The 62,070-nt window shown below is 42.4% G+C and overlaps 2 protein-coding genes across 9 annotated transcripts; one reads left to right on the top strand and one right to left on the bottom strand.

Annotated features, from left to right (window-relative positions):
- The first annotated feature begins 4,658 nt into the window (after nucleotides 1–4,658).
- On the top strand, nucleotides 4,659–12,919 carry PTS (6-pyruvoyltetrahydropterin synthase). 8 transcript variants are annotated; one of them, XM_019715330.2, is made up of 6 exons: nucleotides 4,732–5,061; nucleotides 6,563–6,638; nucleotides 8,055–8,077; nucleotides 8,461–8,517; nucleotides 11,102–11,172; nucleotides 11,373–12,919. In XM_019715330.2, exons 1-6 carry the CDS (start codon nucleotides 4,747–4,749, stop codon nucleotides 11,491–11,493), a joined length of 663 nt encoding a protein of 220 aa, XP_019570889.2. In that variant the 5' UTR covers nucleotides 4,732–4,746; the 3' UTR covers nucleotides 11,494–12,919. The 8 variants fall into 8 exon arrangements, 6 of the variants coding, with proteins under 6 accessions (XP_019570894.2, XP_019570889.2, XP_019570888.2 ...); XM_019715329.2 differs by having other exon boundaries at nucleotides 8,461–8,523; XM_019715333.2 differs by having other exon boundaries at nucleotides 4,879–5,061; nucleotides 6,559–6,638; nucleotides 8,461–8,523.
- Nucleotides 12,920–25,616: 12,697 nt separating this feature from the next.
- On the bottom strand, nucleotides 25,617–36,156 carry PLET1 (placenta expressed transcript 1). Its single transcript, XM_019715257.2, has 4 exons — nucleotides 35,717–36,156; nucleotides 30,886–31,087; nucleotides 28,420–28,481; nucleotides 25,617–26,435 (listed from the first exon to the last, which is right to left on the bottom strand). Exons 1-4 carry the CDS (start codon nucleotides 35,898–35,900, stop codon nucleotides 26,239–26,241), a joined length of 645 nt encoding a protein of 214 aa, XP_019570816.2. The 5' UTR covers nucleotides 35,901–36,156; the 3' UTR covers nucleotides 25,617–26,238.
- Nucleotides 36,157–62,070: the final 25,914 nt, after the last annotated feature.

The raw sequence follows: 62,070 nt of genomic DNA, 5'->3' as shown, positions 1-62,070 counted from the left end.
CTGTGCGTGCAGAGCCGACAGCACCGCTTCCCTCTGATGGCCATGCCTGCTGATTGAGATGAGGGACCCCAGAAAAGTGCGCAGCATTTGAGAGAGCATGGAACATCGCCGCCAAGATGCTGTGAGAAAGCACGAAGGCAAACTCCTCAGATACCTGCAGTTTGGCCTGCGAGAGAACGGAGGGGCACGGACCGCTGTGTGAGGATGGCGGGCCCAGTGAACGCGGTGGGCATGGCGAGCGCCGTGGTGCTGGCCCTCGGGTGCCCGGGGCGGGCGTGGGAGACAGATCCTGCCCTGATAACCGCCCATGGGTCACTTGGGTGAGGTCTGTCTTTGGCTCGACAGCAGGCTCCTAGCCAGCTCCTTCAGCTGTCAACAGGGCTGAAGGCGAAGTGCCCACCGTTGGGCCTGTTGCCGGGATGCGTGCAGAGACGCGCCACGCGCGCCAGCGGGGGTCGCCGGGCGGCGCGCGGCCGCGTGCAGGGAGAGTCAGGGGCAAGGGGCACGCAGAGGGGGCCTCAGCGGATGCGGGAGGACCTGGGGCAAGCAGAGGTGTGGATCTCCCGGCGGGCGCTCCCGGATCTGCTGAGGGGTGGAGGTGTTTGCTTCAGGGCCAGGAGCAGGAACGCCTTTTGACAGGCATCAGCCCTGTCTCCCCTGGGGGCCACACAGCTGTGGGGAACTTAACTCCCAGCAGAAGGGAGACCCTGCTCCTCGGGGGTCACCCCGGGATAAACCTATCGTTGAAATAAAATGTTTCACTTTGGAAAAAGAAAAAAAAAGAAAAAAAAGAGGAAACTCCTTGTTATGACCCACTAAATTCATTTCATGACCAGCAGTAGGAAAAACACAGTGTTACTAAATGATACAAAAGTCATCTGAGTTGGAAAGAGAAAAGATGATCGTGGGCAATGCAAATGAATTGCCGGAACATAATACTGTAAAAATGACTTAAAGTTAAATCCTTGAATAGTAAAGGTTATGGTTCAAGTTTTTGTTAAAGTTAATCTTGTTAGATTCATAATGACTTTTAGAACGATGATATTGAGTAACCCAGATTATCCACAAAAATAAGCTTAAAAAACACCCCAAAACGGCAGAGGGGGTTCAGTCCCACAGTGCTGATACAACTCCACTGGAGTCTATTGTACCGCTTACACACACCCGTGGTTACATTTCAGCACATAGAGAATTCCATCAAGGGTGTCAACGCAAGCTAAAAGCGTGTGTATCTAAGGGAATAAAATGTGCGTCCTATATCATTTGTGACACCTCCCTCCCCCCAAAGGAAGTGACAAGAGCTGAGTATCTTTATTTCGGAATAATGCCAAGACTACCTGCAGCTGGCAGAAGCTTCCAGATGTTCCGAAGGTGCTCCCTATCGGATCAGAGGAGACGCTATTCTGGGAAAGGTAACCAGTGGAGGATGAAGTGTACATTTGTAGATGAGCCGAATGGTCGTGTAGCAAAGGGCCAAATGACCACCTCGAGGAGTCGAAGCCCAGACAAGATTAAGATGCTTCTCTACCCCGTAATTCAAACTTAAGGAAAACTAAACTGATCTGGCGCCCAATGACTTCTTTCTTTACCGAAGACAAAGGAAATATTGCAAGGAAGACATTTGGATGACATTCGGGACATCAAGGGTATACGATGACAGCTCTGACGGCCATTCCAGGAAAGGAGGTCCGCGATCGCTTTGAAGGGTGGACTAGGCGCTTGTGTGGGCGCGTAGCTTCCCAAGGAGTACTTCAAGGTGACCATCGTGATGCTCAGCAGTGAGGTACGTGGCACTTTTTCTAGGATGAGTTCTCGAACCTAATTGTCAGTCTGTTCATAGTTCACTTGATTATTGAGACAACCTTTTCAAGAGAGTGTTAAGTTTATATTGACTGGATATGGCTATATCTTCCTCTAGGTAACAAGAATACATGAAAGAAAAACTAGAACTGGGTCATTACCACCACCACCAGATAGGTGGGTGACAGAGAGGCTCACCCTTGGGAGAAGACATACCAATATAATCATATGTAGATAGCGGACTATGCATACAGATCTGAAAAGCACCTTGTGTTTTCCCTCACAGCCGGCCTGGGACTACTGGTCCTCCGCTATGAGGGGAGGCTTCTTTGAAACCGGCTGTTTCTCTGCTGTCCACAGCAGATGCCACTGCAGTTGAACCGCCCACTACCACCTCCCACCCTGCCCCTAGCTCGGCCTTGGGAGGGTGGCGTTTTGCGGGACATTGCTAAAATCAGGCATTTCTTCTCCTCTCCAGGTGGATAGTTCTTCAGGGATTAATGGGAAGCTGGTAGTTCTTCGTTTAGTTGGGCAACAGATGGCACCAGAGACCATTAAATCTCCACCTTCCTCAACACCGCCAGTTTTTACCAATAGCATAAATCAGCCTGGGTCAGTCACGGAAGCCACACTCCTGCCAACACCCTCTAAATCCCTTGTTCCCTTTTCCTTCATGTATACTCCTTCCGTCCGCTGAACTCTCACCCTGGGCCAGTTACACCTTCCATGCTCCCTCTGCATGTTGAATATTGCTGGAGAAGTCGCCCGAACATGTCTTTCGGGAGCGACTGTGACCTCGTGATGAGATCACCGCACGGCCCCGGACCAGCGTAGTTTGTTCTCAGTTTTCTTTCAGAGTTATAAGCATCACAAACCCTGTCCCCTGTAGTGAAGTGTTCCATACATACAGGTGACACACGTTGGGGTTTACATTGTGACCATAATGTGAAAATTCTAATATTTGTGTTTGGGTGTGTGAGATACAGAGTAGCAGCAGTAGGTACTGAGTGGCAAGATGCCTACAGAGAACTAATATAGCAGATGTGGGAGTTTAGAGGCTGAGGTAACCAAGAGAACAGAAATCCCAAATTTCACAGCAGTCCCAAAAAGGTATGGTACTCCTCCAGAAAGGAGATAGAGGTTTGATCTAAATTTTATCTGGATCTGAAGAGTGAAGAAGACTCTAGCTGACATCTGTGAAGCACAGAGAGATGATCATATCTTTCCCCTGTTTATAAACCTTTGTGCCATCCTTCTATATAGAGAGCGAAGTTCAAACATATAAAGGTTTGTGTAATCATAGGATTTTGACACAAGAATGTCTGAATTCTGCCATGGCCCTGCCATCTATAAGGTTCTTGAAGGAGAAGACAAAAAAGGGACAAACGATACTTTATCATATACGTGCATATGCCTGGTAATCCAGTGCAGAAAGTTTTGGTAAAATTAAGTGAGCCTATGACTCCTACTCAAAGCCTAGGCGCGGCCTCCTCCTCTCCCTAAACCCAACTCATCACTGGCCGGTGTCCAGAGACTCAAGGGCAAGGGTATGTGGTCCACTAGTGAGGGGAAAAGGGATTAGGGCCCACCTTAGTGACCTCGTCTTAACTCATTACATCGATAAAGACCCTATTTCCAAATAAAGTTATATTCTGAGGTAGTGGGGTTTAGGACTTCAGTGCATTAATTTTGTGGTAATACAATTCAACCTATTACTGGATCACTGAGGGTGAATTTGGTGAATACCTTTTTATAGAATTAGCTTTAATAAAATTTTTTTAGAATAGCTCTTCAAGTTCAGTGACATAGTTTACTAAAGCAAATAAGGAAAACAACTTCTCAGAAATTCCTTCAACTTTTTTCTTTTTATTTTGATTCCTTAAACTGTTTCTGGAATGAGTAAAGTGTTTGTGTGATTACTGACTATCTCTGATGTCGTCAATTTCTGGCAAAAAATATTGTTTATATTATAAGTGATCTTGGTTAAGTAATTCACTTATCTGGGCTCTTTGCTTCTCTCTCTCTCTCTCTCTCTCTCTCTCTCTCTCTCTCTCTCTCTCTCGTTTCAGATGTAGGAAACAATGTGCTAGAGATTTATACCCCTCAAAACGTGAAGGGCTTTCTTATTGGTAAGAACTACATAGTCTGTATTTCTGAAGTTTACAGTTCTGAAGTTTATAGTTCTTTGAAGTTCTTTACAGCACAAAGGGAGAGGAGAAAAATATTTGAAAAATGAGTGAAGGATGTTTGCTGTGTAACATTAATAATTTAGTACAGAACACCAGAGACAATTTGAGAGAAATTACTATTGGGGCTTATATTTCTGCCATTCCCGTGATTTTATCTATCCTTCTCAGTGCCGGGAATGGTGCCAACCTCATAGTACATCTGCAATAAATATTTAATGAAAGCATGAATGGAGGCAAGAGGTTTTCTCCTCTTTTACCCTGGATAAAATGATCCTGGGAAGTGTAAGTAGTTTGGACATTCCTGATGAGTAGATGTGAGGAAACAAGATCCTTTAACTCCAGAAGTGTCTACACTGGACATGGAGTTGCTAATGTGTGTGAATCCTTAGGTGCATGTAGTCACCCTGTGCCAACCCAGAGTGATAAATGAGTTCATGCATGCTTGGCTTGAGAATTATCCTTAGTAAGAATCTTTACAGGCAATCCAAAGGTAGTATCGTCTCTGAAAAGCCACGTGATCCTACACGTGCCTTCAAATTCCTGCTCCCTTTATGCAATAAGTAGACTGGCCCTGGGACTTATCTCAGAATAACAAGTGACTGGAGATTTCTACTGTCACCCAAGGCTTTCTAGAAGTGAATGGGAGGGGCGGCTCAAAGAAGTCTCTCCAGGACCCAAAGTACGACGTGGCCTCAGGCTGAGCAAACATAAAAATGGACAGTGTAACTCCATCCACCTGATCTGACCGCTGCTAGGTATGCCTAGCGATCTGAACTCTTTCTTGGTATCCGGAGATCCAGATAGCAAGGGACGCCCGTTATTTCCTCCAGGCCGGCAGAGGGAGCCCGGCCGCAGGGCGAAGCGGACAGCGCGTCCAGGGGGCGCAGCTTGTACTGCGCAGCCGCGGAGGGAAGGAGGCTTCGCCCACATCAGCTTCCGTCGCCGGGCGAGGGCGGTGGTGTTGATCCCGCGCGTCTCACTGCTAGGCGATGAGTGCTTCGGTCTCGGGCTGTCGCCGCCGGGCGAGAGTGTCCCGCCTCGTCTCCTTCAGCGCGACCCACCGGCTCCACAGGTGGGTTGTGTCCACGGTGCCCGTGGTGTGGAGCCGGGCCTGCGTGAGGGTGGGGCAGGTGTGAGCCCCCAGCAGTGGTAGGGGCGCCGCCGTTTCGTTCAGGAGCAGGCGGGGTTCTTTGAGCACCCGGTAACTGACAATTGGAGGTGGTCCTGGGTATGGAGCCAAGAGGCTCCAGTCGCTGGCTCTGTGACCTGAAGCAACTTTTTTTTTTTGTCCCTCACATTCACCTAGTTTAGCTCAAAGTGTTTGTAACGTTCATAGGGTTTAAATTTGCCCAGATCACACAGTGCCAGGCACATCGTACATTCTCAATAAATGTTACCTACTGTTATATGCCTGGAGTATTAGCTACTGTAACTAATAAAATTACAGCCTAGTAAGTTTTCTCCTCTTTTATCCTGGGTAAAATAAACCCAGATGTTCACTTGCGTAAGGCAGTTCTGAAAAGCAGCAGTTAGAATTTGAACCCAGGGCACTCAGATCGCTTGATGGCACCGAAGAGGTACTATTGAGGAAAGATTTGCCAGTCATTAGCAAGCTCCACTCTCAGCATCCGTTTCCGTGTCTATAAAATGAGAATAATAATTTTTACCTAACAAGATCCATCCACTCATTCCCTGCACAGTTATTGCGTCCTTGTTAGGTCTTGTAGGAAACAGGGATGCAGCAGTGATCAAACTCACCTATCTGCCTTTTGTCTGGAGTGTACAATCTGGCCAATATTTTGGAAGGTACAGTGAGATAATTTTGTGCAAAACTTTGTGAACTAGCACTCTAAACATAAGAGGTTAAGCAGGAGACTGTGAGGTAAATAATAAAGAGGGTCTTCAAAAGAAAAGGGTTGTGTAATACAAAGCTCTAACATATGAAAGTGTGAAGACTCATTAAAGAGGCAAAGATAGGACAGGTATAGGTAATAAAAATCCATTTAGAAAAGTGTTCTCTGCCTGGAGCAACAGCTGGGTATTGCAATTTAAAAGTTTCACCCGATTCAAATGCCTCTCAGTGGATTGGTGACTTTATCAGTAGGCAGTATTTGAGTCATAGTAAAGCAAGATTGTTAAAGAAGAGACTGCTAGGTCATGGAATTATTTTTTAGGACAAATGAGATTTTTATGCTTGAGAATAAGTATCTTTTGTTTGTCTTGTATGCCCTTACTTTGTTTAGCCCATGCCTAATACGCAGTAGGCACTCAGTAAATGTTTGAGTTGAAAATGGAAGGGCCTTGAGCAGATCAGTTTTTTGAAATCTTCATGTGGAACAAAAGTACTGAATTTGTTTATGTTAATTTGTATGGTACAGTAGTCAAATTAGGGGGCATACACGGGTACCTGACATAAAGCTGAATAGTGAAATCAGATTGATTTATGATTCTCCATTTGGTGAGCTAAAATAATAAACTATGAAACTTTTCAAATACTAGAACAAATAATAAATGTAGGGAACAGAGAATGTGTCTGAACTTGTGTCATGTTGACTTTTATTTTTGTCAGCCAGTATCTGAGTAATGAAGAAAACTTGAAACTGTTTGGGAAATGCAACAACCCCAATGGCCATGGGCACAATTATAAAGGTGAGAGAAAAACTGATGAAATTTTAGCCCTTTGAATAAGAGTGAAAGAGTGTTTTAGCAAATATAGTCTTAATGAGACAGAAGGTTATGGACAGAGCACTAATGCTTTGAGCCTTGAATGAGATGTTAAATAGAAATTTAAAATGAAAAGAGCTTTTGCCTTGGTTGGATGTACTTAAGTTTTTCCTTCTAATTGTCTGCTCTGTAACAGATAGTCCAAAACAATGAATACTCTAAATGATTTTTTCCTTGGCCTTAGTATACATAATGTGATACTTCTGGCACCATGTTTCATTCCAATTAGGTATCCCCGAGGCCAATGTTAAAATAGATTATATTCTTTGAGTAAATAATGACTGACAAAAAGTGAATATTGGCTAGGAATACACTGTATGACAGGAAAATAGGTTGGGTCTAAAACTCTTGTCAGCAGTGTTCCAAGAAAGTAATTAATTTATACAAGAATAAGAGACTTGATTCTTTGAAATATATAGCTAATGTCTCAAAAACAGCTATGTAAGCTATCAAGTATCACAGCATATGATACGATGAAGAAAAGACCAGAAAAAAGTGTCAGAAGGTCAGGATTTGTAGTTTAGTTACTGCCTCTTACTTGATCTATGATAGCTCTCATTTTTAGTTTGCTCACTTATCACATAATACCTAATGGTGTTTGCATGGAGCTGGGAAAAAAAAGTTATTTCTAAAGCATTCTGATTATCAAGATTTTTCAAATGCTTCATACAAGCACTTGTTAATTTTCAAAACATTGTTACTGTAAACTGTATACATTTGAGTAAAGGGATAAGAGTTTTACACCCAGTAGTAATTTTGCTTTCTTAGAGAGGTACTGCCCCAAATTGGAACAGATTAATATGTAGCTGGACTTCTGGTACATTTTCTACTTTTTTTTTTTTAATTTTATTAGGGAATATTGGGGGAACTGTGTGTTTCTCCAGGGCTCATCAGCTCTAAGTTGTTGTCCTTCAATCTTGTTGTGGAGGATGAAACTCACTGGCCCATGTGGGTATCAAACCAGCAACCCTGTTGTTCAGAGCTCGCACTCTAACCAACTGAGCCATCTGGCTGCCCCCATTTTCTTCTTTTATAGGCAGTGATCGAACAGCGTCTCGATCCTGCCTAGTGTGTCAACATCATAAGCAGAATTTACACCCTTGGCCTTGGCTAAGCTTCTTTGCTTAGCCAGAGGTCCTACTAAGCTCCTCTGTCTTGGTTAACTCTTGCTTTGGTTGATAAAAAAGATCTTAACTAAGAGGACAGATGTTTGGGGGAAAATGTAAGTATAGTTTTGCGGGGCAGAGATCTAATACTTAATGTATATTGCTAACTTGTACTTGGATGTTAATGTGTTGAAAGTCATGCTGGTTTTTTGGTATTTTGTTTCCTTTCCCATAGTTGTGGTGACAGTAGATGGAGAGGTACGTGCTGAATATATCCATGTGATTTGTACAGATTGCCGGGACTTCTTTCCGCCAACGTGATAGATTCTATGTTGAAAAATTCTGTTCAAATCAGTATTGCTTCATTGTTGGCCTTTGTGTATGGTGAGCTGCTGCCATTCCAGGCCTTTCCTCTCCCAAAGTGTCATCTTTAATGTGCTATATGTCGACAGACAGAAGAGCACTACAGTGAAAAGGATGCCTGGAGCACTTTGTGTTTCCATTTTGAGATAGATGATTGTGTCGGGGATGAAGGCAAATGTGGGCACAATTTCTGCACATTGTACAGCCTTTAGTAATTTACCAGAGGTTTAAATATGAAAAGCATATTATAGTAATATTCACCTTTGTTTATTCTTTAGATTGATCCTGTTACAGGAATGGTTATAAATTTGACTGACCTCAAAGGGTATATGGAGGTAATGGCATGTTTGGTGCTTATTTTGTGCTGTCCTCTAAGTATAATATTTGATGGCCCCCTTTTCACTTCCCCAACCAAGTATCTCCAGAGGTTCTGTGACTGTGTGAGTGGAATTAGGTGTGGGAGTAGCGAAGTGGTGGGAGGAACTACTTTTATGTTCTTCTGAAGGTGTTTAGGTGACTTAGTGGAAATTAATCCCAGTTGTATTTATAATGATGGGAATAAATATAGCATGATCGTCTTGTTGCCTTGCTGGCATATCCTGATATCCTACATTTAACAAAGTCTACTGTTCTTTCAAGATACAGCTTTCTCCTTGAAGCTTTCTTTTCCTTCTCTGAATTTTCTTTTATGCCTTTGATTATAGATTTTAACAGTACCCTGTTTTATTCACTCTAGCTTTATTATAAACTCATTAGGGCAGTTCATCATAAGGGTACACAAAAGAATGTGTTCAATAAAGAACTTAGCTGACTGTATCATTTTAGAATTCTTGTGTTGTAAGAGACCTTCGAGATTATCTAAGCCAACTTTGTCATGCCATAGATTCAGTTTGAGAGATGCTGAACAGTTAACTGACTTGCCCTAGGTCATATGGTTGGTCCTGTACAAAGTTGGAAGTAGATCCTTCTTTCCTGCTTAGTTTTTAGTATTCCATCATTTCACCTGTTTATTTAATTCTTCACTTCAGCTCTGCTCCTTACTTTTGTTCTAAAATTTGACATTTGTTTCATGAAAATGCTGTCATTGATAATCATTACTTCTTTCACATTACTTACAACCTGTGTATTCAGCAGGTTTGCCTACTTTACATCAGTGTTTGAGCTAAGTACTAGGAATGCAAGCATGCATGAGATACAGCCCTTACCACAGAGTGCTCACATTAGTTTTTCTGGGAGGTAAAGAATAATAAGTGCTCAATAAGTTGGTTGAATGAATAAGAGAATGAGTGAATGAACAAACAGCACTGCGCTCAAAGTACTTTAGGAAAGCTATTAAGACAGAGTTCTTGCATTTACTGGGGACATACAGTAGATATACACAGAGTATTGTACAAGACAACACTATGAGAAATATGAGATGTCCCAAGCAAGCAATATAATTAAATGCACCTTTTTTAAACCACTTTGAGGGACACCACACACTCTTCATCAGTAAAAGTGGCCCATCATGTCATACAGAGTAGTTAAAAAGAACCCCATTGAAGAGGCTTCAATGGAAAAGTTGGAACCTAAACTGGAATTGAAGATAAAACAAAGATACTTATTTTCTTGATACCTGTATGGGTATCATTTGATCTGTTTTAAAGTTGTTTTAGGACTTACTCTTTTTATGTGATTCTGGTTTTGCTCAAAAAATGATTATTATTATTAAGTACTCTTCTTAGAACCATACCATATGGAAAATTAGGTTGTTTCACAAATGCTTAGGTTTTGTACAATGTATGAGGTGTGATAAAAAGATACAGTGAATGTGTAAGTAATGAAAAATTTATTACAGTAAAAGACACATTGCCATTAATCCCCCTCAAAATACTCCCCTTTGTGTTGTCGAACACACTTTTCCCATCGTTCTTGCCACTTTCTGAAGCTGTCTTTACTTTATGCTTCATCATGACAATGCTCTGTGTCATGCATTGCTTCTGGTATGGCAATTTCTGTCAAATAAAAACTTTACGATGTGTCCTCATCCATCTTATTCACTGGATCTGGCACCATGCGACTTCTGACTCTTCCCCAAAGTCAAAATGACCATGAAAGGTAAACGTTTTGAATCACTTCAGGACATCGAGGCAGCCACAGCAGTGTAAAGACACTCACAAAAGAGGACTTCTAGAACTGCTTTAAAAACTGGCAAGAATGATGGGATAAGTGTGTTCGAAGCGAGGGTCAGTATTTTGAGGGGGATTAATGGCAATGTGTCTTTTACTGTAATACATTTTTAATTTAATCATTCACTGTATTTTTTGATCACACCTCGTAGCTAAAAGCAAAACCAGAAAGAATAAGCAAATTACAATTCTTACCATCGACAAAGGAATACATTATGTTAATATATATAATAAGCATTAGGAAGCAGTAGTCTTTATGTATTTATTTTTATTCTAAGAGCCCAAGATAATTCTTAAATTACTCCTTATAGCAGAAATTTAGAATTACTAACATAATTTCAGTCTTAGTCTGCTTTAGAAAATGTAGTACTCACTGGATCTTTGTCCTAATGACATTGTGTCATTGTCTTGAAGGTGAGACTGTCATGGAGAAGTATTTCTGGTAACTTTATGGATAGAATGCAAAAAGTGTTAAACTGAATTCTGAATCACAATGGCTTGTTATCTCCAGTGAATTACCTACTTTTTAGTTTCTTAACCTCCTTGTATTCAGTAAGAAGATAACCAGTCATTATAGACAGCTTACTTGTTTCACAACTTGGAACTTTCTGAGATTGCTTGGTAAGACACAGATAAAGTAGTTACAAATATTGAGTTAGTGGCTGAATGATAAGTTTTAGAGGCAGAGGTGGAACACTTTGGAATTTGAATCAAAAATGGAATTGATGGTTTTCCTTTTTTTTGTCTATAGGAGGCAATTATGAAGCCCCTTGATCATAAGAATCTGGATCTGGATGTGCCATACTTCGCAGATATTGTAAGGTGAATGTGACTATCTTACCTTATATAGACAGAAAGAAAGAAAAATTGACTTTATCGTTTTATCTGATTACTGTGTGATTTCTAAAGTTTTAGTTTAATGATATCTTTTAAAACTAGAATTTTCTGTTCTCTGTAAATAGTAAGTAAACATGAAATTTTATTTATTTGTTTTTTTCATCTTTTTTCCTTTTCTTCTACAGCACAACAGAAAATGTAGCTGTATATATCTGGGAAAACCTCCAAAAATTTATTCCTGTGGGACTTTATAAAGTAAAAGTATATGAAACTGACAACAACATTGTAGTCTATAAAGGAGAGTAGCCCTTAAGGGTTAATACTGTAGAAAGATTTAATTTCCATATTTGAAAACTATCTTTATCCCTTTGGACTATTAAGAAGTCATCGCATAATTATTGTACCTCCACATTGTGTTGCAGAGTGCCTGATTTATTGAAATCATTGTGAGTAAAACTTGTTTTAAATTCAAATCTATTTTAAAACCAAATTTGTAATGTATCCCGAGTATTACTTAGAGAGTCTTTTTGTATATATTAAAAATCACTTCATTTCAGCAAACTGTTTTGGTGTAGTGAAACCGGACGACAACTGAGTCCAGGGCCTGTGCTGCCTGCGCAGCTCAGCCAATAGACCGACACAGGAGTTGGATCATAGCATAAGTGTTTATTATCAGAGCACCGGTGGTGTGGGTAGGCAACGGGTTAACACCTCCAAAAACTGCCGTAACCTTCTCAATCGGCTTGGGGTATTTAAGGAAAAATCTGGGGTTCCTCCAGAGGCTATGTGATGTTTCCAGGGGTCTGTGTGGAGCCTTCCTTCTGGCCACATGATTCTCTGGTGGAGTCAGCAACCCAGGAACAATGAGGGAGTAGCCTGGAAAGAATTCTAGACCACTGAGATTGTGACCAGTAAGCCCAAGGGTATTCATCGTAAGTTTCAGGGTAATTTTCTGAAACAGGAGACTGGGTGGGACGGGACATTCTGAGCTCAAGCCGCAGTGGGATGATCTATTGTTAAGCTGTAGGTAGGTCAAGGAAAGATGAGGCCAGGGACGTGTAGAGGCCTCTGCTGTGAGGGTCCCAACTGGGCCCTGTTTCAGTAGAACTGTTTGAAAGCAAAAGTAATAAATTTTTGTTTTGTCATTATATCATTTTTAGTATTCATCTTTTTCTGGTATAATACAAATTGCAGAAATGTTTATTGGAAGACTTATAGTAGGTGAATCTTATAAAAAATTAAAACACAGGTGACCACAAAGTTTGGAAACATAGACTACATATATTTCTTGATAGATTGAGCTCCTTTGATTACTTCTTCCAGGCTGTGCTATAGGCACACGTTTATTCATTGAAAATCAGAAATCATCTGAGACATCGCATTGTAGATGGATATACAAAGATTGATGGAAATGCTGCTTGAGTGCACATTGTTCCTTGCAGTTTTGCACAGCTTATTATTGAACTATGAATTGCTAATGAGGAACAGCACATTGAACATCTCATAGAATATCAACCAGCTACATATTATGCATATTTATGTTTCCAGACCTTATGGCTACCTGAACAATTTTAACTCGGAAGACTGAAGAATAATCACATATATTAAATCCTGTTAAAATAATCAACATGAAAAGGATATATCGCTCTGAAAGCATCTCTTGTATACAGTTTTTCCTAACTGATTTCATTTTGTTCTGATCATAAAACTTACCTGCTTAAATTGAACCATATTCTTGGCATTTGTCTTGTATCTTTTCCTCATGACTAAATCCTCAAGAATGTATTCGCTTACTTTGCACAAAGAACTTGTTCCCTCTTGGGTTCTCGTTTGTATTCTAAACTTTTTACATATAGGGTTTTATTTTTCTGTCCACATGAGAACTAGTACACAATGGATTCTCAGAATGTTGCCGCCTGAAAATAGTGAAAGGACGTGCACAGTGATTATACTAGAAAAATTTTCAAAGGAGTACACTTTTATTTTGGAGAGTTAGTAACTGCAGGAATTTTCGGATAAATTTTGACAGTAATACAATGCCCACTTAATTAAATTTGATACTGGTTTTAGTTATCCTACACAATTTTTATGTTACTTATGTATATTTTGTATCGATTACTAGAAAGGCAAGGTAGCTATAATTTATTAAGGCATTTTATGTTTTAATTCGCACAAATACCATGCAAGGTGGGTGTTATTCCCATTTTGCAGATGAGAAAATTAAAATTGAGTGAGTGTAAGATACTTGCCTAGGATCACTCAGCCAATAAATTGCAGACAGTGTTTCACACTCAGGGTCTGTCAGACTCCCAAACACAGACTAAGAAAAGGATAATGTGTGTATATTTCAAGATTTTTTTTTAATCCCCCAATTTGTAGATCTGGTATCATATTAGAAAAGCATTTTTCATAGTAACGTGTACACTGCAAGTGTTTGTTGTTCACGAGTTGCTTCAAGATAACATTTTCTTTTCTACTTAATCTCCTTAGAAAAGTAAGAGTTCTTCCCTCCTCTCTCCCTCCCTCCCTCTCCCTCCCTCTCCCCCCCCCCTCCCTCCCTCCCTCCCTCCCTCCCTCCCTCCCTCCCTTCCTCTCTCCCTCTCCCTCTCTCCTCCCCCACCCTCTTTCTTTCACATGAGTAGATAAGTGAAGGACCAAAGATAGCATATAGGAGATTTTCTTCTAAGTCTCCCTAGAACCTGCTATCAGAGACCTTACCCAGCTATACTGTAATTGTTGCTTTTCCTTTTTGTTTTTTCACAGCCCTGAATTCCTTGTGGCCAAAGTATTCTAAGTAGAGTATCTGGTAACTAGTACTCAGTAGTTTTTTTGTTGATTAAATAAATGACTGGCATATTGGTAGAAACTAGTGTAATTTTATAGTGCCTCCTACATAATGGACACTTGGTAAGTATTTTTGGAATTGAATAACATGAAAGTTTTGAGGTTTGAATTCTAGTCCCAGTGCTGTTACTATTCATTTGTGTCACTTTCATCTCAGAGCGTCAGAGATGAATGCTTGGACTTACACCCATTCTTAGATTTTGTATCTTGATGATTTTAAACATCAAATGAGTAAACATTAATTTAGAAAAGGAAAAAGATTATTATGGGGCACTAAGGTTTAGAAAAGTTTAGTAGAGGAGGTAAGTCCTGAATAGTACTTAAAGTGATGGGGTAGGAAGGGTGGTGGTTTGGAATTCAAGAGAAAAGGTAAAATTTCATTAGGTTACTAGGGTGGGAATGTACAAAGTAGTATATTTGGGATATAGTGAATACATTAATCTTGAGAGTTGTGATGAGGTATGAGCATGTAATGGGAAGTTAGCTTGGAAATACAGGATGGGGACAGCTGGGGGGCCTTGAATATATCAGTTTGGTTTTTATCCTTTAAGGAATAGGGAGCTGTTGAAGTTTTGTTTGTTTGATTTTTGTTTTTTTGTTTTTAAAGAATTCTGTACTTTTTTGTTTGTTTGTTTTGTTTTTTTATTGGGGAAGGGGAACAGGACTTTATTGGGGAACAGTGTGTACTTCAGGACTTTTTTCCCAAGTCAAGTTGTCTTTTCAGTCTTAGTTGTGGAGGGTGCAGCTCAGCTCCAGGTCCATTTGCCGTTGCTAGTTGCAGGGGGCACAGCCCACCATCCCTTGTGGGAGTCGAAACCGGCAACCTTGTGGTTGAGAGGACGCGCTCCAACCAACTGAGCCGTCTGGGAGCTCAGCGGCAGCTCAGCTCAAGGTGCCGTGTTCAATCTTAGTTGCAGGGGGCAGAGCCCACCATCCCTTGCAGGACCCCTTGCAGGACTCGAGGAATTGAACCGGCAACCTTGTGGTTGAGAGCCCACTGGCCCATGTGGGAATAGAACCGGCAGCCTTCGTAGTTAGGAGCACGGAGCTCTAACCACCTGAGCCACTGGTGCGGCCCCTGTTTGTTTGATTTTTAAAGTAGATAACCAGTTAGACAAAGGGAAGCAGGGAAACCAGTTGCAAAGCTATTGTGGGGATCTGGACATGAGGTGATGGGTACAGGAGCTTGGTGGTGCTTTGGAAATGGAGCAGTAGAGCTAAGATTGTGCAGTGCCTCCTGTGGTGTCAGGCATTTTGCTACGGACTTTCTATATTACCTCACTTTATCCCTATGACCACTCTGCAGAGTGAGTGTATTGGTATCTACTGCTGCATAACAAATTATCCCAAACATAGCTTAAAACAACCACATTTATTATCTCACAGTTTTAATATGCCAGAAATCTGGATGTGGCTTAGTTCAGGGTCACTCTGAAGGCTGCAGTCATCTCAAGGTTTGACGGGGAAGGATCGGCTTCCTGGCTTGTGGTTGTTGGCAGGATACAGTTCCTCTCGGGGTTGTTGGATTGAAGCCTCAGTTTTTCCCTCCCTTTCTTGACATGTGGGCCTCTTCATAGAGCAGCTCACAACATGGCAGCTTGCTTCATCAGAGTGAGCAAGTAAGAGGGCAAAGGAGAGAGAGAGAGAGACAGACAGACAGACAGACAACGCGCACGCACTAGCAACATGGCAGTCAGTCTTGTAACCTAGTCACTTTTCTTTTTGTTACCTAGAAGCAAGTCTCTAGATCCATCCATCCCACACTCAAGGGGAGGAGATGACACATATTGCTAGTGTGTAAAATGGGACATGGAGAATAGATGAGGCCAGACAGGTAGGCAGGGAGTATATAACATGCTCTTTTTGACCCCACGGGAATAAGTAAAGCACGTTTCATTTTGCAGGAGTAAAATATCAGAGCAACAGTAGTTTCCAGTGGGAAAGGTGTGGCCTGTGGGTAGATAAATATAAATCTTTGAAGCATGATTCTTGAAATTAAAACCAATTCTAAGGTGAGAAGTGATAATAGCAAACTGGCACTTTAAGAAAACTGACCCGGGATCTGGGAGGTCTATGGATGGAGCTGGGCTTCCTGTTACTCTCTAGGCCTGACTTCCTGTTAAAACTTTATGGTTCTAACTTCCTGTGTGGGGGTGTGAAGGGGGGGGCGGTATATATAGGGGCCATATTGGGAGAGGGGTGGAACGCTGCACGTGGGCAGCCTGCCTGAGGAGTGTGTTCTCACACTGCTGCGGTGGTTTTGCTTTTTCCTTTTCGCTTGGGAAATTTTGTCCAGCCCCGTCAACAGAAGAAGAATTATATTGATCGTATCGCTGTGAACAGAAAGACGAGAACTCAGCAATCATTTGTATTGCCTAAGTTGATGTAGTTACCACCAATGGGTTATAAAAATGTTCAGAATAATATGATCAGTTGTGTTAGTGGATCAGATGTGTCCACTAAGAGACTGGATCTATGATAACTGTTTTCTTTCTTAAACTCCAGACTTTTACATTCATCCTGGAAATGGAATTATCTTAAAGATGGGAAACAGATTGTGTTCATTATGCTTTTGTTATGTCGGGGATATTTTTAGCCTCCCTTGCACATACAAAAATCATTGTTAGTTTCACACAATTTAACTTTACTGCAAGATTCTGTTGCAAGACACTTTTGGAACTGTCCCAGATAAACAGTCTCCACATAGCTGCAGGGAGAACTGCTATCAACACAAAAGGAGGGCAAGGTAGTTCTTGCATTGGAGGATTTTCAAGTGGCCTTTATGTTTCGAGTAGCTCCTTTGTTGGTCTGTGTCATTCAAAATCCACCCACGTACTCCCACCAGTATTGTGTCACCATTGAAACAAGAGTATTATCATTAAAAAAAATTAGAACACTCTTCTGTCTTTTTTATTGTGGTGGTTTGCTAAAGAAATAACATCGCAGGCTTGTATTCTTAAAAATGCCCAAGAAATAAGTCCTCGGTATTTCAGCCCAAATTCACCTTCATTCAACCAGTTTATCAGTCAGTGAAAATTCCCAATTTAGTGTGATAATAAGTCTGAACTAAGTTGAAAAACCCTTTTCACTTTTCACAAATATCTTACTAAATATGAGCATTGTGGCCAATAACAACCTGAAGATATAGAAGGGCTAGTGTTGTCTTTTACCTTTTAAAGTTTTATTTACCCACAGATAGAACCATACTTAGATGGGTAGGTGGTTGTCTTGTGGGCATTTCAAACTTAACATTCCCAAAATGAATTTCTGATTTCTCCTTCAAAATTTACTCTTTCACCAGTCTTCCCTAAAAATGCCACTACTATCCATTCATTTTTTCAAGAAATGCCATTTCTATCCATACAAGCTAGAAATCTGGGAGTTGTCCTTAATTCCTACCTTTTACCTCTAATCCATCAGAAAGTTCTACTGGTGCTACCTTGAAAATATATAATTTTGTCTGTCTTTACATTTCCAATGTCACCACCCCATCCAAACTGCCACCATTTCTTGTCTGGGTTACTGACATGGCCTCTTAACTGGCCTGTTTCCACTTTGGGTCTCTTTCATACTCCTGTCAGCATCCCTCCTCCTCCCACCACGTAACCCCTTAAAAAGCTTCCTCTTGTTTTTAAAATGCAGCCCAAGCTCTTCCCACTAGCGTGCCATGCCCTGTGTGATCCAGCCACTGCCTACTTCCCAGCCTCAAGCTGTTGACTATGTTTTGGTCACATTGGTCACTGTTCTCAAGTCCTAAAGCACATGGATTTCATTCCTGCGTCAAGATCTTTGCATTTTCTGCCTGTTAAACAGAAACCTTTAAGCCTGAAAGTTGTGAGAAAAAAAAAAAAAAGGCTTTATTGTTTATTGAGCCACAGGCCAGAAAAAGGGCCAGGGCCTGGAGCACGCATTCTAAACCACCAGCAGCAGCAGGGCTAGGTGGAGAAGGTACCACATCCCCTGTCCTGGGATTGAAAGGGACTCTTTTATATAATGAGTTTGGGGAAGAAAAATGTAAGTTGTTTTGAAAGAATTTACATGGGCTATAGGTAAAGGGGGGCGGGAAAAGGTGAAGGAAGGTTCTGGGATAGGTGGATAGTCGGTAAGGAAAAAGTATTTGATGCTTCTGGATTGGTTGTGGGCAACTGTCTGGAAAGTTCATGGATAAACAGGATGTGGTCTAGTGGTAGGCTGTTCTTTCTAGATTACTGCCTGGAAGTTGAGTCACAGTTTCAACATGCTATCAGGAATGTGAGTCTTCTGTTGGTTTCAGTCTGCAGCTGCTAACTGATTAATCTTCCTTATCTCTTCATCCAGCCTGCTGTAATTTAAGGCATTTCAGAATTTTTCTCTTGTGATGCCCTTCTGCCTGGAATGCTGTGCCTATCCCCTGCCCCATCTCTTCGTAAAACCTATCACTCTTCAGATCCCAGTCTAAATGTTGCCCTCTTGATCACCTTGTATAGGTAGAAATCCTCTTTACTTTTTATTATAATACCTATACACTCCTTATCTTGCAGGTTTAAAATGTGTTTATATATATATATATATATATATATATATATATATATATATATTTCTTTTGTCTTATTGATTTGCATACTAGTTTATTGTCCGTCCCAACCACAAGAATGTGAACTTCATTAGGGTCAGAACCTTGACTTTTTTTTTTTTAAGTGCGAAGGGTTTTATTTTTATTTTAATTTTATTAGTTTCAGGTGTACAAAACAATGTAATAGTTAGACATTTATCATTTATATCCCTCACACAGTGATAACTCCCCTTCCCCCATCCACTACCCTTCTGACATCGCATACAGCCATTACATTTCCACTGTCTGTATTCCTAATGCTGTACTCCGCTTCTTGTAACTGTATATATATGTATATATATATATATATATGTATGTAATTGTAATTGTCATTCATTATTGTTCAGCTTCAGGTGTACAGTGCAGTGATCAGACATCTACATCATCCCTGAGGTGGTCTCCCTAAAGAGATAAGTGTCCATCAGATACCCCACAAAATCTTTACATTATTGATTACATTCCCCAAATTGACTTTCGTATCCCCATGGCAATCTTGTGGTTTCTGGCAACCCTCAGTTTTTCCTCTGTGTCTCTGAGACTGTTTCTAATTAGTTCATTCATTTATTCTTTTCTTTAGATTCCACATATAAGTGAGATCATATGATATTTGTCTTTCTCTGTCTGACTTATTTCACTTAACATAATGTTCTGTAGGTCCATCCATATTGTTGCAAATGATAAGATTTCATTCTTCGTTATGACTGTGTAATACTCCATTGTATAAATGTACCACAGTTTCTTAATCCAGTCATCTACCGATGGACATTTCGGTTGTTTCCAGGTCTTGGCTATTGTGTATAGCGCTGCAATAAACATAGGGGTGCATAAATTTTTTCGAATTAGAATTTTGGATTTCTCCGGATAGATACCTAGGAGTGGAATTGCTGGGTCATAAGGTAGTTCCATTTTCAGTTCTTTGAGATACCTGCATACTGTTTCCATAGTGGCTGCACCAATCTGCAATCCTACCAACAGTGCACAAGGGTTCTCTTTTCTCCACAGCCTCGCCAGCACTTTGTTGTTTGTTGATTTATTGATGATAGCCATTTTGCCTGGGGTGAGGTGGTATCTCATTGTGGTTTCATTTGCATTTCTCTACTGATTAACGAGGTTGAGCATTTTTTCATGTCTGTTTGCCATTTGTATGTCCTTTTTAGAAAAATGTCTCTTCATGTCCTCTGCCCATTTTTTAATTGAGTTGTTTGTTTTTTTGCAGTTGAGTTGAGTGAGTTTTTTTATAAATTTGTCTGTCTTATTCAGTCTTGTTTCCCCGAGGACCTAGCCCAGTGCCTGCTACACAGCAGGTGCTGAATAATTAGTTATTGAATGAATGAAAGTACCTGCCGTCTCTAAAGAACTCATTGAAGCTAGTGTTGTTCTTTATGTGCTTCAGCTTAGAGAACATCATAAAATAAAATCCCCTAAGTATTCCTCCAAACCTATTTATCTGGCTAACTGTAGCTTCCTGGGATCTTTTCCATTTTCGTTTGTGGGTAAAATTTGTTTTAGTCCCCTGCTACTAATTTAAGAAAAACAAGAATTCTGAAGCAGGGGCCTTTCAATAAACTACCATCCTCAAGACCACACCATCATTGTTCGCAGCCCTCACTTCGGGGCTCACTGACAAGATACTCCCTTTATAGCAGGAGAAACAGTGGAGATGGGTGCATAGTTATTGTCCCAGCCTCAGGAGAGTAGGTTGACCCAGGCAGAGAGGGCCTCAGCTGGTCCTGCAGAGAATGCTTTTAATCTTGCCAGCTGTTTGGCCTCTGAAAACAGGGTTCCTTGTGGAATGCAGAACTGAACTCCTCTGTGGCAACACTGAGGCGATGTGTGTTCTTCAGCAAACAAGGGCCCGATTTGTTGCCATAATAACCCTTAATCTCAAAGTACAAGGGGGAAAGTCAAGGCTCCATCTTGAAGGTGGAAACTGTTTTGAAGAGGAAAAAAGTGCACCCTAATCAGGTTGTGGGGTGTAATATATTCCAGGAGATTGTGTTGATGTCTGTGCAGTTAAGTAACTTGTGGTTTTTGGCACTTGTTGGCTTGTTGTGAATTAACATTATGCCAGCCCTTAGTCTTGTGTGTCAGTCACCACACTCCCTAAGGCAAGTCTTAGCTCTGTTTCACTGGGAAGGAATCGGGTTTAAGGAGATTAAGAATCTTATTCAAAGTCACTCAGTAAGTGAAAGAGCTGGGATTTGAACCTAAGCCTGTTTGGTGTGGGGACAGAGCCAGGAGTGCAGTTTCCACACTTTCAGCCACACGTGGAAAGGTGCTGGCTCAGGTAGTAAATGGCCATCAACTGTGATTGGATGGCCGTCAGCTGTAACCAGTGAGCCACTGGCCACTAGTGTAACGGCTGTGGCTATGCTAGCAAAAATGGGGGCTAGCAAGAAGATGGTGGCTGAGCTAGCAAGAGTGGATTGCAGCTAGCAAGTGGGGTTGGATGCCAGAGAGAAGTGGATGGCAGGTTGCAGATCATGTGGGTCCTGCTTCTTGTGTCTCCAACCCAGCCGCCAGCGAGACTATAGTGGTATGACTCCCCTATCTATGGCTCCGTGGGTGTTCCTTTTTGGCCTTACCTTATCATGCGTTCTTATGTGTGGGGAATGCGACCAGAGACCCGCATGCCACCCTGCATGACATTGTTTTAAAAAGAAAACCACGCTTAACAATTAATATACCAATTTTAAAAAATTTCCCAAGCTCTTTGAATGTACTTTGTCTACATATTTAGTTATTTTAGCCAAAGGCTTTTTGAGTTTGTTGGACTCAAGCATCTGGTCTAAAGTTATTTTTAAATATAGGTTATATATGTAGCATAGATACATAGTAGATATTTTTGCATATGTTAAATTATTTCCCACTTATATCAGCTGTATATATATATATTCATTTTATTTATGTGGGTGTAACTTATATAAAAGTGGGGTAGGGGTGGTCCATTTGTTCTAATTTCACTGCTGAGCCACATTCAAAGAAATACAGTCCAGCATTCAAGTAAAATAAATCTAATTTTCATTTGTATATCTTGAAGAACATTAAGAGAGAACCAATGTGGGGACAGAGCCAGGAGTGCAGTTTCCAGGCTCTCACCCTCACATGGAAAGGTGCTGGCTCAGGTAGTAAATGGCCATCAACTATGATTGGATGGCCGTCAGCTGTGGCTAGTTGGCCATCAGTTGTAACCAGTGAGCCATTGGCCACTAATATTACTGCTGTGGCTACGCTAGCAGCAAATGGGAGGCTAGCAGGAAGATGGTGACTGAGCTAGCAAGAGCGGATTGCAGCTAGCAAGTGAAGTTGGTTGGCAGAGAAGTGGATGGCAGGTTGTGGATCGTGTGGCTCCTGCTTCCTGTGTCTCCAACCCAGCCGCCAGAGAGAATATAGTGGTATGACTCCCCTATCTATGGCTCCATGGGTGTTCCTTTTTGGCCTTGCCATGTCCTGCGTTCTTGTGTGGGGAGCAGGAGCTGAGATCCTACATGACAACCAGTTTGTAACTGAGGCTGGGTTTGAGAAATCCCCTAGCCTCTCCTTTCCATCTACAGAGGCTGAAAGCTTCTTTCTATCTCACCCCCCACAATACTCAACCCAAATTTTATTTTTACTCTTTCTTCCCCCACCCACTCTCCTGACTCAGCTCTTTATTCCATAGAATAATTTAACCCCGTTAGCCATTATTCAGATTCTCGGGGAAGACAGAGAGCCTAGGAGCTGACCCTGAAGGCTAGAAGACATTCTGCCTCGAAGCTTGAAGGATGGAGGTGGTGGTAGGGCTAGAGGGAGAAAAATTGTGGAAAGTTAGACATTAGCCATTTGTTACAGCAGTTACAAATTAGTAATTATAGTCCTTGTTATAGGCACCATTTTATTTGCACATGTTTATGTTGTTGTAATACTTGACTTTCAGTGTATCATTTGTGATGCTTTTTTAGGCATTAAATAATTACACGTATGTAGTGCATACTTGATGGCAGGTACTATTCGAGGTGCTTTATTTATAGTAACTGATTTAATATCAACACAACAACCTATGAGGTAGCTACTATTTTTCTCCCCATTTTAGAGATGAAGAGACCAAGGCACACAGAAGTTAAGTAACTTTATAAGGTCCCTCAACTACTAAGGGGACCTTATATGAAGGTCCCCCAATCAAATGAAATTGAACCCAGGCAGTCTAGGTTCAGAGTTTAGACTTTAAAAATAATCACCAAGCTCTCTCTATTATGAAATAATAAAGCTTTACTTGGTAGTATTTTCAACACTTACTTTACAAAGTAATGTGGGTATTGACAGACAGTAAGATACTGTCTAAATTTTCTGCCTGTTCTGAATTTCTTCCTGCTTTGAATGGTTGGTGTTATGGTTGGATCATTGACCAGGTTTGAGACTTTTGAGGTAATGGGATTCGCAAGACATCAATTTTCTTTCCTACTTTCTCAGAATGAATTATGATGGGTAGGCAATTGCTGCTTCTAACAGAGAATAAGAATGCATTACATTCACAAAACATGAAGCTGCAAACAAGAAAACACAATACCAGAAGAACAAGGTTGTTAAAAAAAGAAAAAAAACTGAAAAAAACCCAACAAGGTTGGGCAAGTGAGTATGGGCGTGACAAACATTCTGTTGTTCCTCTCTTCACTGTGCATGAATGAGGTTATATCCTGTGGGCTTCCTTGCAGTGCCTGCGTGCATTTTTGTTTCCTTTTGGTGTATCGCTTTTCTATTAGGATCAGGAGGTTGATGACAAATATGAGGCTCAGGATTAGCTATTCTGAGAGTGTGCCTATGTGTATTTCTGTAGACCCTTCCTCTTATTCTGCCACCCACCCTGCTTGCCACTTACTGGACTCACCTAAGGAGTGACCAAGGATGGCAAATACCTGGAGTCTTTAATTCCTGTGCTGCTTCAATCCTGCCTCCTGAGCCCAAGGAAGGTAACACCTGTTGAATGCACCACTCTATTTTTGAGCCTGGATTTTGCTTCAGAACCCTCTGTAACAGTGCTCCCAGCAGCCTCTGTCAGTCAGATACAGCATTAAGAGAACACCTACTTACCATCTCTGACTAGACCCGTAGAACTAGGTCTGGCTAGGACAGAAAAATCAAATTTGAGACCTGGGAGAGGGCTGAGATACCTGCGCCAGCCCTTTACCTAACATGAAAAAAACTGAGGCAGAAGAAGGCAAAGCCACTTGTTTAAGGTCACCTTTCTACTTTGCAGCAGCACTGGAATTTATTAATAACAGGTTTCCTGCCTCCTAATCCAGCAGTCTTGCTCAGCTACCTCTGTACCGCTTGTCTGAACTCAGCTACCCAGATTTCTTTGAGTCTAAAAGTTTTCCAGCTTCAGAGAGTATTTTTGCTGGGGCTGCAATATTTGTCACACCTTCCACATTGAACATGAGACGGGGGCCAGGTGGCACCATTAAAGCTAAATATGAAACTTGTTTCTAGCTTGCTGGGTCAGGACTCACTGCAGTTTCTCTTGGACATGGCAGCAGAGAGGTGGGGCATGTAGCCTGCTTGTTGCATCTGCAAGGGGCACCTATACCCCTGTCCTTGTCATATGACCCAGGGAGCCACTTGTCTCAGGGCATCTCAGGTGATGCAGGAGCTGCTCAGGGAGCCCTTAGCGTGTCCTGGTTAAGAGTGCAGGCTCTGAAGTGGCATAGACCACACTCTTTAAACCCAGCTTCCCTACTTACTCACTGAGTGACTTTGGGCAAATGATTTCTCTCTCCCTGAGTGTCCTCATCTGTAAAGTGGCTGTATCTTAAAGGGTTGTTATGAGGATTAAATGAGACAATGCATGTAAAGTGCTTAGCACAGTGCCTGGCAGATACTAATAGTAGCCTCAAGTGATGTCACAGAAAATGGTGGAACAAGACGCTCCAAGAATTGGTCCTGCCACCGAACAACTATTAAGCTGGCAAAAACTGTCAGAGTCAACCTTTTCAGAACTCCGGAATCTAATTTTTAAGAACCTCACATCTATTAAGGGAATGCTTAATGAAGAAAGAGCCTGCTAAATTTTGACATTTAAGAAAATTGGGTCACTGGCTGACTGCTGCGATAACAGGAAAGAGACTTCAGTTCCCACACACAAGAATGTAAAAACTGTTTAGAAAAGTCACTAAAAAATGGGTGACTGCACCCTTCAACAAGCAACAACGGCATACCATAGGGAGAAGGAAGAATCTGATTTCCACAGCTACCACATTACAAAATTTAAAATGTCCAGTTTTCAAAGAAATAAAAGACCTACAAAATAGGAAAGTATGACCTATTACAGGGAAAAAAAAAGAAATTGACAGAAACTGTCCCTGATAAGGCCAGTCATCAGATGTCGGCATCCTGGAATTTAGTATAATTATTAAAAGAAAAGTTTGTTGGTTATTACAGGAAATACCATGCTTTCTTTTGGTTTTACATTATATGAAGAATAATTTAAATATTTTGCCCATTTCTCTTAGTGGAAATTACCATTAGAGGGAAAATGACCAGTTTGCACTTGAGGGAAATTAAAATTGAGAAAATTTTACCCTTAGAGCTGGCCTTGAAAACATACACACTCACCATTCTATTAATTTTTGAATGCTCACATAAAAGAATAAAATTAGATAACATTCTCGGGGTGGCTGGATGGCTCAGTTGGTTAAGAGCACGTGCTCTCAACAAGGTTGCTGGTTTGACCGGCGCCCCCCTCTCCCCCGCCCCCAACTAGATTGAAAACGGCAACTGGACTTGGAGCTGAGCTGTGCCCTCCACAACTAAGATTGAAAGGATAGCAACTTGACTTGGAGCTGATGGGTCCTGGGGGGGGGAGGGGGGGACGGGACAAAAAAACACAAAAACACAACTTTTCCCCAATAAAGTCCTGTTCCCCTTCCCCAATAAAATCTTTAAAAAAAAGAAAACTAGATAACATTCTCTATATTTTAAGTTAATGATTAGACATTTTAATGTGACACATTCATTACTCTTGTTTGAAATATAGTTTATTTGGTTGACTTAGAAAATAATGCCTTTATGCCACAACCTTTCCCTGTCCTTGACTGCTCAGACATGGTACGTTCCTAATTTCTTGCCCTTCAAATGCTACTGGTGTTGCCATTAGCATGAGGGCATTTCTCCTTTCTCCTTTCCCTATTGAGTCACATGAGTCATAGAAGCTCTTCTAACCTGAGTGGGTTTGGTTAGAAATCTGAGATCATCTTGAAAGTGAGGAATTTTTCTTCCCACAGAGACTCGGGGACACAGAGGAATCATTTGGCAATGAACAAAAGTTTAGATTGCCTATGGAGTTGGCTGTCAACATAAACCTAGAGCCAGAATTCCAGGCTACACCAGACCAGTTCTAAGCAATTACAAAAAGCCTAATTTGTGTCCTGAAAGATCCACTTAAATATCTGTGTGCCCCAAGTTCACCAGTGAGTGGACTGGCTGCCCTCAACCAAGTTTCCTTTTTGGTTCAAAGCAGTGGCAGTAGAGTTGTACATTTGAGAACAGAAAGCCTTCATTCACACACATGTTGGAGCACTGGCTTGGAATAGAACGTAGAAGGGTGCAGCGGAGGCAGGAACAATTGTTCCCCTAGCTTCCTTCTAGAAGAGGAGTTTGCTGGTGAGAAAGACGAGCAGGATCTGAAGGGCATCTGCGATGGGGCTGAGGAAGATCCCGCTGGCCACGCTGCTGGTTGTGGTTAGGGTTGAGGTTGGGTTTAGGATTCGGGTTGTGGGTAGGACATGGGTTTTGGGTGGCCTGGTCGTGGAGATCGTGAAGGGTGACGTTGTGGTCATTGCTGAAAAATAAATGGCATCAGAACTTCTGTTGGTTGGTGGGTGGGCACTAGAGAAATGAGGCTAATCTGATGGAACACTGGAGCCAGAGTTCATGAGCAAAATTTAATAAGCATGTCTGAAGGGCCAAGTGTGTGCAGAGGAGGGGGAAAATGGGGGTAGAGAATACCAAGGAACAAAACATCAGTAAGAAACACTCTCTACCCTTAGGTCTATACCGTCCTACGGGGGACGGAATTTATACTTAATTTACGTAACTACTTAATTTGTTGTTGGGTGGGTTGTCGGCCCTCAAGGATCCTTAGTATTGTATTAGATCCATCAGTGCAAATATGATCCAGAATGGCACAAATTTTATTTTTTTTTCTTGCTAATTTCAAAGTTTGCGTATAAAGCTTGTAAGAACTAGATACCATCCAGATCTGAGGGTGGCTACTCCTGCTTTAAAGTAAGCGGAAAGAGGCACCATCCAATCCCCTGAATCTCTGTGGTTTCTGAGGCACTGGTCATTTTCCCATGTAGGGATATGACCACACATTTGTTTTCTGAGGTTGCCTGGCTGAGAAGCAAAGAAAGCCAGGCCTGTAGCCCTGGGGGGTGGGAGGTGCCTGATCCTGGGTAAACTGGAGCTTGGCAGTGATACCTCCAAGGGTCTGAGTGGACCACAGTGGGGACTATAAGGAAGAAGGGAAATGTCCAGTGATTTGCTTAGGCCATACATTCTTCTGCCTTTAGGTTCTGTGACATTGTCTTATTTAGCATTTCCCCAGGGCAAATGTTTCTCTAGCATCTCACTGAGTCAGAAAGTCTGACAAAACCACTTTCTTTTTCTTTTTGCAACTGGCTTTTATTAACGTGGAGCTAAGGAGTCCTGACTAGAAACAAACTTCTTTTTTTCCTTCTTTCTTAGCATTTATACCAGTGTTCATCTCGAAAATGTCCTTGAAAAAGAAAATAGCATCCAGTCTTTTCAGAGGAAAAACTACCAAGGAAACAGTTAAGGCTTTCATACAATAGTTTCATTAGGCATAATCCCTTTCAAATTTATTGTTGAAAATAGATATTCCTTTTGACTACATTTGCAGTGTATGATGGGCAGGAAAGTGGGCAGTATGGTAGATGTATTTCAGTGTTTTGGGGCTTCTGAAGACCTGTTATCCGGACACTGAGAAAGACTAATGTTTCTTGTTCTTGGTTGAGCCTTGTATTTAAAAGCTTCATTAAAAAAAAAAAAAAAAAAGACTGTCTTTATAGTTTTGATGTAAGTCTAAGGAAAGTGTAAAATGTATCAGATGTGGAATTTAAGTCCTAGTTTTGCCATTTACTTTCTGTGTGGCCTGAGGCAAGTTACCTATCTTTTCTGAACCTCAGTTGGTTGAATTTGTTTTAGCTCCCTCAAGGGAGGTGAGAGAAGGAAGGGGGCAGAGATGGGAAAGATGGGCAGGGAGCCTCAGGATGGTTTGAAGGTGAGGACTACAGCCTGTGAAAGACCAGTGCAAATTCCTGATGGTAATGGTGGTGGCCAAAAGCCACTCTGAGAACTAATGAAATATTTGGTATTTCTATGCTTTCAACCCTTCTTTGTGCAAATCGGCCCCCTCCTCCCTATAATGTCTGCTATATCTATTAAGGCTTTGTGTGAGTGGGAAGTCTTTGTGGAGATTGAGGAAGGAGCTGATTTTCATATTGGTGTCTATGTGGTGTTGAATAGAAACATCTGAGGAAGCAGGATTCTGCAGCCACGGGTGACTGTGAGTCTATAATGCCCTTGGGAATTGGCAGAAATCTCGGGCATGGCTTTTGTAGTGTACAAGGCATAGGATAAGCGGTTGAGCTAATCTTATGTAGATCTCAAGGTGCTAGAAGGCCCAACTGATAGTTTGGTAATGCATGATTAGAAGACTTTTTCTAGGGTACCCACAAAGTAATTTTCCAGGCTAATGGAATTCACTGCTGGATATGTAAACGGAATGCAGAGGAACTTACCTCGTTTTTTCAGTGTCAGAGAAGAAAACGTAGCCATTCTGTGGAAACTGATAGTGAAGGCTCTGTAGAGGGTAAATCAGTGAGATTAGATAATGGTGAGGACCTCAGCTGTGGAATTCACAAGTTCAGCTCACATGTCTGCCTTTCCAGAGGATCCCAACCTCTTAATTACTTTTGTGCTTACTTTCTCTACAGCACAATTAGCAGATCATCAAATAGTGGTCTGCTCTATATTGTCAAATAAGATCCTCCATGATCTTGCTCCAGAGAAGATAATGTCCAACCCCACCCCAAGTAACTTCACCACCCTTAACTCCCCACAGGCTGGTGATATATACTTTTGGTCTTTGTTCAAGCCAGTCCTGCCTGTAATATCCATCTGGGCCACATCTGCCCACAGATTTAAAAGGAACTCTATGAAGTTGTTCACCCTGTTATTAACTCAGACAGACCTCCATCAGAGACAGGCCCCTTGACTGCATTGTCTTATTATCAGCCTCACCTCCCACTAGAGGACCAGCTTCTTGAGAGCAGGTTCTGTTAGCAACAGTGACTGACACATAATAGGGGCTTAATGTTCATGAAATGATCCGTAGAGCTTGGTCTGTTGTTCTTATGTTAGTGTGTCCATTATTATATTAGTCTCTTGTTCATATATTCAACAATTAATGAGAGTGTACTACAAAGCCAATCGCTATGCTTGGTGCTGAGGGGACAGTGGTGAACCAGACAGGCATGCCCCTTACACTTGAGGCACTTACAGTCCCTTCAGAGAGACAGATTTTAAATGAATAATCAACTAAAGAATTAAGTAATTGACCACAGTGGTGGCATGTGCTCTAATGAAGCAGTGGAAGCTGTGAGAGTGAATAATGGGGAGCCAGAACTTATCTGGGAGTTTAGGAAATGCTTTCTCGAGGATGTGATGTTTCACCTTAGTAATTATTTCTGTATAAGCCTTGCCTCATCAACCCTCACTATAAAAGTCCGTGGCTGGGGACCTCATCACATCCATTTTGTGCCCTATCCAACACAGTGGAATTCCCTGCTTTCTATATCCTCCATCATCTGTGCTGCTCCCCTCTTCTTGTCAGCCTTGTTGACCAAGACCATCTGTCTACACTGTAAACAGGCAGAGAAGCCAGTGCATCATGGCTGGGTGTGAGATGGGAAGGGTCAGGAGATCACACTATCAGTGGGAATGTACTGCTTCTGTTGCAGATTGTCACTGCCTGGTCTTTTATCTGTTGTCACATGGAGTATGGAGGCTTTAAGGAAGTGAGATGAAAGGAAAGTCATTGCCCTATTTAGTCTTGGCTGACTTCTAATCGTGAGGCTGGATTATAGCAGCTCTTGCAAGTCACTCTGTGGGAGCCAGCTAGGTCCAAGCAGGCGCAGACCATGGCGGGTGAGGCGGGACGGCTTGCCAGCATCATCACCGCTATTGTCCACAGAGACTTGGTGGCTGTTCACAGTGAACATGGCCTGATGGTCAGACCTGTCCTTTCAGTACAAAATGGCAGTCCAAAAGTGTAAAGACCTCTCAAACATTTAGTTTCTAAAGTAAACTTGACAAGTCCCTAGCTGGGAGGAAGTGTTTTTGTTAAGTGAGCCCCCAGTTGAGCTCACCTTGGAATGAGAGTGTGTCCATCTCGTGTGATACTAGGAAGTCAGATTTATTACACAATCATCACACTTTCTGTTAGCAAGTCATTTTGAGAATGAATCTATGTTTTAAAAGATGATTCTCCAGTTTGAATACAGAGAATTTGAAGCACACAGGATGCCCAGTGACAAGGATTCTTTGCTTGACCAAACTTTAGTCAGGCTCCCAAAAGTTCTCCTATGCCCATCTGTGTACTTGCTTGTAAAATCCAGGTTTAGCAAGAACCCTGCTAAGTCAGTTTAGCAAGAACCTGTTACCCTCGATATCTGGTCACCCTTAATGTCTGATTGGGTTCAGAAAGAATCCTGTTAGGCCAGTTCGGCCAGAATCCCCCTTACAGGCCTTGATATTTCCTCTCAGTAAGTTTCCATCCACTGACCCCCACCTTCTCCTTGGCTATAAATCTCCACTTGCCCATGTTGTATTCAGAATTGAGCCTGGCTCTATGCTGAGGTCTCTTTTCTCCTATTGCAATAGTCCTGAATAAAATCTGTTATTTACTTTATGTATGGATTCATTAATTCAGTCATTTTGCCTTACTGTCTAGTTCTGATTTTCTTTAACACCAATTTTCTGTTAATGTCAAGCATAGCTGGTGTGTATGTGTGTGTGTATACTCCTATAGATAAAGGGTAGGACAAAGAATGGCATATAAGTACAGAAAAGGAGTATAAAAGTACTTAATTCTCCACATCATATTTGGATTGTATTTTGAGTCCTCCAAGATCAGTGTAAAATTGCAGAAACACAATAGGAAATTGTAAAAGCCCAAAGCAAATCATATATAGGTAGGTTCTTACTGTATCTTGACTGCAGTTACGTTCATGGAATGAGGAGATTCCCAGTAGGCCCTGAAGAGTGTGCTGCGCGAGTCCTTCATGTGATACAAGCTGCTGCTGTTGCAATCCCGGTCTGCGCTGTGCCATACGCCCAATGAGTTGTTGTTCATGTCCACTGCTCGTAGGACTACAGAGCTGACATTGTTATTCACAGGAACTGATACTGTGAGAAATGACAAGGAAACAATCAGCCATCTGTGCACTAAGACAAGGGATGAGGGTCATGAAGCCAAAATTAAGTGTAAAAAAAGGAAGTTACAAATAGCATGTATATATAGTGTGACCCCAATTTTGTAAAAGAAATTGAAAAAATCTGGAAGGAAAGACATCAAGATATTAACTGTGGTGAATTCTTGGTAGTGGGATTACAGACGATTTTAATTTTCTTCCTAGTACTTTTTTGTGTTTTCTACATTTTCTACAGTAAAAGGTGGACGAAAGGAGACATATACTCTGGCCCTGGGTGAGATTCCAGCCTGGCGCTTAACTTCTTGAGCCTGGTTCTCATCTGTCAGATGAGGGGATAAACTTGCTTTGCCCTTCTCTCAGGAAGTGGAGTGTGGGGAGGTTACGGGTTGATGCATGTGAAAGGGCCAGGTGGAACCCCTGGCAAGTACTTCCTGAAAATTGGGAATATTATTTCCAAGTCAAAGTGAAGCCCATTTCCTGGTCCTATAAATACTGAAGCTCTTGGTTTCTGTTGTTGAGGGTGAGGGAAGAGGGACCTCTGAACCCCAGGAGCCCTAATCCAGGTACCTGTCAAATAACCCGTTTGGGTTCCCTTACCTTCTCCACTTAGGTGAGTCTTCTCCCGTGACCTAGCCTAGCATGCGCTCACAGGAGACCCCACTGACACTTGTTAATCCCACTTGTTAATTTCAGCATTCTGTTGAGTAATGGGGAGGGAATTTCAAGAGAATATTTCAGTCTGTCCATTTCCTCCCTTAGAAGATCCCTTCTGAATGAATTCCTCAATGCTAAGGTGTTCTCTGGGGCCCTCTCAGCCACTCACAGTTCCTTCAGAGACTTCTTCACAAAGCAAAGAAAACTGATCGTGTAGCACAATAGGATCTGACAGTCCTGGTTTTGAATTCCAGCGCTAATATTTAGGACGAAGTCATTTCAACTCTGAGCCTCAGTTTCCTTATTCTTCATCGCTCACTCCACAAATAGTTATTGAATGCCCACTTTGTAATAGCAAGCCTGGTTGTAGGTCTGGGGATAATGGCATTATCCCTTATTATATGGAGATCACGATACGGAGGAGTAAAGAGAAGAATGCAAACACCCACTTGGTGGGTGTTAGATAAATTGCAGTTGTTATTGTTATTATTTTTAGCACAAAATACTTCTCTGTTCTATTTGTTTGTCTTTGCCAATGAAGGTGGGCTGAGCCAGATCCCATGGGCCCTGACTTGCTTGGTGAGAACCTGACATTTGTCCTAGATGTGACAAGTGATGGTATCATCCAGATAGCGATCAAGTCTGTCAGCTCTCCCTTGGCACGCTCTTGCATCTGTCCTTTCTTCTACCTTCCCTCTCTCACTTTGGTTTATGTCCTCTTTTTCTTTTTTTTAATTAAATTTATTGGGGTGACAATTGTTAGTAAAGTTAACATAGATTTCAGGTGTACAATTCTGTATTACATCATCTATAAATCCCATTGTGTGTTCATCACCCAGAGTCAGTTCTCCTTCCATCACCATATATTTGATCCTCCTTACCTTCATCTCCCACCCCCCACCCCCCACCCCCCTTACCCTCTGGTAACCACTAAACTATTGTCTGTGTCTATGAGTTTCTGTTTCTCATTTGTTTGTCTTGTTCTATGTCCTCTTTTCTTCTCTCCTAGGCATCTGTATTATTTGGATTTCTGGCTTCTAAGTTCTCCTTTCAGGCTGCGGGCAGATCAGACTTCTATACACAACACTTCTGTCAGGAGACACTCTTTTCCAAAACCTTCAAAGTGTCCTTCTCTCTAGGGCAGCTAAACATTTCTGCTTTTATAGTTCTCCTGTCAATTCCAGTAGCCAGCACATGGCTTTCATGACCCTCTAACTAGCTCACAGTGCTGTGTGTGCCCCCTCTCTAGGGGCAGCCAGTCTTCCTATGGTTCTGCAGACACACTTGGCTTCCACCTGCCCCTTGCCTTTGCTCTCGTCTGGCTGCCAGTGTGAATTCTCACTTCGTTCTCATCACACATGCCATCCCGCTTACTCTCCAAGATCCTGCTTATGTCCTACCTCCAGGCCAATTCAGCCCTCTTTCCCTCTCACTCCTGAAACATTTATGTTTCTTACCATAAACTTGAGTGCTTAATTACATTCTGGCTTGTACTATATACTGTGGTTTCATCTGTGTTAGTATCTGGCCAACCCAGTGCTGGGCACCTGGAGGGTACTTTGTACTAACTACTAACTGATTGATTTACAAAGTTGTGCATCCAATGTTGTGTAGTGCCCTTAAAACTGAAGGTTCAGGGGAAAAGCCAGGGAAGTTACATCCCTATTGCCCATAGTAGTAAAAGTGGAGGCAGATGTTTACCCAGCAGTCTTAACATAAATGGCACTATATTATGGGTTTCTTTCAATGATATGAAGACAGACCCAGGGAACCTGTTCTAAGATATTGCCTGAGCTGCATTGTGTGTTGAGATCTGCCAAGCCATTTATACATGACTTACCAGGGTCGACATTGGTCAATCGTATAATTTATAAACCCTGAAATTAAAAAAATTAAAAAATCAGAATAAGGAGAAGCAGTTGGCCTGTTTGGGCATTTACTCATCTCCCTAAACGCCCCGAGTCCCCACCCAGTCCTGCAAGATAACAATCTACAAGGACATCCTGGAGACTGTTTTGTAATTCTAGGTGTGGAGCCTGGCATGTCACACCTCTGCGAGCACAGGATTTTTATCTCAACTTAAATTATTCCTATAGTGAGTCAGTGTATCCCAGGACTATAGCATATTTCTGTTCTGAGGTGAAATCAGGTGCCGTTTGGGGAAGGGATTTGCATGTATGTAGTGGGCATTCCCTGAATCTTAGTTCCTTTCAGCCTTCCCCTTTCCCTCTGCTCCGCCTACTGCCTCTAAATCCTGTGATTTCCCTTTCACCCAGCATGTCTCCTTTCAAGGGGTCTTTTCCTTTTAAGGGGTCTTATAGATCATCTTTTGACTCCTCTCTCTCCTGTCTTCCTACTTTCAGAAGGCTCCTAATCTCCCCCATCTGCACCCCCTTCCCCATCTTCACAAGATAGGTTTCCATTTCTTCCATTTCAGCAGCAAAATCCTTCACCTCATGATATGTTATCTTAAGTCAGAGGTAATCTCTTTTGCAGTAGCCCCTCCGCCCCTCAGGCCCTTCTCCATATATAAGGTCACACGTATGCCCTCCACGTCCTCATCTTGAATAACAAGATTATCTTCTGTGCCCTGTTGGACAAGATCCACTGCCTGAGTCAGTAGGACAGAGTGAGCCGTATCACAACCGAGGCACTTAGTGACAGTCCCCACGAAGACAGAAAAAAGTACAAGCTGCCATGGATGTGTGAAGGCAGGCTCCTGTTGAAGTCATTCTCCTGTTGAAGCCTGGAATCTGTAGATCATGAGTGTGGGTAGCAGAATTTGGTTAGAGTTCTGAGGGGCAGGATAACAGAGTCGATAAGAAGACAGGCTCTGAATGAAGTTGGACAGCCTGGCTGAACAAAGCTGGACTGTTATTTAGGTTCAAATATTAGCTGTGTTACTTACTAGTGACCTTGGCTAAAACTTTAACTTCCCTGTGCCTCAGTTCTCATCTGTAAAATGGGAAGATAATAGTATTGACTCTTAGAACAGTACCCAGCATATAGTAAGAAGTTTCAGCTCTCATTACTATAATGGAGGGGTATATAGTTTACTAGTTAAGGGCAGTCTCTAAGGACAAAATGTTCAGGTTCATATCCCACCCAGCTCCACCATTTAAGTAGCTCTGTGACCTGATCAAGTTACTAGGATCTCTACTTCTGTTTTCTCATCTATGAAACAGGAATGACAGTGGAGTCTACCTAATAGGCTGTTATGAGGGCTAAACGCATGAATACGTGTAAACCACTATATTACATGTTGTTGTTATGAAAGTAATTAGAAAACACTTGCCTTGACTTGTAGGCTTGGCTGATCCCCAAAGGGATATTTATCAAATATTATTAGGTACCTCCGAGTAAAGCACTGGATTAGGAATGAAAAGAACAAGATTTAAGAGCTAGTTCTGCCACTTACTAACAGTGAGACCTTCAGCAAGTCATTCAATTTCTCTCGGCTTCAGGCTCCTCCTATATAAAGTGGGATAGTAAAACTTTCCCTGTCCTGCTCACTAAATTTTTCATTCGTGGACTAAATGTGAACAGTGCGACCTGGAGTTGTGCAATATACAGTCATGCACAGTGGGACTCTTATCCAATGGATGTGAAAAGATTACAAACTGTGAAACAATTATGATCCCTTAAAATAATAAAAATGCCCGTTTTATTTAAGTCAGAGAACCTTCCGCAGGTGTGCTCTTGCTGGGGCTCAGTTATCCTGGGCGTTGGAACTTAAGAACTCCTGTGGCTCAGGTTGGCAGGGGGAACATGCAGAAATAGTCCCACCCAACCCACTGTCTCACATATTCTCATTCTTTCTGTCCCCCTTCCCATCCAGGTCAAAAACACATTATGTGTAACTGAGAGCAGAGATGGAGAGTTATATTCTAAAATTATGGTTAACTCCCCTTAGAGAAAAAAGACAACAGAGAGAAAGGCTTCTACTTACTTGTGTAGATTGTGTTGCGTTCATAGACATCTGGATTAGCCTTGATGCCTGGAGCAGTGGTGGGGACGATCTGAATGAAGAGCAGGCAGCTGTCACTGTAATTTGCCGAGCTGGCAGAAATAAACAGCATTACGAGACACGGAAACAGCCCCAGTGGCAGCAGCGTGGAACCGAGGACGGCCATGGTCTTGATCTGTTTGGAAATTGTGGGGCCTGGAACTGGCTAAGACCTACCTACCTTACCTGTTTATATGCTCCAGGACTGCAGCTTCTGGGTGAGCTCATACTTGCAAATCCTCCTCTCACCCCTCCCTAAAATGAACTGGCTTCTGGAATTTGTCACCACGATTCTTTATCAATTCCAGTTTCACTCAAGAAGGAGAATGTACTGATCATGGATTTGTTTTGCATCTTATTCAGCTCAGTATCTGCTATTTGAAGAAAACTCTTGAGAAAGGTTTAATGCTGGCAAAATAAATTCAGAGTTGAGTAATCATCACATACCTGGCCCATTTAGAAGCTTCACTTTTCTCCCTGAAGGTAACTCAGGCATAAAATCTTTCTTTTCTTAGAACATTATGTATCCATTTCCAACTCTCCTTAATTGAACATGTCTCCAATCCCAGTTCCTTTTGTGACTAGCATAGAACTAGAAACATTGTGCTTGTGGATTTATTTATTTCTTTGGAAAGAAACAGCTTTGGTCCATCTTGCTCCTGTTACTTTCCTCCATAGCACCATACAACAAGGACATTACTACTACAAAAAAAAAAAAAAAAAAGAAAACATGGTTTTTCATATCTCTTCTCTGATTTTTATTATTTACTCAATGAAGGAGAAAAGGGGGAAGAAGTAGTCTACTATGTGACTAGAAAGAAAAAAAATGTAGAATTGAATCAGTGTGATATTTATAAATGTTTTTTTCTAGAGAAGCACTTACAGAAGTGGAGAAAGGATCTCTGAAAAATGTACTCCTCAAGAGTAACAAGAACATTAGCAAAAATGGTCAAAAATCAACTTTTTATGAACTCTATGAATTAACCAAAAGCTTCCAACAATCTGAGGAGCATTTGTTTAAGAAAAATGGCTGAAGTTGCATTAAGCACAGTAAGCATTATGGCATTTTAACTTGCCCTATTTCCACCCACTCACGCTGTGGTAGCCTTAGAAACCAATAACCTTGCAACTACGGTAGCCACGAGGACCAGCAAACTGGCAGCCAGTGGAAGGGGACAGATGGGTTTGGAGCTCTCCATAAAGCCTCATTCCCAGAGAATTGTCACTATGTGACCTGTCTGGAAATTGCCTATAAGAGCTACAGTCTCGGGGCTTGTGTTTATTTGGCCTGACTCAGAATATTCTCTGTGTAAACACCTTATTGCTAGGGTATTTGTTAAAAAATAAAGAGTGGGATTTTTTTTTTTTTTTTTTTTTTTAACATTGTAGCTGCCTGAGGCAGTGGTTCCAATTAGTACTAACAAGGAGCTGAACAAACAATGAAAAAGAAAAAACTGGGGAATAAAATGTTAGTTGGGGCCTTTGAAAATCTCTGACAAATTCCTGGGAATCTAGAAGGCCATGTGCATGTGCAGGTATGTACTTGCCCGGGAAAGACCCAAGAAATCCCTAATCTCCTTTTCTACCTCTGCACAAACAGGAAATTAAGGCTAAGGCAGAGTTGTAAACTGTTTATCTGATCAATGAAGGCATGTGCCAAAACACACACACAGAGGAATTTGGCAAAGGTTGGGAGACTTAATGATTCAAGACATTAGAGAAAAACCTCTGTCTATTCATTAGCTGCCTAAGCTAACTGAGCAGAACCTTCAGTGGCCACACATGATAAAGAATATAGGCTTTAAAGATTTAATTCTAAAAAATTTCTAAACAAACAGCAGCAGCAATGACCAACAATAACAAACAATGGGAACTACAACAAACCCTGGGAGGGAATCTGGTGTCCAGAATGGCCAATTATAATTTTTAAATATTCAGTTTTCAACAAAAAAATTACAAGACATACAAAGAAACAAGAGTATGGTCCATAAACAGGAGAAAACTCCTAACTAATAGGAACTGTCCCAAAGGAAGCCCAGATGTTGGATTTATTAGAAAAAGATGTTAAATAGACAAAGTATTATAAATATGTTCAAAGAACTAACAGAAACCACGTCTAATGAATGAAAGGAAAGTATGAGAATGATGTCTCATCAAATAAAGAATATTAATAAAGAAATGGAGATGATAAAGAGAACCAAATAGAAATTTGGCAGTTGAAAATTATAAAGACTAAAATGAAAAATTCATGAGAAGGATGTAACAACAGACTTGTTAGAGCTGGCAGAAGAAAGTATTAGTGAACCTGAAGATATTCAATAAAGATATTGAATACATTTAACAAAAGAAATGCAAGACTTGTACATTGAAAACTATAACAAGGGACCCAGATAGCCAAAAGTATCTTGAAAAAACAACAAATTTAGAGGACTCACACTTACCAATTTAAAAACTTACTACAAAGCTACAGTAATCAAGACAGTGTGGCATTGGCATAAAGATAGACACATAGATCAATGGAATAGAGCTGACAACAGCTCAGAAATAAACCCATAAGTTTATGATCAACTGATTTTTGATAAGGATGCCAGGACAATTTGATGGGGGAAGGAATAGTCTTTTCAACAAATGGTGTTGGGACAACTGGATATCCATATGCAAGAGAATGTAAAAATTAACACGGATCAAGGACCTAAATGTAAAGAGTTTAAACTATAAAACTCTTAGAAGGAAACATAGGTATAAATCTTCATGGCCTTGGATTAGGCAACCATTTAATAGATATAAAGCCTAATGCAAAAGCAAACAAAGAAAAAAATAGGTAAGTTGGAGTTCATTAATACTAAAAGCTTTTGTTCTTCAAAGGAATCTATCAAAAAAGTGCAAATACAGCCCAAATAATGGAGAAACATATTTACAAATCATATATTTGATTAGAACCTAGTATGTGGAATATATAAAGAACACTTATAACGCAACTATAAAAAGACAAATATTCCAATTTAAAAATGGGCAAATAATATGAATACTTTCTCCAAAGAAGGTATACAAATGGCTAATATGTACATCTAAAGATGCTCAACAGTCATTAGGATAATGTAAATCAAAACTACAAAGAGATACCAATTTACAGCCACTAGGATGGCTATGCTGGAAATGACAGATGATAACAAGTGTTGGCAAGGATATAGGGAAATTGGAATTCTCATGCATTGCTGGTGGAAATGTAAAATAATGCAGCCACTTTGGAAGGCAGTTTGACATTTCTTAAAAAAATTAAACATAGAGTTATTATTATATGACCCAGCAACTCCACTCCTAAGTACGAGGTCAGAAAATGAAGTTCATGAAGTCATCCTAAAAAATATGCTACATACCTCATTGCTGAATATCACTACAGTCACCTTCCAAGCACTCCCCTTGGGAAGCTATGCACCGATGCCAGTGCCTAGTTCATCGTTCAAAGCAATGTTGGAACTCTTTTTCTGGAATGGCCATCAGACCTGTCGTCGTATTACCCTTGATGTCCTGAATGTCATCCAAATGTCTTCCTTGCAATATTTGCTTTCTCTTCAGGTAAAGAAAGAAGTCATTGGGGGCCAGATCAGGTGAGTAGGGAGAGTGTTCCAATACAGTTATTTGTTTACTGGCTAAAAACTCCCTCACAGACAGTGCCGTGTGAGCTGGTGCATTGTCCTGATGCAAGAGCCGTGAATTGTTGATGCAAAGTTCAGATTGTCTAACTTTTTCACACAGTCTTTTCGGCACTTTCAAATAGTAAACTTGGTTAACTATTTGTCCCGTTGGCACAAATTCATAATGAATAATCTCTCTGATATCAAAAAAAGTTAGCAACATTGTTGCAACAAGTTCGCGAACTTAATTGTCAGACCTCACATATACTCAAGAGCATTAAAAACATATGTTCCCACAAAAACTTGTACTTAAATGTTTAAAGGAATATTATTCATAATAGCAGAAAGTGGAAACAACCCAAATGTCCATCAACTTCTGAATGGATAGAAAGTGTGGCATATCCATTCAATGGTATATTATTCGACTATAAAGAGGAATGAAGTACTGATACATGCTACAACATGCACAAACCTTGAAAACATTATTCTAAGCAAAAAACAACAACAACAAAAAAACAGACACAAAAGACCATATATTGTAAGGGTGAAACTTGGGAAATTAATGACAGACTTAGTTCAGTCACCTCATAGCTTGCTATTTAGCTGTTTTCTCTTTGTTTTTCCCTTTCACTGCTTTATTTAATGACTCTGCTTGGTTCCCTTTCTTAAGACTATTGATTTAATTAATCAGCAGAGCACTAACCTGGAAAGAACAGTTTCTCAATGGTTAGGCGCCCGGACACCAGGATCCATGATTGCAACTCCCTGCAGCTTTTGCTGATGATGCATGACACACTCCAGCCACGGCTGCTGAGTTTGAGATAACATTATGAAGCAGACCAGGCCCTGGGAGGTGATTTCTCAACTGTCAGCCCTGAAACTTACATGACCCAATTACCACTTTTCTTTGTTCTTTCCCCCAACTACCTGCCTGACGATAAAACCTCTTGATTATTCTCAGTTCGGGGAAGGTGTTTTTTTCTAGACATTAGTCTGCCATCTTCCCTAACTGCCGGTGTCATGCAGGGTGTCATGTGGGGTCTCGGGTCCCGCTCCCCACATAAGAACGCAGGATATGGTGAGGCCAAAAAGGAACACCCATGGAACCATAGATAGGGGAGTCACACCACTATCTTCTCGCTGGCAGCTGGGTTGGAGACACAGAAAGCAGGAGCCACATGATCCGCAACCTGCTGTCCACTTCTCTGCAATCCGCAACCCGTAATCTGCCGTGCTGACTGCAGTCCGTGCTTGCCAGCCACCATCTTCTTGCTAGCCCCCCATTTTTGCTGCTAGCGTAAACATAGCAGATATATTAGTGGCCAATGGCTCACTGGTTACAGCTGACAGCCAACTAGCCACAATTGATGGCCATTTACTACCTGAGCCAGCACCTTTCCACGTGAGAGCAAGAGCCTGGAAACTGCACACCTGGCTCTGTTCCCACAGCTGGCATCTAGAATAAAGTATGCTTTTGTCCTCACCAACACTTGTCACTTAAGTTCTTGGGCCCTGGGCAGCAAGGGGCGCCAGACCTGAGTCTGGTAACAATGTGATTTCACTTATATGAAATGTCCAGAATAGGAAAATCAGAGACAAAAAGTGGTTGCCAGGGACTGAGTAGAAAGGGAGAATGGGAAGTGTCACGTGGGGGAGTCACGCAGGATCTCTGGTCCCGCTTCCCACATAAGAACGCAGGATGTGGTGAGGCCATAAAGGAACACCCACGGAGCCATAGATAGGGGAGTCATACCACTATAGTCTTGCTGGCAGCTGGGTTGGAGACACAGGAAGCAGGAGCCACTCTGTCCGCAACCCGCCGTCCTACCTGCAATCCGCGCTTGCCAGCCACGGTCTTCTTGCTAGCCCCCATTTTTTGCTAGCGTAGCCACAGCAGTTACATTAGTGGCCAATGGCTCACTGGTTACAGCTGACGGCCAACTAACCACAGCTGATAGCCATCCAGTCACAGTTGATGGCCATTTACTACCTGAACCAGCACCTGTCTATGTGAGGCCGAGAGCCTGGAAACTGCACTCCTGGCTCTGTCCCCACAGGAAGTGACTACTAATTGATTTGGAGTTGGTTTATTTATGTATTTTTTGGTGTGGGGGGGGCGGTGATGGAAATGTTCTGGAATTATATAGTAGTGATAATTTCATAATCTTGTGAATATACTAAAAACCACTGAATTGAATTATATGGCATGTGAATTATGTCAATAAAAATTTTATTTACATAATAGTCTGTGTAGGCAAGTTAGGATAGTAGAAAGAATGCAGCAGAACTTGAGTGTTAGATTTGGCTTAGAATCCAGGCTTTGGGAGAGTTTTAATGTATTTTAGCTTTAGTCTCCACTTCTGAAAATTGGGGCATTAATACCAATCTTACATATTTGTATGTGTATTATGTGAGAAATATATGTAAACTGTTTTGGGGGATGGGGTGGGTTGGACACATAGTAGGTTTATAACACATGTTAATTCATTTCCTTCCTCCCTCCCTCCCTCCCTCTTTCCCTCCCTCCCTTCCTCCTTCCTTTCTTTTCTTCCTTCCTGAGTTTGTACGAGATTAAGGCAGTGGATCAGGAGAAAAGAAAATATAGGAATCTTGTTGTTGATATGGAGACAATAATCTAAACCCCCCTATGAAATGGGGGCAGAAGATTGGGGAATGGGGAACATCTTGGAGGTGAAAACTCTAATTTTAAGCAGAATTGTTCCATTTATTCACTGCAGTGTGGAGCTCAGCCTAAGAGAGGGCCTGTAAGAAGTCATCAAATTACCTCTGGGGAGGAGGGAGCTGTCTGTTGACCTCAGGGACAGCTGTTGACAAAACAGTTGTTCTTTGATTCCAGCCAGAAGGGACTTGATTTTTCTTGAGGACAGGGAACCACAGAATACTAGATTTTTTTTAATTAAAATTATTGGGGTGACAATCGTTAGTAAAATTACATAGGTTTCAGGTGTACAATTCTGTATTACATCATCTATGTGTCACATTCTGTGTTCACCACCCAGAGTCAGTTCTCCTTCCATCATCATATATTTGACCCTTTTACCCTCTTCCACCCCCCACCCCCCCACCTTCTGGTAACCATACTAGTCTTTACAAAACACACATACTTAGGATACCCTCTACTCCTCTACCCCTTCTCTGGACTCTAGCTCCTGAAATTCACACTTTTGAAAACCTCCATAGGTGATTCTTGATCAGTACTCTTTAAACTTTAATGTGTTCAAATCACCTGGAGCATCTTGCTAACATGCAGTTTCTGATTCAGTAGGTCTGGTGTGGGGCCTGAGATGCCTTAGTTCTAACAGGCTTCCAGGTGATGCTTCAATAGCAAAGGCTTAGCAGTTGATCTGAGTAAACCTGGTTGGAACTGAATGTCATACTAATTGTTAAAGTGGTGAAGCTAGGTTCTGTGAACAAAAAAGGGGTGCTGTAATAAATCTAACTGAAAGTAACCTCACAGGTGATCTGATCATAAATTCCTAATTGGGCAGATTGTGGTGGGTAGTCATGCTCCAGGCATCTAACTTCTTCAGTAAAAGGTTTATCTTTGCTGTAACCAAGCCCTGTCCATTGTTTTTGTGCATCTAGGTTAACGCACCTGATTGGATGGCCATCAGCTGTGGCTAGTTGGCCATCAGCTGTAACCAGTGAGCCATTGGCCACTAATATAACTGCTGTGTCTACGCTAGCAAAAAAAAAAAAGGGGGGGGGTGGCTAGCAAGAAGATGGCGGCTGGGCTGGCAAGCGCAGATTGCAGTTAGGATGGCTGGTTGCGGACAGTGTGGATCCAGCCTCCAGTGAGAGTATAGTGCCTCCAGCGAGAATATACTAGTATGACTCCCCTACCTATGGCTCCGCGGGTGTTCCTTTTTGGCCTCACCATATCCTACGTTATGTGGGGAGCGGGAGCAGAGACCCCTCTGGATGCCCTGCAGGCCTCCCTGCATGAGAAATGGCGCAGCGAGCAGGGTATGGTGCCGGCCAAAGCTCTCCAAAGGACGGTGGAGCAGTTTGTGTGTATGAACACTCAGTCTCAGGAAGACTAGGAGGAGCAGCTGCCGGAGAGCTGGACCCCCGTGGAGGGGTGGGAGGACGTGGACGGTTCTCCCACCAGCACAGGAAAAGCCATGCAGCTGCTGGAGAGATGGAGCCCCGTGGAGAGGTGGAAAGATGTGGACGGTTCCCCAAACAGCAAAGGCCGGAGAAAGCAAAGGTCGTTGCGGCCCTGTGGGCCAGGGAAGTTCCTGCTCAGGCAGCCCGGATGCGGCACTTGTCCCAGGAGCAAAGGCTTGCTGAGTCCTCCGTGGGAGATGCGGGTGAGGTCAAAGTCGTCCCTCACCCCCAGGATAGCCCTGGTGAATGACTATGGACTATGGGGAATTGCCTTCCATCCCTAATTTAATGGACCGCTTGACTGGGAACATACCACCATGTAGTGGAACTGGGGGATATTTGCTTTTGTGTCTTGACTACCCGCCATTGAGAATATGTAAGCACCTTGATTGTGAGTCGTTGTTGTTCCAGCAGGGTACCCTGAGAGGCCCAGAGAGAGTGGCAGTACTGTGAGAGCCCTGGCTGAGTCCAGGAAGTCTGGCTGTGCCCAGAGAGAGCGGCAGTGCCCTGAGAAACCCTGGCTGTGTCCGGGAAGACAGGTGGTACCCTAAGAAGTCCAGGAAGTCTTGCTGTGCCCAGAAGCACTGGTGGTGCCCTGAGAAACCCTGGCTGTGCCAGGGAAACTAGTGGTACCCTAAGAAGTCCAGGAAGTCTGGCCGTGCCCAGAAGTACTGATGGTGCCCTGAGAAACTCTGGCTGTGTCCGGGAAGACAGGTGGTACCCTAAGAAGCCCAGGAAGTCTGGCCGTGCCCAGAAGCACTGGTGGTGCCCTGAGAAACCCTGGCTGTGTCCAGGAAGACAGGTGGTACCCTAAGAAGTCCAGGAAGTCTGGCTGTGCCCAGAAGCACTGGTGGTGCCCTGAGAAACCCTAGCTGTTCCCAGAGAGCCTGGCTGTGTCCAGGATATTGCATTCACCTCCAGGCTCCTTGCACAGGGCCCCTCGCAGAAGACGCTTGTCGAGTAGATTGTGAGGCGAGAGCCTGTAGGGGTGGAGTGTGGGGGCAGAGCCCCAGAAAGCAGTTTCCAGGCTCTCGGCCTCACATAGACAGGTGCTGGCTCAGGTAGTAAATGACCATCAATGTGATTGGATGGCCATCAGCTGTGGCTAGTTGGCCGTCAGCTGTAACCAGTGAGCCATTGGCCACTAATATAACTGCTGTGGCTGTGCTAGCAAAAAAAGAGAATGGGGCCTAGCAAGAAGATGGCGGCTGTCTGGCAAGCGCGGATGGCGGTTTGCAGACTGTGTGGACCCAGCCTCCAGTGAGAGTATAGTGCCGCCAAAGAGAATATAGTGGTATGACTCCCCTACCTATGGCTCCGTGGGTGTTCCTTTTTGGCCTCACCATATCCTGCATTATATGGGGAGCGGGAGCAGAGACCCCTCTGGATGCCCCGCAGGCCTCCCTGCACGACAACACCTTTAAATTGCCTCTTTTTCAGACCCTCCCCCAACTCAGAAGCATAACCACCCTCAAGAGAGCACATAATCTTGTTAAACATACTGTGATCCAATCCCTGCCTTGTTTTCTCCCACCTTCATGGAATTTTCCTGATGATCCCTCCTTAATTCCAAATATGTAAAAGGAAGTGCAAAACTGTCATTCTCTGGAGCATTTGAGATCTTGTTTCTGTCATTAGTTTTGGCTCAAATAAATTCTTACAAAAATTCAGCAGAGGTTTGGGTGTTCTTACATAGACATTTACTTGGTGTAGTTGGCAGGATTCCGCAGAAGCCAACCCAGGACCACCCTGCAGACCCAGACCCAGTGCTAGGTACCAGCAAAGGTCCATTGCGCCCCACTGGCTCCTCACTTTGCACTGGGTGAACTTGGGTGAATTTTCTGTCTTGGAATTCCGTGTCTCCTAGCTTTAAGTAGCAGGCCCTAACCTGCCCCCCAAACTTGCCAGTCTGCTCAGAGTTTATATACTGAGGCTCTTCATGCTGTCGAAAGGCTGGTGGGCATTTCAATACCTCGTTGGTCTCTCTGAGAAGGAGAGCTATCAGAGAGGGGAGTGCAGCTGGTCTTCCCAAGGTCAAAGTCTACAGGAAGTGTTCCTAAATTTCACTGGAATTCATCACTGGTAAATACAGGGATGGTCAGTCTGAGGCACCCTGGGTTTTTGATCCAGTCTCCTGATGTGTCAAAGGTGTGAGGGATGCAACATGGCCACCATGGGGAAAAGAGCTCAGGCTTTAGAATCAGAGAGGCCTGTTTGAGTCCTGCCCCTCATGTTGTAACCTTGGACTGTACTTAACTAGTCTGAGCCTCAGGTGTCATTCATATTATGAAGATGATAATATCAACCTCGTAGGACTGTGTCAAGGTTTAAGAGATAATGCAGATAACATGCCTGCCACAGTAAGTGGTGGTTCTTACCCACCGATCACAGGAGGTGGTGTAAATCTAGGAGAAAGGGCGACCGGGGAGAGGAAGGGACCTGGAGAATGTTTATTCTCATTTGTTTTTCCACAGTGGATGCTTAAGCCAACATGTGTTAATTTAGGGACTGATTGGTTTGTACCCCTTTGCTCTTTGGTTCAGGGTGGTGGGTATTATACTTTTGAGAGCCCATAGTGTAGATCCTTATGCTTTAGAGGATAATCTAGTAGTCAGCTTTTTAGAAGATGTAGACCATCCTTCTCAATTCCCTGAGGCCTTATAAATTCTCAGAGAAATGACACACTGTTACATATGGCATTAGGATTTTCAAGCTGAACTGGCCCTAAGAGATTATTTTAATCAAACTTCCTCATTTATATCTGAGAACACTGAGCACAGAAAGCTTAAACTTAAGGCTAATAGATCCATTTAGTGCAAATTAGGGGCTAGTCCTGGTTGGGTATGTTCTCCACTGTACAGCTCTACTATTCAGTTAATACATACTTGCTTGACCTGGCATTTTAGATTCAGATAAATCAAATTCAAGGTTTAGTATGTTTTAATTTTAATAGGCCATGTGTATACTTTGTAGTACATATGGGACTTTTGACCAGTCAATTTGCATATTATAGAACTTGGAGAAAAGTTCACTATTGCAATAGTTAATTTTTATATCTTTGCTCAAGACGTTTTGTTGAGCATATTTGTGGCTTCATTTAATACTGAATTGTGTCAGGAGCACAGTTAGATTGGCACAATGCTTTACCCACAGTGCCTCATTTGCATGCAGTAGTCAGTGGACTCGGGTGGGGGGTATTGTAAGCTGCTCAAGAGCACACAGCTTCAGGGGAACGTCACCCCTGCTTTACAGTCAGTTGTTGCCAAATTCCAGCTTGGTGACAGTCTTGATCGGCTGCTCACTTGTCTTCAGGGAATGAGAGAAATGAGAGCAAAATGGTGAGATTTTTAAAAAGAAAGCAAAAATGTTTCCAATTTAAAGGCCTACCTTTTATTCTGACATAGTTTTTTGACATTTCATTTGTAAAATGTCCTTTATTTTATGAAATTATGGTCACTGTAGACTATAGATGGTAGATTCCCTATTCCCCACCACCTGTTTATTTTTTTAATGACCTTATTTGGCAAAATGAAAAATTGGCATCCTATCTAGGTCCCTGAAATCCACGCCTGGAAGCTAGTGATTCTTGAAGATTTACTTTGCATTGTAACTTCCAGAAATGACTGTGTTACTGTGGCAAGAAGCAGGGATTACTGGCATTTAAGTAGAGCTGAAAAGTTGACTCAGGTAGAGTGTTCAAGGACCGCGTTCTTCCCCCCCCTTTTTTTTTAACATTTTTTTTTATTAGTTTCAGGTGCACAAAACAATGTAATAGTTAGACATTTATCATTTATATCCCTCACACAGTGATAACCCCCCTCCCCCCAACCACTACCCCTCTGATATCTCACACAGCCATTATATTTCCACTGTCTCTATTCCTAATGCTGTACTCTGCTTCTTGTAACTATGTATGTGTGTGTGTGTGTATGTATATATATATATATATATATATATATATATATATATATATATAATTGTAGTTGACATTCATTATTGTTCAGCTTCAGCTTTAGGTGTACAGTGCAGTGATCAGGTATCTACATCATCCCTGAGACAAGAGTCCATCGGATACCCAACAAAATCTTTACAACATTATTGATTACATTCCGCAAATTGACTTTCGTATCCCTGTGGCAATCTTGTGGTTACCGACTGTGCTTTTTTTTTTTCTTTTTTTTTCAATTGGGGAAGGGGAACAGGACTTTATTGGGTAACAGTGTGTACTTCCAGGACTTTTTTTTTCCAAGTCAAGTTGTTCTTTCAATCTTAGTTGTGCAGGGTGCCGTTCAGCTTCAAGTTGTTGTCCTTTGTGTGGCGCAGCTCAGCTCCAGGTCCAGTTGCAGTTGCTAGTTGCAGGGGGCGCAGCCCACCATCCCTTGCGGGAGTCAAAACCGGCAACCTTGTGGTTGAGAGGACGCGCTCCAACCAACTGAGCCATCCAGGAGCTCAGCGGCAGCTCAGCTCAAAGTGCCGTGTTCAATTTTAGTTGCAGGGGGTGGAGCCCACCATCCCTTGCGGGACTCGAGAATTGAACTGGCAACCTTGTGGTTGAGAGTCCACTGACCCATGTGGGAATCGAACTGGCAGCCTTCGGAGTTAGGAGCATGGAGCTCTAACTGCCTGAACCACTGGGCCAGCCCCCCCGACTGTGCTTTCTAATCCCCTCACCTTCCCCCTTATCCCTACCCCTGCTCCCATCTAGCAACCCTCAGTTTTTCTTCTATGTCTCTGAGACTGTTTCTGATTAGTTCATTCATCTATTCCTTTCTTTAGATTCCACATGTAAGTGAGATCATATGGTATTTGTCTTTCTCTGTCTGGCTTATTTCACTTAACGTAATGTTCTGTAGGTCCATCTATATTGTTGCAAATGGTAAGATTTCATTCTTCTTTATGGCTGCGTAATACTCCATTGTATAAATGTACCACAGTTTCTTAATCCAGTCGTCTACTGATGGGCATTTCAGTTGTTTCCATGTCTTGGCTATTCTGTATAGTGCTGCAATAAACATAGAGGTGCATAAATTTCTTTGAATTAGAGTTTTGGATTTCTCTGGATGGATACCTAGGAGTGGAATTGCTGGGTCATAAGGTAGTTCCATTTTCAGTTCTTTGAGATACCTCCATACTGTTTTCCATAGTGGCTGCACCAATCTGCAATCCCACCAACAGTGCACAAGCGTTCCCTTTTCTCCACATCCTCTCCATCATTTGTTGTTTGTTGATTTATTGATGATAGCCGTTTTGACTGGGGTGAGGTGGTATCTCATTGTGGTTTTTATTTGCATTTCTCTAATGATTAGTGAGGTTGAGCATTTTTTTCATATGTCTGTCATCTGTATGTCATTTTTAGAAAAATGTCTCTTCATGTCCTCTGCCCATTTTTAAATTGGGTTGTTTGTTTTTTTTGGAGTTGAGTGTGTTTTTTATAAATTTGGGATATAAACCCCTTATAGGATATATCATTGGCAAATATCTTCTATTCAGTAGGATCCCTTTTTGTTTTATTGATCGTTTCCTTTGTTGTGAAAAAACTTTTTAGTTTGATGTAATCCCACATGTTTATTTTTTCTCTTATTTCCCTTGTCCGAGGGAATATATCAGTAAAAAATCTTACTCCAGGTAATGAAGGACCCCATTCTTATCCAGCAGGAGGAAGAACCCTTTTTTTCTTTTGAAACTTTTATTTATTTAAGTGTGTTTTTCCAGGACCCATCAGCTCCAAGTCAAGCAGTTGTTTCAATCTAGTTGTGGAGGGCGCAGCTCACTGTGGCCCATGTGTGGATTGAACCAGCAACCTCATTGTTAAGAGCACTGCGTTCTAACCAACTGAGCTAACTGGCCACCCAAAGAAAAACCCTTAAAAATTCTATTGGGAATTGTGGATCCTAAGAATACAATAGATGTCATTGGGAGTTATACTGATTTATTTAAATTATTTATAGTGTATTGATTATTAATGATTAATTTAACATTATCATATTTTAAGAACTGGTACAGATTTTATTACTGTTTTATTTTTGGCATCAATAAAGTTATGGGTAAGATAATATATTACCTTAATCATGAAATAATATTTGAATAATGACAATATGTACTTTCAAGCTAGAGATTTTGATCTAGTTGGTGTGCAGTGGGGGCCCAGACATCTGCATTTTGAAAGCACCGCAGATATTCTCAGGTGCAGCCAGGACTGACAGCTGCTTTGCTGGATGGTGTGGAGAAAAAAATAAATCAGACCTGATGCTCTCAAGGCCTTGGTGACAAGTGAGGACAGGGAAAGAAGTGACTATTTCTAAGCCTCCTTGAGCCAAACTTTGTAGATGGTTGCTTTCCAGTTGTCATTAATCCTCACGACAGTCCCGAGCTAGGTACTCTCACCCCTACTTTTCAGAAACTGAGACCCAATGATATTAAGTGAATGGACCAAAAGCTAATAAATAAAGGAGCTGGAATTTAAAAATACTTATGTCTGCTTCATCCTTTGACAAGCAATGATTTGGGGCCTGGGAGCTGCGATTTGAACCCAGGCCTTTCCTTTTTGGCCATGGGCTCCCATAAGCTTATGACATCGCTCTACAAAATATCCTATAAACAGAAAATGATTTGGTTCAGGCAGAACAGGAACAGTATGTTGATTTTTTAATATTGGTGCTCTGGGGCTTTTATTTTATAAGTAATTCTCAGGAAGTCTCATATTTAACTGTAAGTAATAAGAGCACTGTTTTATTGTAGGTGGAAATAAGCTTTCTTGCTATTTTACTCTGAGGGAATAAGCACTATCATTTTTATTTGCTTATGCTAGAGCAATAGTTCCCAACTGGGGGTGATTTTGCCATCCATGGTGTATGGGGCCACGTCTGGACGCATTTTTGGTTGTCACAACTGGTGCTACTAGTGAGTAGAGATCAGGGGTGGTGCAGAACATCCTACAATGTATAGGACAGTCCCCACGGCAAAGAATCACCCAGCCCCAAATGTCAGTAGTGCTGAGGCTGTGAAACCCTGCTCTTGAGGAAAGAAATTGAATTACCTGGTATATAAAACATTAATGGTTTTAATAACAGCTAATAAGTGCATTTATTATACATCCATGGTGTTCTAAGCCTTCAATTGGTCAGTCAGCATTTATATTCTTGATATCACTCCCAGAGCACCATTAAAAATGATTTCTAGGGGCGGCCAGTTAGCTCAGTTGGTTAGAGCTCAGTTGGTGGTGCTCTTAACAAGGTCGCGGTTCGATCCCCACATGGGCCACTATGAGCTGCGCCCTCCACAACTAGATTGAAACAACTTCTTGACTCGGAGCTGATGGGTCCTGGAAAAACACACTTAAAATAAATAAAAGTTAAAAAAAAAAGTTAGAAAATGTTTTTTTTTAAAAAATGATTTCTAACCTCAGGAAGCTTACACTCCAATGGGAAACCATAAGAGTTCTGAAAATTTGAGAGAAAGATCATAGTCCTGAAGATTCGAGGGAAAAATCATAGTCCATACCATGAGAAGGAGATATATACAGAAACAAGGAAGACGGCTCCTTCTGAGTGGGTGGTTAAAAGCAGGATCTCTGGAGTTGGGAAGAAAGATCTGTGTTATTATCCCTGCTTTTCCATTTCTTACCCATGTGACCTTAGGCTAATATATTGAACTACTCTGTTTCCTCATCCATAAAATGGGGGTAATGTTAGCACTCACCTCATAAGGTTGTTGGGAGCTTTTAATGAGATAGTACATGTAAGGCACAAAGCCTGGCATAGAGAAAGCACTCAATAAATGCTTGTTTTTCTTGTTGTTACTATTATTGGTGAGATTCTGCTGAGGTGGTGCCTGGGAGCTGCCCACTCACACCTCCTTCAGAGGGGAATTCCAAGAGGCCCAGGTTTCTCCCCATCCTTGGGCAATGAAAGGTGAGTCAAGGTTGCAAATGCTTCACTCCCACTCCAGAACATAGCCTGTCCAACCGGTAATAAGCCCTCCATTGCAGCTGAGTTGGGGTGGAGCTGGGCGTGGTTAGCTAAGCGGAGGTGGGAAAGGAGGATAGCAAATTCCTTTTTCTTGTGAATCTTTGAAAACTGAAGGCCATTATCTCACTCTGTAGGGCAAAAACAGGGTGGAGAGCAGGTGCGTGAAAGTCTCGACTGGTGAATCAAAAATACGATTGAGAGCTAGGGCTGCTGGAAATCTCCAGCAGTCCTCTGCTCCAGCCCCCTTCCCCAGGCAGAGAGTACCTCTTCTGTTCCTACAAGTTTTTTTGGGAGATGATAGGTTGGTTTGGCCCAGAGATCCTGGTGAGGACAGAGGGTGGGGGTATTCTTGCCCTGCATACCTGCTAGATTCTCAGCTAATGAGGTCATTCTGGATCTTCACCTTTGTCTGACATGGAGTTTACCAGAGAAGGCGGCCTATCTTGATCATATGTTATCCACAGCTAGAGGCCTTTTCCTGTGTTTTCTACACAGGATGGTAGTTTTAGTTTTATTTCCCTGGTATTATTCTATCCCTATGTCCTTATGCCTTCCTTGTCCAGAGCCATCATCTTCTAGCTTACGAGCCCCGGAGGGAGGTGTGCAAGCGAGGGCCGGGTTCTGATGCATGCAGGTATGAGGCCTTCGGCTACATCTTTGCCCCCCTTTCTTGCTGCTGTCTCAGAATGTTCCCTTCATTCTGTGGGTTCCTGAGCTTCCATTGGCTTGTCTCATGCCTCTGCCTCTTTACTTCTTTGTTTGGCTGCCTTCTGTGTTTCAGGTTGTCGGAGAAGGCTGCTGGAGGGTGGTTGGGAGAAGGATGGGGACCTCCCAGGTGAGGTGGAGGGACATGGCCAGTCTTGTTCACACAGTTCCATATTTCTTTACCTTCTAATACACTTTGAATACCCCAGGTTTTGATCTACACTAGAAATTCCTGGAGACTTTTTCCCAGGAGAGGAATAAGTGCAGATCTCAGAAGATGGTTGTGAAGCAGAGCTGTGAGGATTTGTGGGGACACTGGCTGCCTCAGCCCCAGCATCTAGATATAGCTAGTGGGCAGCTCAGGCCTGGTATTGACGATGGTTTATCATATCAGGGCTCTCCTTAGAAATAACAATGCCAGGGCCTCACGCCCATACTCTTCTGCCCCACAGAATCTTGTTCAACTTCATTTCCCTGGATTGCTCACATGCGCTGTCACCTTTAGGCTGATGCCCTGCCATGTCATTCTCATCTCCATCTCCATGCTTAGCTTATTTTCCAGGTTTCACTTGAAAGAACATAGGCCTTAGAGTTGGTTTCAAGTCTCTGCGCTTCCATCTGTTAGTGTGTAACCTGCTATCTGAGTTTGAGTTTTTTCATTTGTAATACCTGCCTCATAGCCCTACTGTGACAAGCAATTCAATAGTTATTTTTTGAGTTCCTAATGTGTCAGGTACTGTGCTCAGCATTGGAGGGTTTGTGGAGAGCACAAAGATCCATACTTGATCGCTTCGTTTGAAATTTTTTACATGTAGGGAGATGGGCCATAAATAGCTCATTTCAAAATAAAAGATAAATGCTAAGATAGAGGTAAGCACCGGTGCCTTAGGAGTACAAAGGAAGGACAAAAATGCTTTTTAAATAAATAGTGAATGATCTGTTTTGAAGGGTGTGGGGAGATGACTGACACAAGTAGGGGGCGATTGGGGTCGGTGCTCCTGGACGAGAGAAGTGTCGAGGGATGAAACAGCATAATGTGAGCAGGGAAGTACTAAAATGTAATGGTCAAGACAAAGAATGATGGGGCTGATGCTGGAGAGTGAATAGGGGCCAAGTCCCAGGAGGCCTTGTAGGTCTCATGCCAAGAATTTAAAACTCTATCTTATAGGCAATAAGATTTTAAAGCAGAAGAGTGACATGGCCAGATCTGGGTTTAGAACAATCGTCGGGAATTACGTTGAGGAATGGATATGAGAGTGATAAATCAGGAGTCCAATTAGGAGGCTGTTACAATAGTCCAGGTGAGTGATGATGAATTATCACAAAATAGTCATCATGTGTAGGGCTAGAAGGGACGGAACAGATTTAAAAAATTAGGGCAGTAGAAAGAGCAGATCCTAGAGGTAGATTGCTGAGGAGAGGGTGGGGGTAAGGATGACTCCAGGTGTCTGACGTGCCTGGAGGGGTGGATGACGGTGCTGGTGACTAAGATGGGGAATCACAGGAAGAGCAATTTGGGGGTGAGGGTGGAGACGATGAATTCAGTTTTAGACAGGTCTAGTTTGAGGTACCCGTGTAATGTCCCCACGGAGATGTCTAGCATGCAGTTGTATATATAAATCTGATGTTCAGGAAGGAAATCCAGGCTAGGGTATAAACTTGTGAGTTATCAGAACATAGGTGATAGTGAAAACTTCAACAGTGGATGCTATTGTACAAAACCACTGTGTAGAATGTGAAAGGCAGTAGTTTAAGGACTGATTGAAAGGGCACCCCAACGATTAACACGTTGCGTACGGATCACGAGAATCTTCATGAGGGATTTAAACCCCGCCATAGGCAACGTATTAAGTGATGCATGGAGGAGGAGTCAAGGTGAAGACCCACACTGACATGGAGAGAGTGGTATTGCAGTCATAAGGGAGTAGACTGTTTCAAGAAAGAGAGAGCAATAGGGTCAAATGCAATAGCAAGAAAAGTATAGAAAATTATCCACTGTATTTGCTAAAGGGAAGGTATTGATGATTCTTCACTGAGAAATAGTAAATAGGGGGATCAGAAACTGCAGTGGATTGAATTGGGAAGGGGAAGTGAGAAAGTGGGGAAATCAAGTATGGGTTTTAGTACAGAAGAAAGGAAGGCGATAAGGTGGGGCTGGGAGAAACAGGGGAAGGAAAGTTTTTATTTGTTTTTAAATGTTGCAAAACTTGAGCATATTTATAGGTTTAAGAAGCAGGAAACACAAGAGAAGGAGAGGTTGCAAGACAAAGAGTGAAAACTGGCAAAGACAGATTCCAAGGGTAGAGAACACAGCTGGAGGGACTGGCCTGGGGTAGGAGAAAGGCCCTTCATACTGGCAGGTTGGAGAGAAGGAAATAGGAGGGGCCAAAGATTGCCAGATGGTGTAGGTAGGGGTTGGAAATTTAAGGTCGTTCTCATTTTCTGGGTTCATTTTTTTTCATAAAAATGGGAAGTGATATTGTCTGCCCAGATGGAAGAGCTTTGGGGTTGGGTGGGTGGGGGGCCTGAATAGGGCTGTGGAGACTGGAACAGTTCTTGAGGAGAGTGGGAGAGATGGTCTACAAAGCCCAAGTGGCACTCAGACCAAGGTGAGTTTGGAGACCATGGTGCCATGGTAGAATTATGTGCTTTTCTTCAGCAGTCAAAGCCTGGGCAGAGGAAGGTCAAAGGTGGGTCATGGGATTCATTAGTTGGATTTTCCCAGGAACCTGATATTGAGAGTAGATACTTGTAAGAGCACAGTTCAGGCTTTCAACTGTGCGGTCTAGGCTTGGCAGGCAGAAAATGAAGGACTCGGGACCAGCGGTCTCCGTGATGAGATGGAGCAGATGTAGCAGAAGTGAGTGCATGGGAAGTGGGCTGCTGTTTGGGGTTGAGCTGCTAGAGTGTGAGATTTCTGATGAGAAGCAATTTTGACGAGGTTCCTGGATGTGGAGGAATCTGAAGGGAATGGAGACTAAGGCCACTGGACTGAGGAGGTTTGTGAGCTACGAGACTCCAATGTTGGACAAGTTGTGGGCATCCAAATTACGCAGCAAGATGGCAGATGTGGAGGGGAGAGGAAGGCTATCAGTCTTCAGTGACGAGGTTGGAAGTTGATCGCCATGAGAGACATTAGAGGCTGATATAACCACTTGGCCAAGTCTCAGAGTGGCAGAGGCTTTTACAGGAAGGGGAAGTGTAAAGGTTTGGAAATGGCACCTGGGAGTGAAGAGGATAGCAACTCCCTTTTGACCTTGTTGGCAGTGGGGAGTGGGAGGTTGAGCAATCTCCATGGAAGGTTACAAGGCAGTGGTCAGGCTGGAGTTTGTATAGTTTGTGTACTGCCTGAGAAGGAGAGAGGCTGAAATCTGAGCTTTGGGTACTCAGGGACTGGATTACGAGGGGGGCACTTTTAACCAACGTGACCTCTCCACCCAGAGGGGCCACCTTTTTCTAATTTACTCAAGTCACATAGAGGCTAGAGGTGGCCCTGGGAAGTGATATCTTCAGAAGAGATGGGTTTCATTTAACATCACAAGGTGGAGGGAGAAGTTCACAGATATTAGGGGAGTTTACCGCACAGTGGGGGCTTTAAGTGGCACAGAGGGGAGGTTGGTAAGAGAGGGGGAGAAGGAAGGTGGAGCAGCACTGAAGTGGCCTGTGGTGGAAGGATGACTGGAGGGGCTGTCACCATGGACAGTGACTGGGGATGGTGGGCTCTGAGGCATTAATAAACTGGCTGATACTAAGGGTCCAAAGGGAAGCCACTAGCTCTGAGGGCCAGGCTGGAGCTCCACAATGATCCCATTTGGATAGACTATTGTGGTCCTTGGACGTCTGCATCGTATGACAGGAAGCTTATTAAAAACGAATGTTCCTGGACCCCACCGCAGAGCTAAGGAAATGGCACCTCTGTGTGCCATTTTAATCAGCTCCATGGTGACTCTTATGCACCCTAAAATTTGTGAACCCCTGACTGGCAGTCTTGGTGGTCTTGGGTGTGTAGCTGGTTGTATCCAATGAGGTAACATAGGTACAGAACCCAATACAGGGCCTGCCTGGTCAATGATAGTTATTATACACACAGCAACCCCTTGATCATATCAGTGACACATGGGAGATTGTGTAGGTATAGGCATAGTCCATTAACAGTGTAAACTAAAATTAATTTTATACTGTAATTGAGAATAAAAAGCATTTATTTGATCAAAAAGGAGCTGCAGGTCAGGAGACACAGATTCAGGTAGCAACCTAAATTGTGTTCCACTGAGACAAAAGGGAGGCCATCTTTTATAGCAAAAGGTCCCACCCAGGTTCTCAATTAAGTCCATTTTATGTAAATGAGGTATCCAAATTATGCACTTCAGATTGGATGGGGCAGGTTTCCATCCATAGGTAAAAAGACGAATCCAGGGTTTCCATGCAGTGGTTGACTCAGATGGTGTAAACAATCAGGGTGCCGTGAGGGAAGCCAAGAGTTCAATCTGAGGTTCTTCCCAGTGTACAGAATACGTGAGGAGCCCCTGTGAGCAAACATCTGTAGGCTCTCATTATTTATAAAGTTCGGACTTTTAGTTGATCATGGGGAGTCCATATCAGGAGACAAATTCCTTCTGGAGGTTCACATCAAACGTCTCTGCTTTCTCAAGGTCCACACCAGCAAGAGAGTTTATTATTAGCTGATACACATGCCATCCCAGAGGGTGGGCAAATATGACTTCCCTTTTCCCTTCACAATACCTCTCAGTCACACTTCCAGGAATCTCCTTCTTGCGCTGGTCTCTCCTTTTCCTCTTCCACAAGCCTCATCATCTTTTCTACGTGCCAGCCTCTCTCGGGGTCCTGCTCAAATCCAAGGAGACCAGGACCCTGGTCCTTGAGGTTTGTGTGTAGACCATGAACCAACAGTCCTGACTGCCTCTCTTCACTTCCATTCAGTATTTTGCTAACAATTTACCTCTTTTCTCTGTCTTACTGAAGGCTCCTAAGAAGAGGGTGGAGGGAGAAAGGAAAGAAAGGGGTGGGCAAGGGGACAAACACCCCGCCCACCCTGCCTTACTTGTACTTTAGACCCATTCATCTCCCACCATTGGCAGCCAAACCCTTGAAATTCTAATCAGAATTTGAATGAAGCAAGTGTGTACTTAGCTGAGCTGGCCCTAGATGCTTTGAGAAATACAGATGAAATACATCAGTGAATAGTAAACAGAAAACTGAGGGAACATTCCTCTATGGTGTTATAAAATATGCCTTTGAGGAAAAAAAAAGAAGACCTTGTAGGGAGGGGCTGGCTTTGAAACTGCAATGAGTGAAGCAAAGGCAAACAAAGGCATAGGGCAGAGACGGGCTTGGAAAAAGTACAGCAGGTGAAAGGGGAAAAACAAGATGACGACTGCATGTGACATGAACTTTGTTCAGCCTGCTGTGACCTGAGTCAGACCCTCAAATGGGGCAGCAGGAGACAATCATGAGGTCTGCGGGTCCTGGAGGGGCAGGAAGGTCGGGTGAATATCAATAAGGTGTGAGAAAGAGTAAAAAGCAAAGAAACCTCAAACCCTTGAATCTCCCTACATATTCAGCCATGTAAGTGAATTGAGCTGACAATCCTCGGACTCTGGCAGTTGAAGAGAGTGTGGTGGTTGTTTAATCAAACCAATAAATTAATGTTGTTAATGTTAATTTAATACATATTCCTAAAACCTTGTATTCGAGTGCCTGCCTGTGTTTCTGACTCTCTCAGGCATGCAGTGGACTAATGTTGGGGGTGGGGTGGGTAGTGCTAGAGTACATGGCACCCTGCCACTGTTTCACAAAACAATAATTGTAAAGGTATTATGAAGTCATTCAGCCTATGTGTGACATGATGTGAGTGACAGGAGTATGAGTAAGACACTATCCCTTCCCTTTGGGACTCTCAGGTGATCCAGGAGGAGGCTCGTGAACAAGTAACCATGGCTGATGGTTGATTCAAATGCCATAATGGAGCTAAAAAGGCAGTTCCATGAAAGAACAGGGAAGGGAGGAATTAAGTTCAAAACAGCTTCTTGTATGTCGGTCTTTTTTCCCTCCCCAACTAGAAAGCAAGTTTTTGAAGGATAAATACTGTATTTTCTTTTGAGTCTCTCATGATACGTAGCATGTTTAGTGTTGAGCATACAGTAGGTGCTCAAATTTGCTCACTCTTTTTAATTTTAACACCTGCAGGGTTTATAACACGTTCTGTATATGTAAGGTATTTGGTTTTTGTTAAATGAATAAAATTAAATTTCCCTCTTTTTCATTTCATTCCTTTATTTCTCTCCTATCTTCTGAGGATTTGTATAATAAATGCTTATTAAAATGAATCACATAATGGTCAATGACATTAGAAGAAGTTCAACTTTATTGACAAGAAATTTTACAACATCAGCAAAGATTAATAAAAAAATAATTTCCAACATTCATGAGATGACAAGTACATGGAACTTTTGTAAATTGTTCAAGGGCGAATAATTGTTCAATTTGGGTGGAAGGCAACTTGATACTGTTTGCCAATCGGCTTAAGAATGTAATATCCTTTGACCCAGATGTTTAACCCCTATGAACTTACCCTAAGGACACAATTATGGCTGAGTGGAAAGAATTACAAGGAGGGAAGATAATCATAGCATTGTTCCTGATCATGCAAATAGAAAATACCTTAAATGCTAACAGTAAGGGACTGTGTGATTAGTATCTTGAAACAACTTAAATAATGTGGTAGAAAAATATTTGAAAATGGGAACATGTTAAAGGTGAATTAGGTGGAAAAAAAAATTACACACACACACACACCAGCTCAGAAAGCTAGTCTGGTAGGAATTCTGGAATTTTTTGTCCTTCGGTTTTCTTTTCTGTAAAATGGGGACATTGCTATCTGCCCTGTAGGGATGCTATCAGGATCGGTGATATGTATGCAGAGCATTTGGTTCTGAGCCTTATGTACATCAGATGCTCAGTTAGAAGTGGATATTGTTACCCAATTTCTGTAAAAAGAAAAAAAAACGACATGTATATTTGTACAGTAAAAGAAAGACCAGTAGAAATTACAGCAAAATGTTAGCAATGTTGTCTTTGACTTGCTGATACTGTAGTGATTTATCTTTCCTTTTTTGGGTTTTTCCCTTCTGCCAATTTTTCTACAATGAACATTATAAAAATGAGATTAATATTATCAGAAACAAAATACTTAGAAAAGAAATGGTTCTGGGTTTATATTAAAAAATAAAGGAATTAAAGAGATGAATTACTGATCTATTTATGTTGGAATTACAAGAGATCTGAAGGATCATTTTTTAACTTCATTTTATAGTTGAGGAGACAGTCCCTGAGAGAGAAAGTGACTTGCCTAAGATAATATGCAAATTAGTCACAGGTTTCACATTTCCTGAGTCAGTGCTGTTTCCGCTTTACTGCCCTGTCTTTGAGGACCTGGTGCTCCAGAGGGGCTGCTTTAGGCCTGGACATTCCATAAATCACTGGGGTCACCAGTAGAATCCTGAGTCTCCTGAATCCTGTCCTGAACCTCCCAGGGAGAGACTTCTGCCTCCTTTCCTCTCCCCAGAATAGTGTCAGACAGAATCTACTACTAGAATCTACTCCTTTCGACTATACAAGTTCGAACAGGCTCCTTCTCCAGATTCTGTTTTTCATTCATTACATGGAGACAGTGATGTCACTGGAAATCCTTTGCGTAATTTCCAGCCCAGCCCTGTCTCCTGGGTGCCAGATCCATCTACTCATCCTCACGTGGATGTCCTGCAGGCACCTCCCAGTCCACAGGTCTAAAATGGAGTTATTGTCTTCACTCCCAAACCTGTTTCTCCTCCTGTTTTGTGCTTTGGAAAACGGCAGCACCTGATCCAGGATGTCATTCTCCGTGGCTCCTCCTTCTGGCCCCTTATTGATTAGTTGTTAAGTCTTGCTGATGCAGCCCATGAACAACTGGCATTCAGTCAGTCAGTGCTGATTAGCACAAGGCGCTGTCCATCTGGGGAGTAGGTGGGAAGAAACATGCGGATGAGGCAACTTTCCTCAAGGAGCTTATCCTTTGGAGAGGGCTTGGGAACATCACAGCAGTGCAGTCAAGTAGGGAGGGATGGTCACTGTAAGCAAGGACAGTGGTGGGCTTTGGGAGCTGAGATGGAGGGGAGGTTAGTTCTAGTGGGGGCCTGGCAGACAGGAAGTGGCGTTTGATCTGGACCTTGAGGGCAGTGTAGGATTTGGATGTGCTGGGCAAAGGAAGAGAATTCCAGACATGAAGGCACAGTGGACAGTCACACAGATGTGAAATACAGTATGGGGAATGTAGTCAAAATGTAAAAACTATGTATGGTGTCAGATGGGTACTGGATTTATCAGGGGCATCACTTCCTAAATTATATAAATGCCTACGCACTGTGCTGTACACCTGAAGCTAACAGGCTCTCTCCTTCCATGAGGTTTTAAATAATATTGAATGTCAACTGTAATGTATACCAGGGGTGCAAAAAAATGTATACACATGACTTATATTCATCTTTTGTTATTGGTGTACATTTCTTAAAATGTGTATACATTTTTTTTGGCACCCTCTGTGTGTGTGTGTGTGTGTGTGTGTGTGTGTGTGTGTGTGTGTGTTCACAGGATGTAAATAAAATACAGCATAGGGAATATAGTCAATGGTATTATAATAGCTATATACGATGTCAGAGGGGTAGTAGACTTGGGGGGGTGTTTCACTTTGTGGGGGGTGTAAATATCTAATCATTATCTTGTTTGGTACTCCTGAAACTGAAAAACAAAAAAAGAAAAAAAAGGCACAGTGGAGGAAAACCCATGGGTTGTTGAGGGAGGAGTTGAGTCTCGCAGGAAAGGGAAGGAGGGTGATGGTGGGAAGCATGAGAGGAAAGGAAGGCTGGTGTGGGCCTGGGGAAGGCCTTGACCTTTTTAGACAGGCTTCCTAACTGCAGAGCCCAGGGCCAGAGGGGTCAAAATTCTAAGCCACAGGGCAGAGGAGATGCCAAAGACATGGTTTTCACTCTTTGGGGCTGGTGGCACTGTATATTTGATTCATTCCATGAGACTCATTGAGCACTCCTCTGTGATAAGCATGGGCTAGGCTGTGAGCAGACGGACCTGCCCCATGGACAGTCTAGTGGTGCAGACAGGCAATTAAAAGGTAAACAAATACTTGCAAACCGTAGTTTGGGTAGGCAGAAGTGGATATCATGAAGCTAATGGCACCTAACCTTCAAGACCCCTCACTTGCACAGGGCCCAAATGTTTTAAATTTGTGATTTTGTAATTTTGTTCTTAAAGACAGCCTTTCTTCCCATTGTACAAGCTTCAGGCCCCATAAAACGTGAATGGGTTTGGCGCTATGAGACAGAGAATAAGGAGGTAGGGAGGAAGCCTGCTGAGCTGGACATGGCACCAAAAATCTCTCCCGAAGGCTGCTCAGCACACCCAGGCCTGCATCCTTTCCCCACAAACTCTGACCTTGTCACCTCTTACTCTGCATTCCTGAAGAATGTGGCACAGGGACGCTCCCTCTTCCTCTTGTGGCTGAACATCTGCCACATCAGTTTCTCAATTTTTCCCAGCTCAAGGCCCCTCACATACTTTCACCTGGAAGTTCTTCCCTCAGCATCTCGCATCGCAGGCTCCTAATATTTTCAGGTCTCAGGTTAAATGGCCCTCCTCTCAGTAGCGACTGGAAGTGCTCCATAGTCTTGCTAATACTTGGAATTGCCAGTCTTTACTTTTTGCCAATCTGGTGTGAATCAGTATCTCATCTTTTCAAGGCATATTTCCCTAATATTGGTGAATATAAACTTTTAATGTGTTGTCTCTCATA

Source organism: Rhinolophus sinicus, linkage group LG06, assembly GCF_036562045.2.
Source record: "Rhinolophus sinicus isolate RSC01 linkage group LG06, ASM3656204v1, whole genome shotgun sequence".
Taxonomy (NCBI): Eukaryota; Metazoa; Chordata; class Mammalia; order Chiroptera; family Rhinolophidae; genus Rhinolophus; species Rhinolophus sinicus.
This window is presented reverse-complemented; position numbering and strand designations above follow the sequence as displayed.

Coding starts and splice junctions, on each gene's coding strand:
- PTS (XM_019715329.2), top strand. CDS start 4,747: ATGCCTAGCGATCTGAACTCTTTCTTGGTATCCGGAGATCCAGATAGC. Junction 5,062..6,562: donor GCGACCCACCGGCTCCACAG/GTGGGTTGTGTC, acceptor TTTGTCAGCCAG/TATCTGAGTAATGAAGAAAA. Junction 8,524..11,101: donor AAGGGTATATGGAGGTAATG/GCATGTTTGGTG, acceptor TTTTGTCTATAG/GAGGCAATTATGAAGCCCCT.
- PLET1 (XM_019715257.2), bottom strand. CDS start 35,900: ATGGCCGTCCTCGGTTCCACGCTGCTGCCACTGGGGCTGTTTCCGTGT. Junction 28,482..30,885: donor GTAACTGCAGTCAAGATACA/GTAAGAACCTAC, acceptor TACCCTCTACAG/AGCCTTCACTATCAGTTTCC. Junction 26,436..28,419: donor TCTGACACTGAAAAAACGAG/GTAAGTTCCTCT, acceptor TTTATTTTTCAG/CAATGACCACAACGTCACCC.